Below are 63,486 nucleotides of genomic sequence, written 5' to 3'. Positions count from 1 at the left end.
TTTTTTTTGCCCCGCTTGGGGCGGCAAAAACCCTGGAGCCGGCCCTGCGTCAGACAGGCTGGATACTGCACCCTGGTTCCCCAAGAACACAGACCTGACAGGTAACACCCTAAACACAGTAGATTAGATGGACTTTTGCTCTGTTCCAGTACTGCATTTCCTATATTCTTAAGATAACAATGGTCTATCCATAATATCTTTATGTTTTATACTACTAAGATTTTAGATTATTAAAACATACCCATTAGAACAAAAAATAGGACCAAACCCAAGACTGAAGGTTAATCAGTTGTTTCAGTTTTGAATATATGTCCTAATAAGTTTGAAGGGAGCAAGTAACAGCACCATTTTATTTCTTTTAACTCTTTTGCACATTCAATCTAGTGATTGTAGTAAAAGCAAAGCACAATGTGTCATGTGTGTCATATGATGTCATGTAATAAAAGCTATTTTTGTATTAATTTATATTTAATAAAACATGAAGATCTATGCAGTCCCTGCAAATTAATGTGTGAGCTCCTGTATGAATTCTTGGAACTTTTTTTTTGGCTCCTTTTCTTGGAATGGTGAAATTGGTGATACAAATAACTCCGGGGGAGGGGGAGGAGGGGACTTAAAATCCATATGCTAAAGCAGTAGTAGCCATGTTCTGATCCCGCTGCTTCAAATTAGCTATTAGGAACGCTTTCTGTGCTTCTTTCTTTCTTTCTCCTCTGTGATTCATCAGCCTTGTACATATTTACCTTGGCATTATAATTTGCTCCGCTGCAGTGCTGGAGATGCTCCCTATATAGCCGATGTTTTTAAAAAGCACCCCTTTCTCACATAGCCCGCTGTGTCTCATACACGGCAGACAGAAGGTAAGAGGCACAATGGTACTGTACATTTCAGGTATATTCAGACTCTTGCTCGCACGCTTTGTTCTCCAGCTCTCACGCTGGACCTGGCACGTCTGACTGAGGCATTAGATCAGCAACAGGAGGGAAGGCTGCTGCCGAACCCTTCCCTTCTCCTTTGGGGATTTGGCTTCTGAGTGGGATTTTGATAGGGAGGAGAGAAGGGTGAGTCCGCCTGCTGCTGGGACCCGGCTAGGACATTCCTGAGCTGCTGGCGCTGCAACAAGGGAATGTCGCTCCCAGGCTGCCAGCATCGCCACTAACTACACACTCAGCTAGCTCCAGCCAGCTTTCCATTGCTCTGGCGCTAGTCCCTCCAGCCAGGCATTCCTAGACACCCAGCCTAGTGACCATCCACCCATCTGTCCCGGCCGGGATCCCTCCCTCCTTGTCTGCTCCCTCCTCTCCCTTCACCCCAGTACCACTCCTCTAGCCACTCACCCCTCGTCCTCCAGCCAGCCCTCCGCAGAGCCGCAGCCCAGCCAGGTCTCCTCCTACCGCCGACCGGCGCTTCCAGGACGGCGGCGGTGCAGCGGCTGGTGTCCAGCCCCCACGCCAGCGCTGCTCGACCAGCAACAGCAGCCGCACGCAAACCCGGAGCCTCCCGGCTGCGAAGCGCCTGGGCGAGCAGAAGGACCAGCTCGGCCACCCGCGGGCCGCGCCTGGCCAGGTAAAGGGGAAGGCGGAGGGGTGGGGAGAGGCGTGGCTACAGCTGGCCTGACAGCTGCTGCGAACGGCCGCCGAGCTCTCCGGCAGCAGAAGGCACCAGCTGCCGCTGACAAAGGGGGCTTGCGCTCTACTTCATGGGAGGCTAGGGAGGGCTTCCGCTCAAAGGGGACTTCACCGCGCTCTGTCTCGGGCCCCAGTGAATATTAGAAAAAGATTGCTCGGCATCCGCGGCGTGCCCAGAGAGACACCCCGGGTCCGATACACTGTTTACATCGAGGTTTGCTACGCAGATTGTGTGCTTAGAACTTAAAAATCTTGCTTCTTCCCTCATCTCCCGATCAAAGATCTGTAGACATTATGGAAAGCATCTTAGCAAAATCGAAGTGCGTTGTTCCCCGGGCTAAGTGCCGTGAGTGAACATTAAAGGGTGAAAAGGACAATGATTTAATTAGAAAGATTCTTTCTAATTCGTTAGTTGGCTAATTTAAGTGTTTTTAGGGGGAGGTGAAACAAAATCAGCAGCTTGGGCTATTCCTGATGAACTCCTTGGGATTTCTTCATTTCCCCGAGGTCCGAAATAGATGTATCAATATTTACCCTGTCCTTTTTGTTTAAAATATTTTAAATCCACTTTCGAGAGATATAAACTGAACTATTTTACATAACAGTGACTTAGCATAAGGTAAAGAAAGGGGTTAAAGGAGCTATTGCGACAGTCTTTGGGTCGCATACACACGGACATCTATATAATTACACAAATACGACAGGAATTGTTTCACTATCCCATTAAGATTTCAAACACCCACAAGACGGGAGTATGAAGCCCCTAACTCTCCCCTTGACAGAGCTAATGAGAAGCGTACAGACTGAAAAAACAGCAGCAGGGTGCTTGCAGGATTTCCCTGACAGTCCGCAGAGTATATTTATAACAAGGAAAGAAAATCAAAGGCTTTTCTGTGAATCTTTGATACAGAGGGCAAGTAAACCGCCCTAACACGGTATCTCGCTTTGTTATTGTTGACCGCTTGATTTAAGCACTCCTCATTGGCGTATATATTTGAGATGTATTTTACTCATGTTACGGTATGGATATTGATTTATATTCCAGAAGTGCCTTAGTTTTGGATTGCATTACAGGCAATCATGAAGCTGGTGTACGACGTGCCACTGTATATGCAATAAAAGTGACCTCTTTAGTAGTTTCCCAATCTGCTCCCTACCTAGAGCCTTTAAAAAGAAATACAATACAGTGGATTATCGTGATGGCTCTCATTTCTGATTTACAATTATCCCATCCCATCCCATAGAACTGGAAGGGACCTTGAAAGGTCATCGAGTCCAGCCCCCTGCCTTCACTAGCAGGACCAAGTACTGATTCTGCCCCAGATCCCTAAGTGGCCCCCTCAAGGATTGAACTCACAATCCTGGGTTTAGCAGGCCAATGCTCAAACCACTGAGCTATCCCTCCCCCCCTAATAATAATAATAATAACATTAGCAAGCTTTTATTATTATTTACTATTATGTATTAAGATTCTATTCACGTGTTGGTTCCGTACGTATTAAGACATTAATCCAATTGATTTTGTATGAGCTGGTTTCAATGCATTTTCTGTTCCTTTTTTTTAAAGCGTTGTGGGTGCGCACGTGTTTAGTTTGGAGGAGTAATTAAATACATGACGTCGCTCGGACAGGCGCTCACGGTGCCCCATCTTGCTGACGCTATGGGCCCAATCTTGAAGTAATTGGACCCGATCCTGCACTCATGGAAGTCAATGGCAAAACTCCCACTGTCTTTAATGGGAACAGAGTTGTGCAAAGGGGAGGGGGAGCAAATGCATGTAAGCAACATCTAAGCCAACTCCACATCCTGCATACCAAAAAGGTAACACACAAACCTGGTCTGAAAGGGCTGTGCAACCGGGGCATTCCATCACCAGCCCTAGATGTGAGGATGGGGGTAAGGTGCCCATAGATGTTTGAGTAAAAATACGTGTAGAAAGGCGTGTTGAGGTTTAGCTGGTAAGGGAGGCTTCCTTTTCAGTATCTAGTAAAAAAGGAATGTTCCCAGATACTTATGTACCTGGCAAAACCCAAGATCTTTCCTTTCCTTTTCCAGTTACCAAATCTACTGCTTCAGGAACTCCTGGAGTTTGGGGCTGGGGGTGGGGTAGTTCCTTCCCACGCGCTGTTAATAAAGTTAATGAGGGCCACCAGAGCCAGTAACAGCAGTTTCATGCCCCCCTACTAAGATTGGTAGATTAAATAGGATTAATAATGGGGTACCTTCCACATCCAAGACCCCCTTCTGGGAACTTGACAGCTAGGTTCAATTGGCGCTACAGGTAGCTCTAAACTTGTGAAGTGTAAATCCACTATTTGGGAGACTATCCTGCAGACCTCCATCAGGAGTAGCTGTTTAGGCTTACCCCCGCGCCCACTAACGTCAATAGAAGTTTTGTCATTGACTTGGGAGCAGGATGGATTTCCATAAGGGAGCTCCCTAGTTAGATGAAATATCAGAGGGGTAACTGTGTTAGGCTGGATCTGTAAAGCAACAAAGAGTCCTGTGACACCTTATAGACTAACAGACGTATTAGAGCATAAGCGTCTGACGAAGTGGGTATTCACCCACGAAAGCTTATGCTCCAATATCTAAGTCTATAAGGTGCCACAAGACTCTTTGTTGCTTTTTAGTTAGGTGACGGTATTGCTGGGGGGGGGGGGGGGGGGGACGCCTGTCACGCACAATGTCTTCGCTTGGCCCCAGACACGTCTCCATCCCGAACAGCCCCGGTTTCCTGCTCCCAGGTGTGTGTGAGCTGAGTAAGGCGTGAGTACGTCCTGCCACGTGAAGCAGGCATTAGTACTTGCTCACCGGAAGTGCCGCGTGAAATCGGCCCGCCGTATCAGGCTCTAATAGCAGCTTTGAGACAGCAGCACTCTCCAGGGGCCTTCAGCGCGCTGGGATGAGAGACTGTTTGAAGAGCCACGTGGAAAGGTCCCGGCTGAAGCTGCCATGGCGGATCATCGAAGAAAGGACTTAGCAGCTAACAGTGCAATTGTGACCACGTCTCATGAGCAAATCGTTGCGAATACGGATGGCTGACAAATGCCACCTTTCTTGGGGGGAGTCTCTGAGGCTCTCCGCGTGCTGGGCGCTGTGCTGTAAAGTGGAAAGCCATCTGACGGGCTTTCGGGAGAGAGATGGGGGCAGGCCTTGAGTGTTTCACTGCTGCCCCTGCTGTACAGATGCGCTCCCTGAGCTGCTCTCTGTGTCCCCGCATCATACCGAGGGGTCCTAGTTTGGGGCTGCCACGGAGCCGGAGCAATGCGTGGGGATCTGGAGGCGGCCACAGCAGTAAACCAAGAATTCCCGAGCACCTGGAAAAAAGATAAACGCCAGCTGATCATGCTCCTGATCATGGCCAAGTACAGCGCAAAGGCGCACGGACCCCCTCAACTCGGGGCTACTGCAGGCTCGCAGCATGGCTGGAGTCACAGGGAGCATGAGAAAGCTTGGCCCTGCCGTTGACACGTTGCAGGATCGAGAAATAACTGTTCCGTCTGCAGCCAGGATCACCAGCCCGCCTCTCCGCAGATCGCATAGGAAGGGAGATGGGCGCAAGCGAGGAGCCGGGTTGTATGGGGAGCTGTAATGCGAAGAGGGCAGGTGTGGGGGGCAGGAGTGGCGGTGGTGTTGGAGACTCTGGGTTTGGGAGCTCGGTATGCGCGGGGCGGGTGGGAAGCTGGTTCTCGCAGCTCCATTGGGTGTATTGTGGCGGGTGTTTGAGGATCCAGTGTGTGTGGAGCCGGTCAGGGGGTGGATGCTCTGGTTGATTGATTCTTCTTTTGCTTCTAGGTAAGAGACTTGGAGCAAGGAAGCAAACTGCTGGAGACCGAGCTCAAAGCCCTGCGGTGGCCTGAGAGATCTGTATCGAGAACAGCTGCTGGACCTGTGCAGAGCCGCGGACCTTAGGAAAGGGCAAAGGGCAATAACCCTACTCTACAGCCTAGCCTGCTGTAGCAGAACACACTAGCTTGCCACAGCCACTGGGGAGCACCACAGCAAACCACACCGTCCTTCCCCCATCTGTCTGTCTGTATCCACCTGTTGTCCTTCTTATACTGTGCATAGATTGTGAGCCATTTGGAACAGGGCGTGTCTGTTTGTTGCGTGTTTGTTCAGCACCTAGAGTAACCCACACACCTCCTGGGTGTAGTGTTCTGTCCCCTCTGCTGGGAGGGGTGGGGAGAGAAACAGGTGTCTGCTCTACAGCCTTAGCTAACAGGCAGTTGGCTTTTAGCTCATGCCGTAGCTGCTCATGCACGAAGCTCCAGAGACCCCTGCAAGGTTCGATCCCGCCCCTGGTGGACTGGGGTCTGTCGGTGTTACACTAGCACAATGGGGTCAGTGTTCTTGGTCCATGACTCTGGCTCCTATGCACTACAGTAATATATATAAGGGTGCTCCACACCCAGGCAGGACAGCAGCAAAGTGCTCCACACAGGACCATACTATACCATGCCTGTGTGTCCCACCCACACAACAACATGTCACAATGGTGCCACACCCACAGCAATGCACCACAGAATGCCATCGTGTAAAATGCCCAGGAAAATATACCCGGTCACCACACAACAGTGCTTCTTCACACCGTACTATAGGGTGCAACACCACACAAGAACATGCCACAGGACAGTTGATACACCACAGCTACAACACACACAGGACCACACAGAAAGCCACCCCTCCCATATACAAAGGACACTACAGTGCTTTGCGCCATCCTGACTGCACCATCACCACTGGAGAGAAAGTGGGGCCCACCCATCCCTCAGTATGTCACAGGCCACATACTGCACCACTGCTTTTCCCGCGGCTTGGGTATCAAAGGATTCATCAGTCCTTGAAAAACCTATTAGCAGTGGCTGCCAAGTAAGCTGTGGCCGACCAGCTGCAGTCCATAAAGAAGCCCTATAATGGTGCCTTTGAAGGGAGGAAGAAAGCGGAGAGAAACATTGAAGCTTTTAGCCCTGTAGGACTGAGTTTATAATTAAGAAAAGCAGTTGCAGTTGCATGGAATGCAAACTATATTCTGCACTGATCCTATCGTGCACTGAAACAATACCCCGATTTGGGATCATTCTCATCCGGATATTAGTGCGACCCGAAGCCAGCCGTCCTGGCGACACAAAATGGCAAAGGAGAGAAAGGGGGTGGAGGGAGAGAGAGAAAATTGTTTATGAAGATTATTTCATCTGTTCAGCCATTCTGTCACATACGTTTTATTTCAGAGTGTGCTGTGCAATCAGAAGAAACCATTCTATACCTACAGAGTGGAGTTCGAAAAGCTAGTATTGGTGTTAAATGTGAAATCCGTTGCTAGATCTTTATTTTATATGTATGCCTATTTATGTATTTAGTTAATTGAAGGATGGGGAGGCTGCCACTTCAGCTCGCATCTCCCTGGAGAAACAGCTGGATAATCTGGAGGCTGAAATTGCATTCCTGCAGAGAGTACACTGAGGTTAGATTTAGAGTTTTGTACGTCTATTTGTTTTAAACATCACTTTCCAATCTTTCTGTTCTGGAAGCTCTGCAGAAGTATCGTATTATTTACCATGTACTCTGTGTGTGTGTTTCTGTCAGAACAGGAAATCGAAGATTTGATGAAACAGAGCTACAGTGCTTCAGCGTGTGTTGATGTCTCCTGCTCAATCCTAGACCTGGCTTCTGCTCTGAGGGACATTCAGATGGAGTCTGAAGGAATTGCAGCCAAGAACCTGCAGGTAAAATTATACTTCATCGGATCTGCAAAATGAAATTATCTGTCAGCCTTTGCTGATAAAAAAAATCCTTGTTCATGACAAACATGTTTAATATATTTACTATGCCATCTCTAGAAACAAACATCCGTAAAATAGACAGATATCTTCATAAGAGAAATATTTCTCCTACTACACATCCCACAAAGGCATAGAAATGCATGGAGGGAGAGTCTACTTTCAATGGCTGTACATTGCAAGATTAATTTTAACATTACAAGCAAATTTTGCTTATTTACTTACACTTATCTATAGCCCTCCATACAATAGATGGCAATATTCCCATTACTTTAAATATATTTATGTATTAATAAAATAACTGAAACACATATTTCCTTTTATAGCTGACTATAAACATTCATGTTTGCCATATTCTGTTTAATTTCCCCCCAGGAAATAGACGAGTGGTACAAAACCAGATTTCTTGACTTTAATCAACCTTCCACAAAACATGCCGAGAATGTGAGACGTTTCAGGGAAGAAATAGGGAACTGCAAAAGAAGTGTAAGTGGATTTGAAAACCCCTTCCAGCTTATGTTATGTCACTTCTAATGCAACCCTTTGTTCTGATTTCACAAAGTTAGGTAATGTGACAGTCCTCTGATATATTTTCCAGTAATGGTGGTCTTTTAGGCTATATTTGCAGAGAGGGAGGTGGACTGGAGGAGTGGTGTCTCTATATATGACCCCATGTCAAACCGGTAGAAAGCATACACGAATAATATTTTATATAACTTCGGCTACTTATTAATTCCCACGTCTGAAATCAACGTGTAGGTCGGTTCAGATCATCTGAAAAAATGACTGACGGGGTTAGAGGACAATTAGTTTGCAATAGAAAATGTCTTGTTTGGAAGAAGGTGACACTTCTAAAGACAGACAGCTCCTTGGGGTGGAGACTAGGTGCCATTCGGGGTAGATTTATTAAGCTGCGAAAAACACATTCAAGTAGCAGTTACTAGTGAAGTTCACACTTTAATTTCCAGAATAAGGACAAATACTAAGGTAAGTGTCAGAGAATGGGGTGTTATTAAAAGTCATTGACTTACAGATCTCTAGATCCCTTTGACAGGTAGGGTCAGGGTACAAAGTCCAAACCTCCTCCCTAACCCACATTTAAAATCAATCAAGCTGCAAACCTCCAACACAATAATTTATTATTTCAAAGGATTTTCATTTCTGGGCCCCAGAGACTCTTTCACTTTATTTACCCCCACCTCCTCCCAGTAAAACTTTTGCAACAGACAGAAATGCAATACCGAATTTCAAGTCAATGCATTTTCTTTTGATTTCCACATATTTTGGGCAGCTAGGAACATATTCAATTTCCCCGTGTCTTAGGTACATTTATATTAAGTGTATGTTTGATACAAAGAGGGTGTGCCCAGTTCTAGCATAGAATATGTGGGATGCAGACATGCAGGATTCAGTGCAGCACAAACTGTTCATATTGAGCAGGTGTTTACATTGGTCTCAACCTCTTCCTTGCAGGTGAGATTCATTTTGCAGAGGATTTTTATTTCAGTATGATGCAGCTTTATTAAATTTGAAATCTGTGGTCGCAATGGAAACTTTTCTCATTTCTGTCCAAAACCATTTCAGTTCTTGGGATACTTGTGGGAGATAAAAGACAAGATTCCAAGGCTCAAAGCCTGGCCCCGTTAAATCCATGGGAATTTTGCCTGTAACTTCAGTGAGGCCAGGATTTTATGGCAGGAGTGAACAGATCGGTGATTTCGCATTGCACTCTTCTGGTGCTACAGATTAAGGCCCTTAAAACGGAAATGCAGCATTAGGGATTCAGATCAAGGAAATCCAAGAGAAATACACCGAAGTGGCTGAAGAATTACAGGCAAACTACAATTCGTAGGTTTTAATTTAATTTAATTTTTTCCCTCTTTGCAAATATTGAATTAAGCCAATAGGTAAATTAGTCCAATCTAAAGTTATCCTGAATTTTAATTATTAGGAGCCACCTTTTGGAGTAGGCAGTCACTAGACTTAAATATACGTCTTCTGACTGCCTTGTAGATCTTTGAAAAGCAGGAAACTTGGCACACCTTTCTCTGTCCTGACTTATCTTTGCTAGTCCTTTCTGCAGTTAACAAGAATTCTTTACACGGTAACCTTTGCAGAGCTCATTCCGGCATATTAACACCCTAGACCGGCTTTTGATTAATTGTTCTCTTTGGATACGATCAGACGAAAGATGTGTGTTGATCTTTTCAGAAGAAAACACAAACACTGCAAGAGGAACTGAAAGCAATGAAGGAGAAAATCGCCCTCCATCTGTGTGACTAGCAAAATCTCCTGCACGTGAAAAAATGGCTTTGGACGTTGAGATAGCCACATATATTGTTATGATGCTGATGAAGAAGCGGATTTATGCCAGATTCACACGCGATCCTTGTTCGCTCTTTTGTGCTTTCTTTAGCTTTCGGGGTCTCCTTCGTTCCACAGTCACTCTCAATGCTACGGTGCTTTTTGTTTTTTTAAGGAAGCTGATTGAAAGTGAGGATAGAAGAGCTGGTGACCTCTTTGAGTGGGATATATCTCATAGGCAGGATGACAGGCCATGGGCAGGGCAGTACCATTGAAAGCATTGCCGAAGGTCAGGCTGTAGACACCACCCCCAGCAAACCTGTGCTTATCAGGGAAAGGAGTCATTTGCACCGGAATAGGGACCGATAGGAAAAACATATGACAAAAATGCAAGGGAATAAAAAAAACCCTTAAAATTCACAGGGATGGAGGAAATTGTGTGTAATTATTGGGACTCAAACTACGTCAGTATAATATTTTCTCTCACAAGCCTAAGTAAGGACTGACCGAGGTACTGATGTAACCATCCCGCGAGAATAATCCATTGAGGCTTGCACTGTATGTATTTAAAAGTATTTCTGACCCTGTATCTTCAGTTAACTTCGCACCACTACTAATGCGTTGGCACAGTCTAGGAGGTCGTGTCTGTGATTTGCACAGGGGTTATTAGTGCTTCATTAGTACCTCTGAATGTTCATTATTTTTGCTCCACCGTTTTTCATTCATTACCAGTATTTTCCCCTTAAAACAGTTGAGACAGACAAAGCCTAAATCCAGGAAGGCACCCGAAAGAGGATGTTAAGGATTACTGGTGCTACTGCTGCTGAGAGCTAAGAAGAATACATCACGATGATAATTTGCTTGAAATGAGAGTCAAATGCCACGCGCTTCAATCTTTCTAACTTTAGCGCCTTTAGTCAAACCGCATTTCCAAACTATGCATGGTTTTTAAACCTGATTTGTCGCTTTTATTAAATTAAATAAAATTATGAGCATGTGTTTTTTGCCTGAGTTGGTCCCCTTTTCTTCTGCTCTGTTTAATGATTATCTAAAGCAAGGCATTGTGCATTATTTCACAAAGGTATTTGTTAGCCTTTAAAGGACCTGACAGTTGTTATAACATTTTGCATCTCTGAAACAATTACTAGTAACCTTTTTTCCAAGAAGTGTCATGTGGTAAAGTCTAACCTTATGAGAAGTTTCCATCCCGAAAAATCTCTAACGTTCCTGAAGATAAATGAATAGAAAACAGAGGAACATGTTAATTAATTAGATCTTACATAGATCACGCTTGAAGAAAATTTTTTACAAAAGAAGACCTGACTTTGCCGGAATAATTTTCATTACCATCTATTAAAAATTATTCGGCTCTAAACTAGAAGCTCGCATTAGCTTTCTGAGCAGGGTCCTATTATTTTTGTATTATATGTTTTCTGATCTATATCGCTACACAGACACACTCACACGTATTACTTAAGAGAGAGAGAATGATTTTGACTCAGCTTTTTGCGATTTCATGGAAAGGATTGTTAAGAAACTCTCATCTTAACATCACACCAAACTTCAAACGTGTCTCTCAAACACAAAGCAGCGCCTAAATCAAAAGCTTCTTTTCAGCTCCATTTCTGAAAGGTTCACTCAGGGTGAATTACAATTTATTCCAGGGAAAATAAACTGATCTAGTTAAAAAAAATGCTTCCACACTTGCAGAAAGCCAGGGAGGATTATAAGGAGGATTACATCACCAGCACTGTAGGTACAGTATAATTATAATAATATACTTTCCACACAGACATACTCATTTGCGCCAAATCCCGGCTATTCGACAACAATTTCGAAGTTACATCTCCAGACTAATCAGAGTATTGTATCCCTTTCTTACAAAGGTGACGTGCTATGTTCTGCGCAACACAAACTTGAATGTTGCACAGCAGTAAAGCCTATTTTCGTTTTGGCAGGCTATTTGTTTAGTGCTAACAGATCCAGTGATGAAAATGTAAATTTTATTTCTTTCTGAACATCGGACCTATGCATGTTCCCTTCTAATGATGGAAATAACTGCTGCTTTCCCCCGTCATCAGAACTAGGAACATGTTATTGAATGACAGGGTGATTTTTTATTCAACACCGGTAGTTATCATCAGAAGTTTTATAATGCGCCTGATTCTGGATTCCTCAAATGTCCAGACAACTTCCCTCCTCTTCCGCCTTTTGGATACTGAGGTCCATGAGGAGCTCAAAGGTGTATCGTTTTGTCTTAACTCGGAAGTTTTGAGTACTGACGTTCAAAGGAAGCACGTGAGATAAAGAGGGACCCTGTGCTGGTCCATTGTAGTGAATTCTTGGTTTGAAGAGCATGCAGAGTTACCCAAAAATTCCACAGGTCCACTGAAGGATAGCTCCATCAATGGCTATTAGTCAACAAGGTCCGGAGGCAACCCCATGCTCCAGGTGTCCCTAAACCAGCAACTGCCAGAAGATGGGCCTGGAAGACAGGGGATGGACGACTCAGACTGTTCTGTTCAATCCGTCAAGCATCTGGCACTGGCCATTGCCAGAGACTGGATACTGGGCTAGATGGACCATTGGTCTGACCCAGTATGGGTCTTATGTTCTTATGGTTCTTATTCACACTAACAGTACAACCGCTTACAGTGTTTATACGGTAAACCCTCATAAGTTGCCAAGGCAGCCTGGACAGTCTGAATCAAAGCAATCGGAATAGTTTGCATTAAGAGCAGCACGACACAAAGGAGTTTTGCTTGCTTCAGTTGTGTGTTGGGGCTATTCATAAGTGAGTGTCTGTAATTTTGATACTTATGTGAAATGAGGGCCATGTAGACCAAAACTTGATATGACCACTGGCACAATAGTCCATAATGACAGCTTCAGGTGTTTTGTGATGAAAATGCAGATATTCTTCTGCTGGGAAGTCATCTCATGAGACAGATTTTTGTTATAATTTCCAGAACATAATAAATATTTGGCCTTTTATACAAGGCCAAAAAAAAAAAAAAAACCCCAAACCAAAACAAAAAAAACCACCAGTGGAAAATCCAGACACAGACACCTCCACCCGAGGTGCAAAGTTAAGACCCTGATTATCCTTTTAGAATAAGGGCATTAAAGATCTATATGGTGTCATATGTACATGTTTTTATGAACCAAGAGCATCAATGCAAGCAACACGACATGGCCCGCAAACGGCAGGTCTATTCTTTAAAAGTGTTCCCTGAATATTAACAGCTTTCTGAAGAAGTGTGTGTCTGTGTCTGTGTGTGTTGAATATGTGTCAATTTCTTTTGAAAGCGCGGTCTGAGCATTCAGTAATACTGTGTACATTCCATTTTGAAGGCAATAATATGTTTTAGTGGACCCAATCCTGCAAATCTGCATTCATGTGAATAGCTTCTACACATATGAGCAGTCTACCGAAACCAAGGGTCCTGCTGCAGTGAGTAAAGGCTATTGGCAATCTTCGATTGTGTCAAGCTAGGTGCTTTACACATCCAACTTGATTTTCCCTTCCATTCTACTGGCAAGACTTGGGGGAAACGCAGCTTTTAATTATAATGCTAGTATTTCCTCATGGGAATAAGCAACAATGGACAGGAAGACAGCCTTGACTCTAAAACTGATGATAAGCAAGCGTCATCTTAACACAAGAGTTGGCTGGCATCAAGTCGTTTTGAATGCAGGTTATTTCAAGCCTGGCTGGCAAAGATTTTAAGGCGAGAGATTTGTTTAAATTAAGATTCCGTGGCAGAAGCATCCAAGTAGCAAAAGGATCTTTCTTTCTAGTTAGGCTATTCCCGGAGAGAGAGAGAGAGAGAGTGAGAGTGAGAGAGAGAGAGAGAGAGAGAGAGAGTGTGTGTGTGTGTGTGTGTGTGACAGAGACAGAGAGACCGAAACTTTTGAGTTAAAGACTCTCCTCTATTCCATACACATTTTAATACCGCGATTCAGAGATGACATTGGATGGGAAGAGGACAGCGCTTCAGCAGCAATTTTAAAGTATTTGTATTTAGGGATTTTTAAAAAGTAGCACAACAATGAATAAGAGGCAGCAACATTTATATTAAAACTAAATAAATTACAAGGAAAATGACTCCTGACAGATGACACCTAAGAACTGCTTTAGCTTCCTTACCACAAAACCGTCATCAATAGATTTTTTCAGTTTGAAAAATATGACAAGAATGAAGGAAAAAGGCATTATACTTCCTCCTGATGTACTTTAAAACGAGATCTGAAAACAGACTTAGCCACAGAACCTATACATTAGAGGTAACGTGGTTGTTCTATATATCCATTTAGTTTCCTGTTTCAGATATTTCTACTTATTAAAAAGAAGTCAAGTCACTTTAAGCAGGAACCAGAGGAGAAACCTTCAGTTTGTCAAATTCATTAATTAGAGAGCTGCATATACTAGAAAAATACTCGGCTTCTTCCCTGACTCCCGACTATTTCACCATGAGGAAATGTTTACCAGAGTGTAATGAACAGTTTCTGATAGCTGGGTTTTTGCAAAACTTCCATTTGTCCTTGCTGATAGTCATGTCTTGCAAAGCAGAAAATGATGAAACCCTTTACAGCATTATACGTTCTCATTAAAAATCCAGCTCTCACAGCCATTTCTTCGTCTTACTGGCAAAACCTATCACTTTCCCCATTTAGGTCATTACCAGCCAGCCAGCCCGCCCTGTCTTGCTCTCTGGTGCCGCTACAGAAAGAAATCTTCCTTCCAGCAGCTACCATTCTTTCTCTCTCCTCTCCCTCTCCCCCCCCCCGCCCCAATACCGATGGTTTCCCTGGCTCTTCTCAGATCAAGTGCTGAATTCAATAGGAGTCTAAGGGGTGAAATCATACTCAATCTGTCTGTCCCCAGCACAGCATTTAAATGCACATTTATTTATAGTAAGGAAATCAATGGAATAGGACCCAGGAAATTTGAGTTACATGCCCCAGGCTCTGCCACTGGCCACTTGGGCAAGTCATGTCCTTCCTCGTGCCTCAGTTTCCCCATTTGCAAAATTGGGGTTATTCTACTTGCTTCGTAAGGTGCTTTGAAAGCACTATATAAGAGCTAGGTGGATTATTATTGTTATTAACATCGTTATTAAATATCCAGTAATAATATTTTGTATTATGATGCTGTTCAGGAAGAAGGTTTATCAGAAAATTAAGTGTTTCATATTATAGCTACAATTACTCAGAAAATAGAACATTTATTCTACAAGATATGACAACCCCTGATAAACTCTTAAGGAAAAATGTACACTGTGTATAAAGAATCAAGCGAAACATTGCAGAGGGATTATGTGAGTGGGGAAGTTTGACAGAATACACTCTCTTTGGTTATATATTTTAGCTTTGTGTGTCCTTCTACAATTTTATTATCCTTGGGTCAGATTCAACAACAGATTTGAAAATATCAAGCTCCCCACTATTTTCAGAGAAGTAGTCTAAACAGAGAGAATCAGTGAAAATATTCAAATCAGAAGAGTCCCAGCATGTCGTCTTTATATAGGAAAAATCATATTGATATGAATGATCGTTTTGTCTGCCTCAAAGCTGCAGGATCAGACCATTTAGGTGATACAACATGTTAAAATGCCATAACAATACTCTAAAGGAGTTAACATAGAGACTATACCTCTATACAATGTATTTCAAGGGCTTAGGGAGACATTATAAAACAAATGTATCAACGGACACAAAAAATTTCACAAATATTTCCTGGCACATTTGTGAAACATCTAAATTAATCTAATCACCAGTTTGCCTTTTAAGTTATGTTTTTGAATAATACACGTAAAAGCTTCAGTTAAGCGTGCGCTAGCTATGTCAAAAATATGCAGCTCCTTTCACTCTGCGTTTCAATTGGCCTCACACTGGGGTTGATCCAAACTCTATGAAAGCCAGTGGAAAGTCTCCCATTAGCTCCAATGAGCTTTGGATCAGACCCACTGCCTGCATTTGCTATTCTTTGCCAGTCATAAACAAATCTGTAAAATCTAACAGAAAGACCATTTTACAAAGATCAAAGGTCTTTACTCATCACTCCACACTTAGATATACCCCCGATGTAGTCAATAGGAATTTTTGTTGAGTGGGGAATGCTAAATAGAGCCATTAATATCTATTTTTCAGAATAACCTTACTAATGAGGATGTAATTTCTGAAGGGAAAAGAACCCTTTCTTGTGCTGTGTATCCACTCGTGCTGTGTACTTCCCTGGAATGCATCCGTAGCAATGCATCCAGCCTGCAATTTTATACCAGTGATCAGTTATATAGTGGAACAGTGTTTCTATGAATAGGTTCTCATATCTGATTACAAACCTTATTTGTGTCAATCGCTCATGACTGCATAAAGCTCTAGCAGGACAGTACTAAAGAGATAAAATTAAAATAACCAATCTGTAACACGAGTGCGGATCCTTGGTTAATCCTAAAATGTTGTATCTGTGCTGTTTATTTCTTCTCCCTAGATACCGGGCTTGACATTTATTAGTACCAAATCTCCCCTATTTATCTGCACTTTCCATTGTTCCAACCTCTCCAGGTCACTTTGCGGTTTGGCTCGGTCATTTTGTGTCATTGCTCTTTCTCCTATTGTGGGGTCATTTGATCATAGATTAATCTAAAGATCAGGAAAGGACGAGGTTGCCTAGGGACAGAGTGTAGAAGGAGAAGAGGCGAGAACAGAGGAGAAATCCCTTGGAGGCAGCAATAATGTGGCGGAGGGAGGTGCAGTCAGAGAGGTCAGAGGAGAACCAGGAAAGGTAGGGAGCAGCTTCCGGGACAGGGTAATATTAAAGGTAGTGGATAAATCAAGGATAAGGGTGGAGAAGAAGCCTTGAGGTATGGCCTAGAAAAGGTCACTGTAACTGATGAGGAAAATGTCATGGGCGTGGAAGGAGCAAAACCCAAATGTTAGGAGCAGAGCAAGAGCTTGGGGAGAGATATTCAAGGCAGTGTGAGTAGCAAGTATGTTCCAAATTAGAGGCACAGGAGAGGAATAGGTGTTAGAAAGAAGGATGGCTGCAGATGGGGTCAAGAGAGGGCCTTTTGAGGACAGAGGAGAGGGCATGCAGAGAAGATACCAGATTGAGAGGAATGAGGTACGGTGGGGCAAGGAAGGTCAGGAATCAGGAGGGCGAAGGACAAGTAAAAGATACTTGGAGCAAATAGCATCAATCTTCTCTTTAAAAGCCTCATCAAGAAGCCGGGCAGAGAGGAAGGATTATAAAATGGAAGACAGCTGTAGAAAGAGGGAGAAGAGGCCACGAGAGAATTAAGGAAGGACGGAGAAGTAAAGTAGTTTGGCAAGGGAGTAACCGTGCAGAATGGAGAACACCCAGGTTCTAGCCCTGGCAGTTTATGAGACATCTTGACATCAGACAGGCTGGCTGAGAGAAAATGTTAGAAAATGTAAACAGTTTAAAAAAGCCTTAGTACCAATTTCTCTCTCATCCATGAAGACCAAAAAGCAACTCCAAACGAACAAACCAAAAAAATCAGTCAGATAAATACAGTCCTTGCTATTAGCCATAATCAATGTTAGTCCCAGGATATTTAAAGTTGCGTATAGAACAGCACGGATTCAGTTTGTTTGATTGACTGGAAGACTGCCAGGTATCTGTATATTGCTACACTCCGCTGCTGAAAATTACTCAGCTGTGTGTAGAAGTGTCATTTGTTTTACATAAGGCAAATATAATGATAGTTTTCACCAGGGCTCTCAGGAGAGAACATGTTCTTTACTAGCTAGTGGGGTCCTGGGATTTCAGCAGAATGTCGAATAGTCTTCTGGGGAGGCTTACAGAGATAGTGGCCGCGCACAGAGTTTGAGCTAAAGCTTATTGTAATCAAATGAAGGATTACCATTGACTCCAATGGGCTCGATTTAAAGCTTTCCATTGATAGGGTATTGTAGATAAATATTTGCCTTGTTCTATATCATTCATTCAATGACCAAACCAAAGCATTTTTTGATGTAATTATGTCATAGACTTCTTTTTGGTTGAATTACAAGGAATCACATGTCTAAACATATTACACCTGAAGAAATGCAAGGTATACGGTTCTGACTTTAAGCGTTCATTGCAGGCATTCAAAGGCGGGAATCGGTCATTTATTTCCACGTTCCAGCTAAACCCTTTCCATCCTGCTATATCTGGTCACACTTTGTACTACAGACAATTAAATTAAAATAAATCATATGGGATCAACAACACATAGTTCAAAGCAGAAAATACATTGGGGGCATACTTTGCCCTTGATTGACTTGCTTAACTCCAATGATGTGTACAGGAGTTGTGTACAATATGGCCCAGCATTTTTGCCTGGAACAATGTTAGCCATTCCTGAGTTCAAGGAGTGCCAATTTTTCCAGGGAATATTATAATTATATTTCAAGGGACAAATTCATCCTATGGTGTTGCACTAGGTATGAATTTGGATCGTTAAATCCTGGATTTTGCATTTCAATCTAATTTACCCTAAAAATACCAAAATATGTGAATGGCCAGACAGATTTCTATCGTTCATACGTCAGAGGAGACTCGAGCTCACATACTGTGTAATCAAAGTTCAACTGTAATTTACGTACCCCAAATTTGAGTCTGCGCGGGAAAGGGAGCAGGATACAAAGGAAATTGTGTGGGGTATGGTAATTCTGTCAATTTTTATTCCAAAACGGCCCCTCCCCACAAACTCGGTTGTATCCGATCTGGTGGAGGACCTCAGAATATTTCCCCATGGTTTATTTATTATTTATAGTGTGTATTTGTGTTCGGTTGGTTTCAGGTTTTTAGACAGGTCCCAGAAATGTTGACCAATAACGCTGACAAACCCTACCTTGTGTAAACAGTGTCATGGGATCTTTAATGTCCACTACACAGAAAAGCCAGGGACTGCGTTTTAAGGTCTCGTCTCAAACAGTAAACTTCACGGTAGTTAGTCCATTCTCCGCTGAAAGGAAGGGCTTAGAGGGCTTTGTCTAAATTTGACCTTGTGATTCCAGAACTCCGGGTGTTTCCCAACATTAGGCTGCATGGATAGCTAGGTATGACCTTTAGGGGCAGTATATGGTGCTTAACCAAATGACAAAAAGAGATATGTGGTGTAGATCTGGATTTCACGTTTTCTGCGTACATGAACACAAGTATCAACTGACTGCAGAAAATACAGGGGGTGTTGGAAAGCACGACTGGACATTCTGTCTTTTCAGACGATTTAGTTGCAGCTGTTTAGATGCTATTTCCCATTAATGTTCGCTAGGGATAGAAAACAGAGCCATTTATTCGGAGTAGAGTTCATAATATGCAACAAAAACAACCCGGATACATTGTCAGAAGGGTGCATGTCGTATGGCTCATTTAGAAACAGGTCATTGTTAGGTTTACAATGCTCTTCAAGATGCCCATTCAACAAGTGCGAACCATCATCGCACAAAAGATCATACTAATGAGTCGTGGCATAAATATATGCATATTTATCATGCTCAATATATATGCTTTTGGATCAATAAACATTCCATATAACTTGTAGCCGAGCTGTCAGGAAAATTAAAAGGAAATCACACCGAAGAGAGATTATTACAATTATAGACAAACGTCGAGCTGTCAAAAGATTCCAAAAATTACTAAATCCCAGTTAAATCACTGTGGGGGGAAAGGGAAAAAAACACTTTCCCCTTTTGGGACGACTGGCTTTGGAGTTTTAAATGAATGCGCCTTCATGATATTTCTTCACCATGAGAACGCTTCTTCGGCCTAATGATACAGCCTCAGGAACTCCTGTAAAACTCACACTCAAGTCAATGAGAGTTCTGTCTGAGTGAAGACTGAAGAAAAGACCGTAGGGATTGGCCGTAGGTTTGTATCTTATTCTCAATTAGGACTCATAAAAATGCAAACCTTTTAGCTGGAGAATTCTTTGCACTTATAAAATAACCTATTAACAGCCTATTTGGTGACATAGCTAGCTAGCTAGATGCCATGTGATTTTTATTTGTAATATTTGACTGTGATAGTTAGCATATGGTTTCGATGCTGTGGGATTTCGAGAACCTAACTACGGATATATGGGTGTGATTGATTTGACTGAACAATTATTAAGTACTCTTAGTATATGACCGTAAATCGCTGTATAAATCACTCTACACAATCTAGTGTGGGTATGGTACAAAAAAAATAATAAGAGGCCTGATGGCTACTCCTTCACCTCCCTGCTTAAGCCGTGAGATCCACCCGCGTGTGTATTTTCCTCTGTAGCAGACCCATCTCTGCAACCGCGCAGGGTCTGGGAGGAACAGCGTGTCAGTTACTCCGCGAGTGGGAGAGAGTGATGCAGAGATTTAGGAATAAGGGACAGGCCTGAATTTTTAGGGCTAAATTGTAGGGCTCCGCTCCCCTCACTCCCATGGAGTTTTGCCCGTTTACAGTGGCATAGATCTTGGCCCTTTTTGTTTGCAGCATTCAGAAAACTTCTTTCTTTCTTGGTCTGGTTTTTTTCTGTATTCAAATCATACACACCTTACAAAAGAATAGGGTGGATTGGTTTTTAAGGGCTCCATACTATTCTGGAACAAACGGCACAATATACACTGTTCACGATTCTCGTAAGGCCAAGAACTGCAGGTGCACCAAGAGCCAAGTCCTGAGCGAGCGAGCAAATAAATGCTCGTGAACTAACACAACGTAGGATCCGAGGCGTCTCCCACCGAATAGCAAATTTCCCAGTTATTTCAATGAGAGCAGAACCGGGTCCTATGAGAACATAACATAAGAATGGCCATACTGGGTCAGACCAAAGGTCCATCTAGCCCAGTATCCTGTCTGCCAACAGTGGCCAATGCCAGGTGCCCCAGAGGGAATGAATGGAACAGGTTAATCATGAAGTGATCCATCCCCTGTCACGCATTCCCAGCTTCTGGCAAACAGAGGCTAGGGACACCATCCCTGCCCATCCTGATTAATAGCCATTGATGGACCTATCCTCCATGAATTTATCTAGTTCTTTTTTGAACCCTGTTATAGTCTTGGCCTTCACAACATCCTTTGGCAGAGTTCCACAGGCTGACTGTGCCTTGTGTGAAGAAATACTTCCTTTTGTTTGTTTTAAACCTGCTGCCTATTAATTTCATTTGGAGACACCTAATTCTTGTGTTATGAGAAGGAGTAAATCGCTATAATCTCTTCCCCCACGCCAAGTGAAACGAAGTTAAAGGGGTGGTGGGGTTGGGAACCCACAAGGGAGAAAATTAGACCATTCACAATCACTTTTGCATACGTTGCCTCTGCCGCTGGAGTGAAATATACAGTATCGATTCCGAGCTTCTGAAATAGCAAGATTCCATTTTCCAAACATTCTGTTCGGAATCCCTCCCTCGAGTCAGCCTGCAACCACATTATGGGTTCTTGGCTGCCCCTGACGTGAAATGATTCCGCTCTCTCAAACTCATTACCCTTGTTTTATGAGTCAATAAAAGTCATCTAAAATATTTGTCTCTTTTTCTGTTCTGGCACGGGGTAGGCAGAGAGCTATTTCTGTGCTGTGAATCAACTCGCAGTTATATATTGTACAATGTATATATGCCACATTGTATATATGCCACATACACAACTCACATCTGATAGTCTATTTTCTTAGATCGATTCAAAATAAGGGTAACATATGGGCAACGGGTGGTTGAAAAAAATCCTCTGTTGACTATGACATATAGAGTTTGCTGGTCTGAAATGTAGGGATCCTGTGGAAGATTAAAAAAAAAGGAGAATCTTCTATTTTTTTCTATGGTAATATTTTCTTCTAGTGGATGCGAAACTCACACATAAATCGTCTGAGCCCTCAATGAAGCTACACTCATTTACATCAGCGGTAGAATGTCTGATCCTGCTCATCCTCTGGTCAAAGGTATAACTCCCATTGATTTCAGTGGGAGCAAATGAAAACCATCACGACTGACCAGCGGGTTCATTTAGTTTGAGAACTTTAAATCAGCAATAAAATGTGTACTGCAAATATATTCCCTGATTTGAAGACGATCAGGCTCGAGAAAGACCCCTGTCCATCCAGAACTGATCCCCTTCACGCCGCCCCTAGGCGGGCAAAACTTCTATCTACTTAAATGGGAATCTTGACTGATGAAGGAATTCAGGATCGGGCCTGTTGTGTCCCTCCTTCTTGCTGCCCTAGTAGATTGATCAGGATTTAGCACACAAAGGGTGAATCAGAGCTGTGGGGATGTCCTCTTCGAGCTAAACCACCGGTCGACGGTGGGATTCAAGTCGAGAGGGACTGTGTCAGTGACGAGTCTGCCCTGAGATTTGATATTTTTCACCCTATTGATTTTAAACCTTATTCACCCTGTAAGTCTCAGATGCCCTTTTTCTTAAAAGTGATGGGCTCTTCAGTTATGGAAACAGTGTAAGTAATCGGAAAATCAATAGCTGCAGCCCCTACTCTCTCTCTCTCGATAATAATCAGACCTCAGAATAGGATGGGAAAAGAGAGGCGGGGCAATGAGGGGTGGGGTAGGAAAAGGGGGTACTGAGAGCATCTTCCGTTCTCAACATGAACTAGACACCCATTAGAAGAGTTGGACTGGATTTCATTATAAAATGCCGGGGAAATACGTACACAAATATAACACGGCCTTTCTCATTTCTTCCTTTCTTTGATCAACATGGGCAATCCCCTTTGGTCGGTATTGGGGTCTGTTGACACGAGAAAGCTTGGGTGTTGCTGCAAGTGCGTGGCGGAAGGTCACCGTCAGTGAAGGAAGAAGAAAATAGTCTGGCATCTGTGTTTATAGGCGAAAGTAACAAATCGACAGCGTCTCATAGCGGGAGAGCTCGCTCTCTATTCTGCTCTCCCTTTTCAATTGTCAGGCCAACTGGAGAGTAACTTATACCACTTCCAGGAGGCCGACAGTTGGATCTCAAAACTCGCTTGTCAATGTTTCATATGGCTTTATCAGCCAATACGAGCCTTATGTCTCATAGGGCCTGATCCAAAGCCCACTGAAATCAATGGAAGTCTCCCATCTTATTGACTTTTATAGGCATCGAATCAGGCCCGTGATGCTTGCTGTATCTATTTCTAAGGCATTTCTAATTATACTTTTAAAATAACTCCTCTTTGTAGTCCTTTCTGTGTTAATTTTAACTCTTTACTGTATAAATGCATCGCATGAAGATCCCCCTCAGTGTATCTTTCTCGTTGATTTCCTGCTACTAGAAAAAGCATTAGCTACGCAGGTTTTTGGAAGATTTTTATATTATTGGTAGGGTTGAACAAACGAGCGTTATTGGACTTTGGGTGAGAGAGATCAGTGTTTCGTTTTTGTTTTTGTTTTCCCTGAACACGAAATAATCCCTATGTCTTTCTGAGCAGGATTCCCATTAAACTGCTCCACTCGCCACCCCATCAGAGTCCAATTATGTCGTTGCAGCTTTCTTTCTAATCATCTTTTCTCAGGAGCTGTCATGAACATTTGCTGTGCTGGCAGTCCCACCGAGAGACATTAGCCCGGTCATTTTCTGTCTCTCTTTTATTTCCTTAGTTTCTCTCCGAAATCTTTATAAATCTCCTTTCTAGGAGGAGTGTCCAAGCGGGTGGAAGTCTGAATACAATGAAACCTGAGAATTTCTGTCACTCTCTGCATATGGTCCTAAGTGCTTTAATCCCAATTAGGGGCGGCTGACACACGGTCCTATTCATCCCAATCAGCTCTTGAATACATTTGCCTAGAAATGAACTTCACAAATAGAGTCTCTCCTAAATGTGCCCAACAGCAAGGAAAATCGAATTGAGACAGGGGCTCATTCTAAGGCGATGGAGGGAGAAAAGGTATGAATTTATAAGGTACACCGAAACATTGCAATTCAGCAACAAGTTTACTGACTTTTATTTGTACCATGTCAACCGAAAGAACCAAGAGATAAGTTGGGGGCTCGGGGGGAGAATCCGGTTAAAAGGCAACTTTAGACGGACTTTGAATACCTTATGTGGCAAGCATCGCTTCCAGCTAAAACTGGGTTTAAAAAACAACCACCCTACTCTGGAATTTTTAACTAGCACCAAACGTATTTTAACCCGATCTCGAATGAAGCTTGCTTGCCCCTAAGAATAAGAATCCCAAATTGAGATCATGTCATCTGCTGGGGTTCCCATAGAACCTTAATGACTATTCAAAAGCTGCTTTAATATCCCACCCGCATCTTGTCTGCACAGCACAGCTTGTTAGGAGCCTTTAGCGCTTACCCCTGTCCGCTCACTCTGCCAATCCGCCTCACATAGGTAATAATTAATATTAACAACTCATTCTGATTACGATTATTATTATAGAAGTAAAACAAGACAGAAAAATACGCTTAAAACTGTGCTTGGATACTCCAGCGCCAAGGAAGTTTTAAATTAAAAGCAACGATTTATGAAAGAACTCTAGGTCTGTTTTAAATGCGCATTTTGCCTTATGACGTGGAAAATAGCTCGAATGTAATACAGAGTGTTGTGATCTATGCGCTGCATACTGTGTGTATGTGTGTGTGTGTGTGGGGGGGGTGCGTGCGTGTGTGTGTATATGTGTGTAGTGTGGCCGAAGACTGTGGCACCGTATCAAAGCATGTGCAATCTGAAATGTTACAGCTGATCATTTCCAATCTGCAAGGTTCATCGCTCGCAGAGCGGTTGTTTTCCTTTCTGGAATGGATAAAACACTAGAAAGGGCCAACGGGGGGAATTGGCTGCTTAATTTTACTGCGAGAATATTGACTACTGAATGAAGGGGCAGTATTTTGTTAAAGCATCCACTGTGTTTCTCCGCAACATAATGAAGCTGGCCCTGTATACAGGCATTCATGCTGGTTTGAATGTAATGTTGAACCTTCTCTGTGCTGGAGCAGTTTGATGATTTGAATGGAGCTCCCTGGTGGGACATTGCTCTCTGCAACTGTGCCTCTTTGGATGACTGTTGTTCCTTAACATTCATGCTTCATTATGGGGCAACCTGTTAAATCAAAAAGAACACTGTGCCAAAGTGTTCCGCAGGGGCATTGGCAGTTCAGCGGTGGGCATAAATAAGGGCTGACTGCTAAAATATCTTTCATGAAATCTCTGGGCAAAAGTTATTTCACTTTAATGGTGTTTCGAGCAGCCCAGCTTAAGTATATAAAAAACGAGAGTGGAACGTTTTGATTGAGTCTAAACATTGTCTTTGAATAAAGCTGAAACCATGTAATTAATGTGTCTTTTTAATAAGGGACAATACGGTCGTTCAAGCTATTTAATTTCATTTAATTTTCCATCCCATTTGCTCCAAAGGCTGCTTTTACTTTTAACACCCGGCCTTTCATGCTGCATCTTGCTCCAGTGGGCACATTAGATCGGTTTCACCCTTCCTTTTTAGGGAAGGAAAAATAAAAGAAAATGTGGTTCCTTTCCTCTTTTGTGGACAATTTATTTCACTTGGGGAACTTCAACTTTGAGCCACAGGACAGAATAAAAATTGGAGAACTGGTGTGAATGCTTCCAGAGCGGGGCTTTTCTTTTCTGAGTGGATGGGAACCAGTCACAATTGGCTATATTAATAAATAACTTTCCTCACAGTCGGCCTTTACATGGTCCTATTGATAAAATTGTTCGCGTGTCGTTCACGCTTTGTGACTCATTAAGGAGGGGATGGAGCAGCTCCCCAAATGGAGCGGTAGGGTACCTTGGTTTCCTTAAAAGCCCTCTCTCTATCTCTGCAGCTCTTGCAATTTAAACTGGGTGTCATCCTAAAGTCGCCAGGCCAGAGGTTATAGGGACATGTTCATGGCTTAAATTTATTGCCCTCAACTTCTTGTTTATCCTTTCCCCCCCATTCATGCTGCTGATCAAAGGGGTCATCTCAGTTTTTTTCCACCCCCGCTGCAGTCCACACCAAACCCTATTCTCAGAATGTTCCCTACAATTACACCATGGATGGGAATGATCGATAATCATTAATGTTTCCAGAGACGTAGTTTACATTTGTTTCTGCTTGCCTAGTGTGCGCGCAAATGTATCATTATTGAAAACGTATCCATGACCTACATTGATTTAGTGCAGGGGAACAATTTGGGACTAGAGAAGGCATTTTGCCACAGCCATTTCCCCCGTCTTTCACTTAGGCCGGGTTTCTTCATTAGTTATTTAAATAGGGGCAGATTCTGCTCTCATTCAAATCAGCAGCAAAAGTCCCGTGCTGCCACAATCTAACCCATGGTTTGTATCTCTGTGGACATAGCCATATAACAAAATAGAACAGGCAAAAAAGGATGTAACGCCATGTCCTAGAGCCATGATACTGGACTTCAGCCATTTAGCCACTGCCGTGTTTAAACCGAAGAAATATTTAAAGTTTATGAATTTACGTGAATATACAAATACATTTCAATGTGTGATATGTGGCAGCTTCCTAACATTAAATTAAACACCAATTTGTTGTTGCACTGAACAGAAGATGGGTTTGATGAAATTAACTATCTTCATAATCAACTGCCATGTTAAGATCTGCTTTAACTTGAAAGACATGGCCTGCCTTAATTGGTATCATAGCGCCGCGAGTTGTGATGTCTGTCTTCATATATACTTAGGTCAGGCTAACACAGATCATGCAGATTTAAGAATTATGAGGCTCATTTAAAATCACCTTATTTCTAAAGAGCTTTTCCGCTTATCCCATTACATGCCATACTTTTAGAGAAAAATGCGCCATTTCACCTTTAGTATTTATTATAATGACGAGTGCTGCTGTAAACAAAAAATATAATGATTAAAAACCTTATGATGACATATTGAGAGCTACCTGCTATAAGATATAATGCCTAGATAATTGCCTGCAATGCATAGCATTTGCTCAGTTTCATATAATCTATAGTGAGCTGTACCTAAAAGACTAACTTTTTAATAGCTTGTTTTTTAACTGATTAGGATTGGATTATTTATCAAACTACAGGAAAAAAAAAAGAGAGCAGTTGTTATTGGAAATAATGTCTAAAATGTGCCTATGCAACTGTTTTTCAAAGAAAGAAACATTCAGATGTAGCCTATTTAGATCAACTTCACCTATATTACAGTGAGTTCCTATTTAGAAACGGGAAAAATTATAAAAGCGCAAATAGAAGTTTCAGTTATTGACTCTTTAGTCTTTTGTGCACATCTGGATTTGTGTGTGTGTGTGTCCAATTAATAGATCAGGATAAATTCCCGTTCCAAAATCTTGTTCTTCCGCCCCCCCCACTCTCTTAGATGTTTTTATGCGCTACAAATGAACTTGTAAGCTACTCGTAGACCAGTGTTTCATGTTTGTGTAATTAAAATACGATCACCCTTTACAAAAAGTGCAGATCATCTGGAATCATGAATCTGGGTTAAGTTACATTTTTTTTTTACTTTTTAAAAAAGTATTCTCAGTGGGAGCAATTTTGTATATGGAAAAATAACTTGGAGAGGTATTAATTTAGAAGGGGTACACAAACATATATTATCCTCTTTAGAATTCTGTGATGTCTGTTTGTGTTTGAATCCATCTCTTGAATTTCTCTAACAACACGAATTAAACAATTCCCACGGTGTTCAAAAATGCAACACTTCGTGATTTAAAAGGGCAACAATGGTTCATATTTTGTGCCATTCATCCTAGAAGAAAGTAAAAGTTAAGGAGCAGAGCTGTTATAAATAGGTTACTGGCCTGAAACCAATCCACTGAAATGGTAATATAGTCTTTTTTTTTTTAAAAAGTGTAGGTATTTTCTGGTGTTTTCCCATCAAGTACCTGCCCAATTTCTGTATGGCACACGCCAGGAATCAATAGAAGTTAACAAGTCCTCAAAACATTCCCCATCTCTTTGTTTAATCTTCTTTACAATAAAGCCAAGGGAAGAGAATTAAAAATCTTTGAAGTATATTAAACCTCAAAAGAATCAGCCAAGTAGACTTAAAATAGTCACTTATTTTCCAAAACTGGTTTGTCTAGGAACAATAAAAGGAAGTAAAATTTATGGAGAAATTATACAGTGGATTTGTCACTTAAAATATCGTAACTGTCTCGGGGACAATACCCCATGCTGAGGATTAATGGTCCCTCCAGACCTTTGATTCACCAGCGCCTTTTCTTTGCCCTTGACAAATTGGATTTTTAGGAATGGGAAGGTCGCCTGGACCATTGTTTGCTAGCCATTCAAAGTACTTGATTATGCAGGAGGGTTAGGGAAAGGCTCCACGTGACCCACTTGGATGGAACTCTGCAGCTGCTGTAAGAGCTAAACTCTCTCACCAAACTCTGAGCCCTAGAGCATCAACGTGCCAAGGGGTACCCCTCCTGTTCCAATTGAAAAGCCGGCGTGCACACACCACCGCGTCACTCTGCAGGCGGAGATACGCCTGTGTTCATCCTGCTCGCTGGCTGTCTCTGTCACTCCATCCCCGTTAAGTGCTTTGGGTTCCTGATTCCTTATACCCAGAGGCAGCAATGCAAACAAGCAGGGCTCCGGCCATCAGCGTGAATGCAGAAAGTTGCATCCCAGCCGGACTGCGTCTGGGTCCTGTGCCGGGCATCTTCAAACTGGGCAAGTACCTGTCAGACCGCAGGGAGCCAGGACCTAAAAAAAAGGTATTTCCTATGGTCTCTCCTGCACTGCTGGACCTTGTTTGATCAGAGAGTGACTCAGGAGGATCTGTACTTAGGAGAAGAGGCTGACTTCTCCTCGGTTCATCCTGCCTTTTAGAACAAGCCTGAGTACCAGGAAAGAAAGGGAAGAGTTTGATAAAGTGACCTAAGATTCCTTGTTACGGCTTTGAAATTGAATGTATAGAAAACCTATCCAGCCTTCCTGCCCACTCCCTGCGTTGCTGGATAGTGTTACGGCAGGCTGGTCTTGGTAGCGGGAAGGTGAAGGGGCTGTGGCGGTGTTTTCAGACAAGAGGATATGTCCCTGCCCTTGAGATCTTCATTAAGCCAAAGAGAAGAGGGATGATAGAGGGGCACTTTGCACAGCCGGTGATTGCAGAGAGCCTGTTTCGATGTGTCCTGAACAAGAGGTGCTTGCCCCTGGTTTTAGGTGTGAGGGAGTTTCGCTAGTTTGCAGCTTTGTGGCGCTGGCTATGCTCTCAGATGCTGTTGCTTTGATAACTTGTTGGTGATTTGTTCCTTCCTTTCTCCCTTTTGGTCTTTCTGAAACGTAATTACCGACCTGTTCAGAGAAATCGTATTCTCCGTCCAAGCGTCCCCGGATTTGTCACGGTTTCGTTGATATATTTATTTATTTGGTGTTTATACAATGGGGCCACAGCGACAAGGTCAGCCAAAGCCATATTGGATACCACCGCTGTTGCTTTTTATTTGTATTTTTAAAAATCTTCTTCTCTTCGGCCGGTATCGAAATCTGAGCTCCTGTAATAATTTGTACCTTTTCGAGCTGGACGCAGGCGGATGGGAGAATGAGATTGGTTTATAAATATTCCAGGGGGTAGGTTATTTCCAGGTACAGCACAAATGCCTGTGCGGAGCCAAGACTCAGAGTAAAAGGTGGTTTTTCCAGCTTTTTCCAGCTATTGAAAACAAACCCGTGGCTTAGAGCTCAAATACATGTACAATAGAGATGTCCTGAAATCAACACAGTCGCGTGTAATTGATGGAACTGACTGATGTTAGAACTCCATGAGTCTGGAATGCGGAAAATATCTCAGGCTTCCAGTAGCAGACACCTCACAGTTTCAAAATCTTCCCTTATAAACAAAAGGGGTTTAATGGAGAGGAACTAGTTACCCCAGCAAATTCTGCTAGAGAGTGTTTTCAACTGGCTTGTGTTGTAAATGGATCTATGGATGCGATGGCCACAAGGCAAACACTCCCTCTTCTCCCCCCTTCCCCAGTGCACAGGTTGGTCATAAGTTCCGCTCGGATTTTTAATGCCCTTTAATTGTTTTTAAACGCTCTGCCAGCCCCCTCAAATTTATTTCTCATCTGGCTCCATTGGTTTCTCTCTTTAGACGGCTTTGTTCAATTGACTTTTATTACATGGTCATTCAGCGAGCTGGCACTTCATTTTCTCTTTGTATGGGCCAGCAGATTATGAAGTATGAGGCCCAGAGACTTTGTAGCTAAGCAGAATTCTCTCCTCTCTCCCTCCTTTCTTTTGACAAGTCGCATATTTTACAATTGCTCCACTACAGGCGTAAGGCACGAAACCACACTCATTAAGAAACGTGAATATTAAATATTACCTGTGCATTTTAAAATGAGCTTAAAATTAAAGGCAGCTGCAGCAGTTGAAGAAGATACATTTTAGCAAATGCTGTCCAGTGGAGAAATTACTTACACAGAATTGTTCTTACAATAACGCAAAGAGTTACAGCTTTTAGAGCCAGCCTATGCTGCTATCCTTACTCACAATGAGTAACAACCTACTCCATGGACAATCTCATTTATCTCAATGCACAGTACTTTCAATATGAGTAGGGATGGCAAAATCTAGCTCTTATACATTAGCTGCTTCTTTCTCTTTCACCACTATCAAACAGTTTGCTATTATTCCCAAACACTTGTTCGGCCTTTATATATTGACTGTTTAAACCAGCGATCCCCTGGATGAGAAGATGATGCAAGGGTTGCTAGTAAGGAGCACGTTTAGGCTTTATTTATATAAGGGATTTGTGTTTGTGTTTTGTCTTGCTTGGATCTTGTGTGGAAATGACAGTGGCTGACGCCTGTGTTCTAGGTACGGATGGTGAGAGGGGAATTAGTGGATGAAGCCGGGGGCTCAGCTCTGGAGTGGATAGGGTTAATCCGGGCTGCCCGAAGCACACAAGAACAGACACTGGAAGCTATTGCAGATCTACCAGGAGGACAGGTAGGTATCTCTCTCTCTCGATTGCGTGCAACGTTCTGGTTGAATGTTCCTTTAACAGCGCTGGTTTGCATTACAGGGGCACTGATAAGGTTTTCTCTCTTTCGAATAGATTTTCTACAGAGCGCTTAGAGATGTCCAGCCAGGGGAGGAGCTGACCGTGTGGTATTCAAACTCTTTGGCTCAGTGGTTTGACATCCCAATCACTGCTACTCCGACACACGACGAGAAAGGTACCACAACTTGGACTTTATTATTCTGTTCAGTAGTTACTGCGTAGAAGTCAATACAACTCACAGGTGCCTTTTCTAACGGAGAACTTCATGCCGATTTCCCAATTGCAAATGTTTTTTTTCCTCAGAGCAACGTTATAATTAGCATCCACGTTGTGATATAAAACTGCAGTTAGAAAACTAAGCAAATAAAATGTGTTTGCAGACAGACTCTTTAAAAAATTTACCCGCACAATTACAACGATTGTTAATCAGCCACCGTTTTATTGTAAATCAGTCATCTGTTCCTTCTGTTTGTTTTTTAAAAGTTGTTTTTAAATAAGTGGAACCAGCAATTTGACAATACATTGGAGGATTCAGATAACGAGATTGTTTTCAACATCGACTATATTTTATAATTTTGATAGGAAAAGTAGGATTTTAAGATCGTTTATAAAACAATAATTCTCTATTTTTTCAATACAGTAATTTATCTTATTGCCCTATTAAAACACCATTTTCAACTTTTCCCTTTGATTACAGCTTCAGATTCCATTTTCAGGTTAAATATGGGACAATTTCCAGCGACTCCTCAGATTCATTTAGTCGTTTTAAAAGGGTAATGGTCAGTTTACGCAAATTAGGATGTACTAAGTAAAAATAATGTGGGAGTTAAATTCAATTTATATATGTGCACTAGCAAATTAGCACTTGGCATGCATCAGTCTTGGATAAATTATTTGAATCTGCAATTTGCTTTTAGGTGAAGTTGTAGTGTAAACATAAACCATGTTTTAAAATTATTAACCCGGTAGTTTCTGAAAGGGGGAAAACGTATGTTTCGAAATATGACGTAGCAAAAATATTTATTCAGTTATCTGTCTAAATGGTTTCCTATTAATCTGATAGCTAGCATATTTCCATGTGCTGTTTTCCATGTGCAGGCATTTTGTAGCTGACGTGGGGTTTCAATGGATGTAGAATTGTATTCTAAGAGCAGTTACATTGAGTATTTCATACAAATCTCTGCAAAACTGTAATACACTCTTCCTAGTGAAAACGCAGGCAACAGATTGAAGCTCGTTTTGAAAATTGCTTTTGGTGACGGTCTACTTAGTCACTCTGCTTGGAGCGTGAATAGATTCATTGCTGCTCTGAAATTTCCCTGCCCAGATTAGGTTGAATAAAGAGCCTGATAATAGAACAGACTTGTTCAAAGACGAAATGAGCAGCGCACAGGGATTACATGATTCCTACAGATCAGAAGCCCGATCCCGCACTGTCTACACACTTCTTGCTCAGAAGGTTTCCCACATAAGTCAGTATCCTACGTAAGGAGGAAGGGCTTGATCATCTCCTGGAGCTTATTCAGGCCCTGGAGCATTCAAAAAAAAAATCAGGATAGGGCCAGTTATTTAATATACTGAGAGGCACGATTACAATAATACCTAACATTGCTAGTTTATGTCACTCTACAGAGAGTGAAATCATTTCTATTACAATACTGCAACATGAGAAACAAACCTGGGTCAAATTCTTAAAGCCAGTGGGGCTACTGCCCCGAGTAAGGCCTGCAGAATTTGACCCGTTGTAACAAAATCAATGAACGGGAGAAGACTCTGCTCTATTGATCTGCATTAAAAGTGAAATGCCGCTAAGTACTCTGTCTGCTGCCCATACTCACCTTGAATATTACCTTAATCCACAAGTAATCTCATTAATTCCAATGGAAGGACACTACTAAAGCACTGCTCTTTCAGAATAAGGACAGCAGAATCTGCTCCACTGTAAAAATACATATGTTTATTTCATATATCCTTTCTAATCCACTGTTAAATATAGCACATATGATGCAATCTTATTCTGAACATCAGTTGTTTCCCAACTTCCAGAGTGAAGTTTCAGACTAATCAATACAGTGTGAGGGCATAATAAATGGAACAAGAAGTAAGTGTAGTTGGCTGAGGGGTGAAAACATTATTACTAATTTTGCAGGAGTGTTGGAACAATTTGTATGGTGGGGGTGCTGAGAGCCATCAAACCAAACTATAAACACGGTATCTGATGGAAAACACTTCAAGCCAGGGGGTGCAACAGCACCCCTAGTTCCAGCACCTATGCACTTTTGTGGATAGCATTTTGAAACTTCTAGACAGCCGATTTTGTTGAACAACGTTTTTAACATTATAAAGAAGGCTCTTTTAAATAGATCATTGCTTGGAAAGAGTTGGTTCTTATTCAGGATACGTTTGCGTTTGGAACAAAGCTTAATTGGTATTGCAACTACTTTGTTAAGAACATAAAAACTCACGCAACTTCTTTGAAAAGAGCCAAAACGTAGACGTTTCTAAATCAACACAATAGGCTTGTTAGGCTGTGGAGGTTGTTTCTAACTGCAAGCCTTTTCGTGTTTAAAGCTAGTTTATCTGTATCTCAATGCACGGTAATAGGATTACTGAAATGGATCGGAGTCAGACACACTGCAATTGAGCAATTAAGGCCTCAGCAGACACACTCCTTCTCCCCCTCCCCCCCCAGCTCAGCCCAGCAGTGCGAAAAAACACACAACGTCCGATTTAAGATTCCAGCATAGATCCATAAAGACCACTCACTTCAAGGCAAGCTAGTGAGAGCTATGCATGACAGAAACTACATAATACTTAACAGAAGAGAAAATACGCAACCCATGTTTTGTTCTGTGCTTTCATTATTCAGTGTGCATGAAAGTGTTCCAAAGGGGACTGGGGGGTTGGGGTGGAAAGACTTTTATTTTATCCTGAATGATACTGAATGAATGAACTGACACTGGTTGATTCCTGAATTAAAAGTCATTTTTAAAAGGCTGTTTAGTGTGCTAATTCCATGTGAACTTATTCATTAACAACCCAACCATTTTACACGCTTCTCTTGCACTCTTCCGTGCTTTGCTTCAAGTTAATGTATCATTTTAATACACATTGGAACTATGTTTCTATGACATTTCTTAAAAGGCCAAAGGAGAAATATCTGGTGTTTATTTACTCTGCTTTTAAGGTTGCTTGATTTTGCACCTTATTGTTTGTAAAGATACTTCGCCAATATTTTAATAGGATTCCAGCAATCTTGAAAACATATACTATTTTACTTGCTCAGTTCCACAACTTTGCCTTTTTAGTGTATTCTTTAAAGTTAGGGCTGGTCAGTAATACAGAACCTGCACTACTACTATTATGATTTTTTAATTGTTTGAAATGTCTAATTTGTAAGTTTTGGATGCTGGTAAGTAGGAGAGACTATTGTATATTTAAAAAAAAATCTCCTGCAGAGAATATATTTCAATGTCAGGGTTGATAAAACAGGCCAGGCTTTATTTTATTCCTCAGAAGGAAGAGAAAGAAAAGTCTAAGTTTAAAGTAACATGAAGTCATAACACAAACATGGCCATTTCGGTTTGTTCCGCTTCAGGGAAGCCTAAATGTTTAGGGATGGGGCACAAAGGGCATTGTCCTTTGAAAAGGAATGATTACATATGGCCTATACATATAGGAGATTGTCTCGCCGGGTAATGAGGAGCTCACGATCATTAGATTGGCCTTTGTTCAGTTTAGTCAACTCCTCGACATACGCTACCTATTCTGCGAACGTCAACAGATGGGCCCGGCGACAGACGATTTAAGGCAACAGCTGCTCTCGTTTCCCCAAGCCCATTTTAGCCCAGTCCAAACTCAGTTTAGTCCACCTCCGCCCAGCCAGCTCTGCTCAGCCCAGGCCAGTCCAGCTTAGTTCCTGGGCCAAGAGGCTTTTGTGACCCCGCTTGAAAAGGCAAACCAGATAGTTGTGGCAGCACTCCAGTCCCTAAAGGAGGCGTTAGAGGAGGCGCTGGGCGGGCGGGTGGAGAAGGGGGAAGACCCCGTTTGCAGTTAGGACCCGATCCAAACCATTGCAGTTAACCGAAAGCCTCCCATTGATTTCAATGGTGTTTGGATCGGGCCTTTACTGTGCAACTTGGGGGAAAGAAGCAAAAGTAGTGGGCAGTGAGTGAGAACAGCATTACTTTCCATTGCGCCCCTCCTAGCAATGATTTAAAGGACGTGCATGGACTGTCTAATGCAGGAGGCCCGGGTCCATTGTGGGCCATTTTGCTGCGGTAACAGGGTTTGCACAGGCCTCTCTCTCGCTGACTCAGACGGGTGGGACGCCACTGTTTGTCTAACGGAGGGCTCCGCTTCTCTTCCTAGGGGAGGAGCGCTACATCTGCTGGTATTGCTGGAGGACGTTCAAATACCCCAACAGCCTCAAAGCCCACGTCCACTTCCACTGCGTCTTGAACAACGGCCGCGGCTTCCTCCACCACCCGGACCATGCCCGCTCCTCGGACCTCTTCAGCCTGTCCCCGAAGGCGGCGGCGGGCGAACTCCCCGGCGCGGCAGCTCCCCTGAGGACCCACAGCCTGCAGCAGGCGGCCCGGGAGAGCATCAAGCGGGAATCCGCCGCCTCGCCGCCCTTGAGCAAGCTGGGGGCGCTCCGCAGGCCCGCGGGGAAAGAGGAGCAGGAGCGAGCCTTGGACATGAGCGTGGGCTCGGGGCGGAGCCACGGGCCCTTCCTCGGCCTGGTGGGGAGCTCGGCGGGGAGCAACGGCCTGAGCTTCTACCCGGGGGGCAGGTCGGCGTTCAGGCCGGCCGGCCTCTCCAAAGCGGAGGAGGGCAAGGCCGGCGGGCTGGGCTTCAGCAAGGCCCTGGGGAGCAGCAAGGCCGGGCGGGGCGGGCCCGAGGCGCTGGCGGGCGGCCCCCACCCCAAGTGCGGCGGGCACCCGGGCGAGGGCCCCTCGCCCGTGCTGTCCTGCGCCGGCGGCCTGCGGGCCTTCCCCTTGCTCTCGCACTTCGAGGAGACCTCGGCCTTCAAGCACGTGGAGCGGGGGCTGCACCACGCCGGCCTGCCGCCCAGCCGCTACCCGCCGCTGCCCGCCGGGGCCGGGCTGCACCTGGAGCGCTTCTCGCTGCCGCCCTTCGAGGGGCTGAAGGCCTACCCCGGGGAGTGCAACCTGCCGCTCGTGCCCTTCACCCTCTACAACGGCGAGCTGCTCTACAGCGCCCCCTACTACCCGCTCAAGCTGCACCTCGGCAACCTCCTCAAGTACCCGGACTCCGTGGCCTACTTCAACGGGCCGGCGGCGGGGCTGCACCCGGCCGAGCTGGGCTCCCTGGCCGGCATAGACCGGGAGATCGCCATGCACACCCAGCAGCTCTCCGAGATCGCGGCCGAGAAGAGCCGCGGCCGCCTGGAGAGCCTGCAGTCCGCCGCCGCCGGCCCAGCCGGCGGCAAGCCCAAGACCGGCCACCTCTGCCTCTACTGCGGCAAACTCTACTCGCGCAAGTACGGCCTCAAGATCCACATGCGGACTCACACCGGCTACAAGCCGCTCAAGTGCAAGGTCTGCCTGCGGCCCTTCGGCGACCCCAGCAACCTCAACAAGCACATCCGCCTGCACGCCGAGGGCAACACCCCCTACCGCTGCGAGTTCTGCGGCAAGGTGCTGGTCCGGCGCAGGGACCTGGAGCGCCACGTCAAATCCAGGCACCCGGGCCAAAGCCTCCACAAGGCGGCCGAGGACAAAAGCGAGCCCGGCTACCAGCCTCAGGAGCCGGAGCAAAAGACTGACAACGAGAGCGACGTGGACGTTTGCTTCACAGATGACCCGAGCGACCAGGAAACCAGCAGCAGGAGCAATGATCAGTAGTAATCCAGCGACCGGGGTGGGGGTTGTCACAGCGCAGATCCGCTTCTGTTTACATGGGCTTTGAAACACTTCAGCGGGCTTTGCCCTCCTAGGTAAATTACAGGGGGTACCGTATTGAAGGGGGCTCGGAAACAAACTCTTGCGGATGGGGAAAGAACGGGGTGCTTGTTTTTTAACCATACACTCTCACTCCGTTCAGTGCTCTTGTAATGCCCCCTCCTGAACTGTCAAAGCATCAGCCCTCAGGGGGTTTAATCCTAGTCAGCACGAGTCCACACGCAACAAGCACCGCTCTCCTAGGCGCCAATGTTTTAGCCGCCATCTATTTTGTATTGTACCTTCGTGTCGAGGAAATTGTGCCTTTTGGAAACAATTCTTTTCTATGTATTTTCCTGCCACTTGTTCTAGCATTCCAAGTTCTAGGTACGGACAGTAGTCACCATTCTGCAGACATGTCTGGCCTCTGTACACTTTATTTACACTTCAGATGTGCTTACTCGTGTCTAAAAAGAAAAAACAAACAAAAACGCATTGCAGTACTGAATAGGATCGCATAGGATGATAACAGGTACACAATTTGATCAAGTTGCAATTATTTATAACAGAAAAATATTTGAATAGCAAATGTAAAATAAATATTGAAAGCATGAATCTAAAAGCACGCACTATATAATTTTAAAGAAAATACACTCTTTGTCTGGTAGACTACAAATGTGGTGTATGTTTGTTTTATAATGAATGATGTACAGTGGACACAGTATTTTGGTCTTGGTTACAGTTTGTCATGCGATTTTTTTTTTTAAAATAAAGTTGCTGACAAACTACTGTTTGTCTAGTTGTTCACTTAAATGACTTCAATAAGTTTTGGTTCTTGGAAATACCACTTTTAACTATCTAATAGTAATCAAAGGCCTGATTCAAAGTTCATTGAAGTCAGAAGGAGCCTGTCAATTATCTTCAAAAGGACTTTAGATGATGCCCTAAATGAATTCAACTCTGAATATTCTGCCACTAGGGAGTATTTTGAACTCTAAAGAGTTATTTTAATGATCAAACCGTGACAAAAAAACGAACTGGATTTTTTTTCCATGTAGCCAAGATTTTCTTTAAAGCACAAGAACAAGGCCAAGTGCAGAAATATATTATATATTATGTTATATATATATTAATATATATAACAAAGTGTTTACTTTAATTGGCTTTCAGATGTTCTGTAAAAATGTCCTATATTTGTAAGCATTCATATTTATAGTCATTGTTGATTTGTATTTTACGTAGGCTATAATAGAAAGTGCCTTTTTTCTATTATTTTGCACCGAGAAACAAAATACACCAAAATTAAAATCTCTGCAGAACAATGGTGAACATTCCTACTTCCCCAAGAAACACACTCTTGTGGGGCCAGACTGTTTGCCTTCTATTCACACTGGTGCAAAGTCAGTCACACGAGCAGCTCTACTGAAATCAGTAGGACACCTTGTGTGAGCAACTGCTCACCAGTTCAGTTTAAGGGGTTAACAATGTGGCCCATAATGCAAAATGTCACTCTGTCCTCCTTGTACTTCTCCCTTCCCCACTTATCTTTGGAGAATGCAGAAATAGGACCCAGTCTTGCATTCTTTTTGCATCTCAAACTTTCCATTGATTTTAATGTGATTTTTGCAGTCACATAGGCAGGAAGGACGGGCTTTATATAGTACAGTTGGGGTCTGATCCTACAGCCCTTACACAGGTGAGTAATCTTTACTTTCTTGAGTAGTCCTATCGATCTCGTTAGGCAGGAGTGAGTATTACTCTCTGAGTAAGGGTTGCAGGATCAGGCCCTATTTCTGTAAAAGGAGAATACAGTGTAATTTAAGATTCCAAAGTAATCACATAAAGCATTTACTTAGTAACTAAGACTACCCCGAATAAGATAACTGTATCATCGATATATGCAATATATATATGTTAGTTACAAAGCTGACCATCTTTTTTACTTAGTTAAAATTTAACCTCTATGACAGGTATAGGAAAAGGAAACAAAATCCGTAATTGATTTAAAGGATTGGATTTAAATTCAAAATTGCCAATAAATAAATAAATCAACCAATCCATCAAGAGCTAGGGCATTTCACAGAACTAGGATTGTTTCACACATAGTGTCTGCTGTCTAAAAACTGAAGCACTGGTTCACTCCTGGTCCCATTAAAGTAAAGGACAAAGATCTGCCTCATGGACGCTAAGGAATCAGGACCCTGCTATTGCCCTCGGTTGAACCAATGGCACTTTTGCCATTAACCTCAGTGGGAGCAGGGTCTGGATTTAAACCAGGCACTTATTTTAGCAGGTGTTTGTGCTTGGTTTATTTCCTTTTCAAAAGAACGAAATCTGTCATTGAGATCCTGCAGACGAGCAATACGATCATGGCAACTCCTTACTGCCCTTTCACTGAGGTCATAACTCCCGCATCAGAGCTGGTATGATCTCAACAGCAGTGTACGAGGCACTCACGCTGCCCAAGGCATTTGGAAGTGCATTGTGCTGCTGGACTACCCTTAGCACGTATTGAAAAGAATGATTCTTAAAATCTCCCAGCAACCTTGTATGTGGGTACTTGACATCATCAAAAGGAGCTCTTATGGTCTAGTGTGGTGAAGGGCGGAATAAGGGAACCCAAATCTGTGGATTATTTAACATGATTATATCAGTAGAGTGCATAAAAAACAAACAAACCCAACCAACTAAAACAAAACGACAGACTGTAATGCTTTGGTTACATTTCCTTTAAATCTCTCCAGGCGAGTCAACACGGTAGATTAATGATCTGTACAGTATTATATTTTAAATCAGAGTAATCTTTGAATCAAGTAGGCACCCCCCCAACAACCAAAGAGAAGGTGGGGGTGGAACCCCTCAGTTCTCAAATCATCAATATTTCAATTTTTTGTTCTCCCACAATCATAAAATAGCTAAATCGAATTATATAAAACTCAGGTGAAATAGAATAACTTCTGTGCTGCGATCCTTATGTCATATTTCATTTGGTAATGTTTTCTGGATTGCTCTATTATCTGAAAAAAGAGGTTTCTAGTGGGAATGTAGATCACGTTAGGACACATTTTTTAACTCTCGGGACAGAATTTGCAATATCAGCAAAGCCACAGGTGTCTCTAACTGGTCTGTGATTAGCACAAGGGCAGAAAAGACAAGCATTAATCGTAAATTGTCACTTAGTTAAACAAACCGGCCAGTTTACAGATCTCCCCTGAAAGGGTTCAAAACACTATCTTTTCCAGACCTGACGCTTTGTTTCATTTGCTGTCACCTGAGTACACTTTCTTACCACCTCACCGTGGAAAGCTGTTATCTGGTTATTTTAGGCTTCCCACACCAATCCAAGACAGTTTATCTAAGTACGAATGCGTATGTCATGGGTGTTTCTGAGATCGCCATATAACCAGGTTGCAGAAAAAAGGTGAGCTCCAGACAAGGGTGGCCACTGGAAGGGTGAAAGATTCTAATATGGTTCAGACATTTCATTTGTGTATGTTTGGCTTGTCATCATAATATTTGCACTGCCTGACTCAGTAGCTTCCTCTGCTATGATTTTGAAGACAGTTATATCTGAAAGAAAAGGGCTGAACCCAATGTGTCTTTCATGCATGCCTATCCTGCGGCAGTGCAGCTCCTGTACAAAACTATTTTGCCTGAAATGCAATTTTTGATAAGTCAACTTTAGAATGTGATGCAAACTACAAATAATAATCAGACATCGCTATGATAGCCAGAAGCAGGGATACTGATTTGTTCACAAGCCTTCTTATGAGAAGGGGTGTGTGTGTGTGTATGTGTGTGTTAGGGTGACCAGATGTCCCGATTTTATAGGGACAGTCCCGATATTTGGGGCTTTTTCTTATATAGGCTCCTATTACCCCCAACCCCTTGTCCTGATTTGTCACACTTTCTGTCTAGTTACTCTAGTGTGTGTGTGTGGCAATCTGGGATGAGGGGAATACTCCTCTCCCTGCAACTCTCAGGGAAAGGCAGGATTGGAAGTTTGGACTGCAATGTGTTTTGCAAGCAAGTACAAAGGCAAAGGAGGCAGATCCATACTTAAAGGAAGCATCTTTAGGCTGGGATTCACACATGCGCTTAGCCCTCTCTCAGCCAGGTGCAGATAGACAGAGCTCTGAGCCTGAGGCTCCCTTATGTCTCTGCACCTGGTTTGCAAACATCTAATTGGTTGGGAAAGTCCCTGGAATGGCTGGGTGAGTGGGTGGCCTGTGACGTCTGTGGTTATGGGGGTGTGTGTGTGTGACTGATTGTGATCACACACACACTATTTTTCCCACAAGAGGCCCTGCCTCATTCAGTGCAGAGCATGTAAAGCACAAGGGCCCCAGTTAAGGTTGCAGGGGCAACTGTAATTTTGGCTATTTCTGCCATCTGAGTGCTTGACTCAGCAACCTTAATAATGTTCATTAAATGTCAAAAACATAATCAGATAAATGTCCAGCCCCTTCCATTGGGAGATCTCAAAGCACTTACAAGGCACTAGTACCATCACCACAGGGCAGATGTAACAGCAGGTGCAGGAACCTACCCCAGCCACAAACAGAACCTTGGCGTTCTAGAGCCTGCCTCCTGGTCACTGGACCATGCTGTCGCCAGCAGCCTGGCTGTGTTGCCTGCGGAGCCCTGGTAGCTCTTGGGGCTGCTCCCCTGTATGAAGGGTGCTGATGGGACCTGCTGACTTCCCCTGGGGCTGGACCCAGGCAGGATGAGGGAGTTAGCCCCCCATGGGCTCTATACAGGAGCTGGGTCCTGCAGCACAGATGCACCCGCTCCAGTACCCCTTGTTGCAGTGCAAGGTCATCCCTGTATTGTGAGCACACCCGGGAGTCCGCCCCCAGAGCATGCCAGCCCAGAAAAAGCACAGCCCCTTTAAGAGCCCCAGAGGCACCTTCTGGGACCTGAGTCGGCTAGTGTACCCCACAGGGTGGCTGGGACTGGCACAGGCAGCATGTACCTGGGCAGTGGAGCATCTTCAGTGCTGTGCAGCTCCAGGACCTGGTGCAGGCTGAGCAAACAGTGCAGCTAAGCAGGAAGGTACCATAAGTCCCCTCCCCCCCCCGCAGTAATTGGAGCCCTGAGTGTGACAAGTTGTGGGGTGTAAAATTCTATTGGTTGAGTCACCACAGCTGAGGTTGCCATTGGGTAGTCATCAAATCCCCTGCTGGGGAGGCGGGAGGGAAGGGGCATGAAAGCACTGGCACTCTGTCCCTCCCCACTTTGAAGAAGCTGCAATCCTGAGTCAGGCAACAGTCCAGCGAGGGCCTTATGGTCTGGGAAGGGCAAAGATCTTCGCTCAGACCTTGTCTACACTACAAAATTAAGTCAATGTAAGTAGTGTAATTACTGTATTTTTTCATGTCCACACTCCCCTCCTTCTGCTGGTGATGTGCGTCCTCAACAGGAAGGCTTACACTAACTGAAGTGGGGCAGTGTGGAGGGCTGATAGCCTGAGTTGTTAGCTGAAGCCTTCCCATCCTGGGGCTGACAGCTCGGTTTGCGGATGGGACTCCAGCTGTGAGCCCTGTGGGCAATGTAAGTAACACTGTGTCTACATGGCCACTGCTTCACCCTAACTACATCAACCTAAGCACTATGCCTCTCATGGAGGTGGAATTATTAGATCGGTGTAGAGGGCAACTTACATTGTCGAGAGCAACGTTGTAGTGTAGACCCTTACAGAGTTAGGCTGACATAAGCTGCCTTATATTGACCTAAGTCTGTAGTGTAGACCAGTCTTCATAGCCACGGCACAGAGGTGCAAGCACCTTAGGAAACAAAGTATCAGTGACCTAGATTTGAAATGCTCAAAGCCTGTAGCTACACTAACATGGACGTGAAGGACTTGGGGCCTTGGGTCCCCTGTCCTCTGAGTGGTTGTGCATGGTGGATTTCAACTCTTAGTTATTTGTTAGGCATCATTGGTACCTGTTCTTGCTCCCATTGAAGCCTTTTCCAGATCTCTTATTGATTTCACTGGGAGCAAATCTGGGCTGCAAATGAGACAGACTCAGTTCAGACTCATGATATACTGCCTGAGCAGTTGCTAATGGCCCAAACACAAAACTGTCCCTTTCAAATCTTTTCCCATGTTTGTTCGTCTTCCATTCATGCAGTGGAAAAGCAGAAGAATGGGCCAGTGGTTACAGTGGGTGACTAGAAATCAGGAGAGCTGTGTTCTATTTCCAAATTTGCCACTTATTTTCTTTGGTTTACAGTAAATAATTGGCAAAATTTCCCCATCTATAATATGGTGAAAATAATATTTAATCACACTTACAAAGAGCTTTGAGATCTTTGGATGAAAGGCACTGTATAAATGGTAAGTACTGTTGTTTTCCTTGTACATAGGGACAATAGAGGCATTAAGACTTGTGTCATGATTGAGAGCAGACTTATTCCTTTTAAATGTGGTTTAGTGGGAGGTTTGTCTGCTCACAGACTAGGTTGTATAGATGACCAGGTTTTCACATTTCTTCATCTGTGGAGAGGACTAAATATGTTTTTTTGGGAGGAAGGGTGGGGGGAATGAACAGAGAATAGTGAAGAGTGAAACAGGAGCTGTAGCCTTATTGGCTTATAACCAAAGTGTTCCCTACTTACTGGCTTATTAGAAATCAATGGCAGAAGCTATTTGTTTTATTTACTGGGAGGGCTCTTGGATAGTGATTTGAAGTGGTCTGAAACTCTATTTTCCCCTGAAAATTTTTGAGTTTTCTGTGGAAAACATTGGATTTTCAGCCTCAAACACTTTCCATGAAAAATTGTGTTTCATCAAAAACCCCATTTTCCATTGAACAACAGTTCTGATGAATTTTTTTGACCAGCTGTAATATTGACCTTGTTTCAGAAACAGCTCCAAAAGTCTGTGTACTATTTGGTACATTGTAGGAGACAATTAGTCAGGGCTGGAAAAATATGTCCCATGGATGCAGTCCCATACAATTCTGTCATGAGATCTATGGCCACTCTTATCTTTAGTATGGAGCTGTGATCCCCGGATCCCATTATGTAATGTTGCAGCTTGTGCTATAGTGTCTTTAGGCTACACTTACATACGGGGAAGCAGCAAGATCCAATGGCTAGGTTACAGGACCAGGCCTCAGGGAGCATGGGCCTATTCCCAGCTCTGCTATAGACTTGCTGCATGATGTTGAGCAAGTTACTTAGGTTCCTAACTTTAGACACAGGCCGTAGCAACAAAGAACATGGCCCCCTCCGAACGGTGGCCCTCTCTGAACATATGTCCGGGCGGGGCCCCTTACAATGCAGAAACTGGAATGCGGTATTTATTTTGCCACTTTTAGGGGCCCCCTTCCTTGCGGGACCCCTCCGGTCAGAGGGTACGGAGGGCGCTCGCTACGCCTCTGTTTAGACATCTGATTTTCAAAGCTGCTGAACACAAGCTAATTGACGCCAATGATGCTTATCCAACAAGCATGTTGAAATCTGCAGATGAAACAGTAAGATTATTATTGGATAAGAGCAATTTTTTTCTATCTAATGCTATTAATGTGTGGCTTTGGGGCTAGTTGCTACAACAGTGCTCAGCTAGGCAAAGTTTGATCATCTCTGAGACAGGAATTTGGCTCCACTGACCTATGTAAAGGATATAGAGACATATATTTGTGTTAAAGATTAAAGGCCTTTTTGTTCTAAATTTGTATTTTAAAATCCCTTCCATGTGAAAAAATAGCACAGAGATTATTAGTAAAAAGCTCAGTAGAGTCTTGAAAACTGTTACAAGAATGAAAATGTGTGGGTATCTTTAAACATCTAGTTGTAAGACTACAGTACGGTGATGTGGCGAAGTAACACAGTTTGCATTCTAGATTCACAAAGGTCTCTGCATTGATATGGAAACGTTATACTGAAAATATTTGAATGTTGATATACTCTCAGTAGAAGTCAGTTTACGTGTAAGGATGATTTAAAATAAAGTCACTTTATTGGCAAGCTTTATTTTAAGCAAAACATAAAAAAATAAAAATCTGATGAATTGGGCAGAAAGCCTCGGGTTGAAACTTCTTATGTGACAGAAGATATGGACAAGAAAGAATCCAACAGCAGTTAGCTTTAGGTCAGGAAATGGTGAAGGTCAAAGATTCTTTTTGATCTTTTTGTTTTTCCCCTTAAAACCGGCAGAAAGAATTATTTTAAACTTGACAATGAGCAGTTGCTTCCTGAATTATCACCTTAAGGTAAACAGGAACATGTCAAGGTCAGGTTCAGGCTTGCTTGAGTTCACTGGACCATATCAGATAAAATCTAGGAGCAACAAGACGCTTTCAGGTATGTTCAAAGTCAATCCAATAAGAAATGGTTCCCAATAGCATGTCAGGTTTTATAAACTTGTGTTGTACAAGAAACAGGAGAAAGAAAACCCTTAGCAACTGACGTAGCAAAGGAATACATTAGTGAGTTTAGGAGGTATATATTTTTCTATGTTTAAAGCTAGGATTTTGAAATATGTAGGACTTAATGGGATATTTTGAACAATCTTTAAGCCAGTTTTGATTTGTTGTAACATTTCATTGGTAAGTTTTAGAACATATTATCCTGATCCAAAGTTACTTCCCCCTAAAAGGTTACTAAAAAGGCTTGTATTTATTCTTGTGTGTTACTTTAGACTAGTTGCCTCTGGGTAGTGTCATGTGATACTGATTAATTTGAAGCCCACTTAGTTCTATGGAAATAAAGTAGTAGTGATTTGTAAAAGAGCAAAGCCGATGAACTTGAGTGGCTTGGAGTGTGTTAACAAGTAATTAATAATCTTTTAGGTAATGGCACTGCTGTCATCCTAGTGCAAATGACTAAACAAGTATCTTAGAAAAATATAAAATTTAGGGGGGCTATTCTGAAAAAGGTTTATATTTTGCACTTTTAATACATTTCTGCAGATTGTGAAACCTGCTTTTGATTCAGATGGTCTCCTCACAATACACAACTCTGGATCAGAGAATTGGCATCATAGCTTTTCCTTTAGGACACTTGGGGTAATGCCCCACCCACAAATTATAGTAGATTCAAAACAAATCTTTTATCTCAGCTCTGTATGTCATTTACCTGCATAGAGCTTCCATCTTACTGCTTTCCAGTGCTGCAAACTAAGTAGCACCCCAGTAAAAGGCTTGAAGGAAAAATCAAAGAGCAGGTGTTCAGAGACAGCACCTGCACATCACTGTGCATCCTGGTAGCCACAGCAAAGGGCTAAAGAGCACTTTCAGAAATGTCCTTAATGAGCACACGTGCAGCTTATAAGCAGCTAGAGAGAATTATAGAGCCCCATGTAAAATCTTGACCTACTGCCACCTTTGGTGCTTAGCTCACAATTGGAAATTATGCCTCTTTCAGCCTCTCACTCTCTGTTGAGAGGCTCCATCAACGTATAACCACTGACAAAAAGGAGCATACTTAGAAAGAACAGGCAATGTTGATCTATCCAGAGGACTCTTAGGGCCGTATGCAGTCTTTGATGTGACATCAGTTGGAGTTGGGTTCTGGACTGAGGGCAGTAGATGGCCCATAATGATAACTTCCTTCCAGCCCAGAGCTCTTAAGGAAAACGGTATCAGTTTTGCTCAGCTCAGAAATCACAAGGCGAATACATTTAAATTAAATAAAAAATAAAATTGAAATTGGCATTTCTTAGCATGGTGCGGAAGGCAGCCATCTTGCTGGAAATCAAAGCCTGTTGGACACAGGGAGGGTAGGAATCCAACCATAACTAATTTCCAGCTTGTTTTAACACTTTTCTGACTGCCAGAAGAAACAATGACAAAGTTAAATGTATTAAATACTTTTTCATAGCTGTTCAGTCATTACTGTCACACTGTCTGGAGTGGCTCATGACTGTGAATGCCAACCTCAGGGCAGACTGTCAAGAAGCAGGGCAGAGACCCCAAACTGGTTGTATGTTCTGTAATTAGATTTCACCAACCCAGTAACAAATGTGAACTCGTGACACACTATAATAGTCTTACCATGGAGTCACAGATAGGCCCCTTGGACATTCCAGATCTTGCCACCCAGGCCAGCTGGATTTAGTGATAATTGGTTGCTATACATCAAAGATCACAAAATATTCGTGTGTCTCCAAGTCCCAAGAGACCAGTCACTTTCCCAGGTCAGTTTGTACCTTAGATCTCATACCAAAGACAATGCATGTAGCCAATCCTATAGTAAACCATCTAAGGATTTATTAACTAATAAAAGAAATAAGGGTGTTATTACAAGGTTAAAACAGGCAAGCACTTACACAAATGAGTTACAGTCTCTGGTTTTAAAAGGTGACATAATTGTAGTAATCTGTCAGTTTTGAATGTCTTCTAGGGCTAACCCAGGTTGACCCTGAGGATCTCTGCTTCTGTTTCGTAGCTCTGGCCCTGTGAGAGTCCAAACAGCAAAAGAGATGAAAAATTTTCATGTCAGCTATCTTTATTTCCTTCTTCCAGAATTCAACCTGATGGGATGAGCCCTTTTGCACTTAGCCTCTTCATGGTGTGAGGGGATAATTAACAATGTGTTTGTATTGTGATGTTTCATAATGGCCCATTTGTTTTTGATAGACCTTCTTGATGGGCAGGAGATGATACCTTCTGCCTAGGTTCAGAGTTTCAGGGCAAACATATTTTACAGTTAAAAAGCAAAAATTTAAATATTACCTTTTAACATGTGATAAAGATATTATAAGTGAGATTAATGCATGCAGCAACTTACAAGCATTTCATAAAGCCTAAACACATTGTTATAAGTTCAGTGCCCATCTTAACCATACTAACACACAGGTGAAACAGACTGGCTTCCAGCAATGAATTTGGCAGTGCTCAGCTGAGGCCGGAAGCTTTGGCAAGATCTGGCACCTGGTTTGACAGTGTCACAATTACTAAAGCAGGTCTGAACCTGCTTAGGATCTGGCTTGGATCATAGTCTTTTCCTTAGGCCTCGCATAATACTAGAGTTAAAAAGCAACAACTTTTCAGCAAGATGGACACTTCCAGTAGCAGGCCCCAAAATGCCAATTGTAATTACATTTAAAAAAAGTGACATTTCCTGGTTTATTCATTATGACAAGCGCTTTCTACTTTGTGATCTCTTAAACTACGTAGCTGAACAATATGGTTGCAGTTTGTCTTTAAAAAACGTTTCTTGCTTATTTTTCTAATAAGCATTCCCAGACTGTGGAGTATGGATTGCAAAGTTTGTCAGTATTGATATTTGTATCCACTGGTTAATTGTGAGTATGAGGCTCTTCAGGGCTTTTAGCTTCATTTCACAGTCAGACTAGTTCTTAGGAAGAAACAACAGTTCCTAAAATTCTTCTTCCTCCTCTTTTTTTTTTAATAGCCATCAGGTCTCTCTATTTAATAGGATGTTACCATATTATAGAGTGAGCATCATTACAATACCTATAACACGTCATTTCTAGTGATTTGGTTAAATTAAGTGAAATCTCTGATTACATATTTAAGAAACTATGCCTGTCTATCAAATGCTAATATTAAAAAAATTGGACTTAGGAACTGGTTTATTGCAGGTGAATATACTTTTAGTATTGAATAAAAGTCCACCAAATATTTAAGTATCTTTTTGTCCTCTATCTATTTTACTAGGTACATTATTGGTGTGTGGGTTTGCTAAAATTCTTTTCATTTCTACCCAAAATAAAAGGGTACCAAATAACTTATAAATAATCAATACTTTTTGACACACCATGTGACTTTATTGATATTTTAGGCACTGCCTGAAATTCCTCCATAAAGGATGGTGCTTTCATTTTTATTCAGGAGGCTTGTTTATATGCCAAAAAGGAACTGAGCAATTTGTGAATGGACACAATGTTATTTGAACACATAGGGATGACTTTATATTTCCAGAAGCCTGGTTATGAGCCTATATCTTTGCTATGTACAGGAGATGCATCTGGAACAATCTCTATTGTAACCTAGGCCTCACTCCTTTTGTCTCCAGCTACTGTGCCAGGAAAATCTTAGGGGAGGGGAGTTAGCTGGCCAATTCCCACTGAATTTCAATGAAAATTGGGTATCTAACTCCCTTAGGCTCCTTTGCAAGTCCAAGCCTTTATTAGTTTTAAAACTTATTTCTCATTTTTTTGGGGATGATCTTCCAGTAAAAGTTTACACTGGGAGGAGATCTGGAATTTGGAATTTCAGGAGTGTTGGTTTTACCTGGGGAAGGGCTAAAATTGTATTTATAATGGGATACTAAATACAATCCTAATTACCACCACATAAGCTACAACTGCCAGTAGTTGTAAATGTAAACTGCCAGTAGTTTTAAATTTTCAAGGCACGGCTGATGTTTAGAACAACAAAACAAACCAGGTTACTCAGTTTTAACAGCTGTGGGATTTTACAAATTGAAGAGACATATACAAACCTTCATTTGCTGAGTAACAAATGTTGGAAATAAAATTAATAATCCTTCACATTTATGTCCAAGTTTATGGAAAAATGGACCTTCTGCTGGAAGGCCATGTGCCTTACCTGTAGGTTGAAAGAGGTCATTAGCAAAATAAAATTCCTGCACAAATACAGAATAGATTAGGTAACCATGTATTTTGAATAGTAGATTAAACATCTGTATTAGCAGAATTAATAAATATTAAACATTATCTTTATCTCTCAAAATGTGTAGCTCTTCCATAAATAAATGTTGTTTGATTTATCACAATTTCTGATGGTTTAGTTTGGCCCATCCCTTGTCTGGTATCTTGGAAATAAGTGAATTTTGATGAAGTGCAGAAAATAAATGATGGTCCTTAATTAGCAGGATTTCATGGAACAGTAGTTGCTTTTTAAAGTAGTTCAGTTAATGGCTATGTTTTTAAATTAAAGTTATTTGAAAGTCAAGGAAAATTTGAGTTTTTAAAATAGAAATGTATCTTACTGATTAAGAGTCACAATATGTGAAAAGGAATGAGCAGAGCCTTTTTTTACCTTTAAAATGCCTTCGAGTTTTATGCAGCAGATGGTGCTAGATTGTGAATACATGTCAATTTTGTTTTATTTATATTCTAAAAAATGTGTGATGTGAGACATGACGTAAAATATACACACTATATAGCAAAGTAATCTTTAAGAAGTCATCTGTTTTGGTACACTTTTACATTTTATGAATCTTTTTCTTGACATTTTTTCTGCATTCTAGATTGAACCCTTCCAAGGAATTCAGAAGTCTAACCATGTATGATTGTCTGGCATTGCCTAGGCCATTTAATGCATGGTGTCACAGATCTAGTTGAGCACCCCTCTTGGCTGCTCACCAGTCTCCTGTGAGGAGCCCACTTAACTGGGCCCAATGTGCATTAAGCCTCCGGAAGCTGAACTGAATCCAGGAACTGCCCCGATTTGGGGTCCCAAAGCACACTCTTGGGGTGCAGACCCTTGTCTAACACCCAGTCCTGAGATCTGAGACCTGCAGTCCAACTGCCTAGCCTGAGTGACCCCTGAGACTTCCACGTAGTTTAAACAAACCCCCTCTCTGAACTACAGCTGTCTGGTGTTCTGGGTCTACACATTAACTCTTCAAGGGAATGTGATAGGTGTAACACATACCATTGGCAGACAGACTTTGCACAGGATCCTAAACCACCATTGCTCTTTACTTAATCATACAAAGAAATACACATGTGTATACAAAAATAATAAACCCTGCCTTTGTTTCCTCACCACTCCAGAACAGTCTTTGGGCTGGAGTCAAAGTCTTCTAGGGCCATCTAGGGTCCTTCTGCTGCAGCACATGGTTTGTCTTTTGAGTCATGGAGCCTCCTCCTTCTCAGGTCAGCTTGTTTTGACTTTTGTTGGTCTTGCAGCTAAACTCCACCTGCCCATCTCTTCACCTCTCTCCTGCCCAAACCTTTCAGTGTGGGTCTGTGAGTCCTTTGAATTTAAATGTCCCATCACCATCTGGTTTCTTGGTCCTGCTACAGATTAGTTTCTCTTTTTCAAACCCCAGCCCCTGACAGACAAAATGGAGGAAGTAGCTTCTTCCAGCTTCAGCAACATACCTATTGACCAGTCAGAGTACAGTTGTTAAAGTTAACTGTTCTCCATTTTATACAGTCTGGGAGAGACATGCTGGCACGGGATTTACTCACTACTGGGTGCCTCCTTGTGGCCACATTTGAGGATTAGCTCTTTTCAGGTAAGACGCCCCCCTTCTAAGGTTGCTTAAACTGTGTCCCTCCTCGCTCTACAGGATATGCAGAGCTCCTTCTTTGTGACTCAGGGTGCTCTCTCTTTGTGGCTTGGCTTTCCAGACCAGTGATTTTAATTTTTCCCTTCCGAAGTATCAAAGGCCCGCTGGATCAGCTGTCTGCATACCATTCCAGACAGTCTTCTGCTCTGATGCTAGATCTTATGCCACTTCCCCAGCAGCTGGTAGGGGAACCTGGGCCTGCTCACTATTCTGGAGGTAGGCACCGACTCTGTGGGTGCTTGGGGGTTGGAGCACCCACAGGGACAAAATGGTGGCTGCTGGCAGGCACTCCATATCAGCACCTTCCCCCTCCCTCCCTGTGCCTCCTGCCTGCCACAATCAGCTGTTTCGTTGCATGCAGAAGTCTGGGAGGGAGGGGGGAAGAGTGAGGACACGGCACACTCAGGGGAGGGGGCCGAACTGGGCGGAAAGAGGCTGGGTGGGGTTGGAGTGAGGGCGAGAAGAGGCGGGGCCTTCAGGGAAGGAGTGGAGTGGGGTGGAGCCAGGGATTGAGCCCTCCCCGGCACTTTGGAAAGTTGGTGCCTGTGACTCTGGGTTCCAGTCCAGGGACCCTATGTCTAACAACTGCAGTCTGCTTGCTCCCAGACTCTGTTGCTATTTCCCTGGACTTCTTCCTACTTCCCTCTTTGACTTCTTGCCAGACTCTAGCCCCAAACACACCTCCCTTCTCCCAGGGAGTGACTGCAGACTATTTCCCCTACAGCCCCTTTTCTTTTCTTTTGGTACAGCAGCCTCAGCATGTGAGGCTACAACCACCACCTGTGGCAGTTTTTGCATAAGCAAAATTCTATATCCTCTCACTCAGTCCTGTATCTTTAAAAAAAACACAAAGTACAGTAATGCTTTTTTACTGCTATCCCACTTTCCTGGTACTCTGGCTCACTCTGACTGCATTCTGTCACCTTGAGGCATCTCAATTCATCATAAAGAATCTTTCTTTTTATGTCATTCTTCCTGCATTGCCACAGCAGATGCTCAACTGTTTCTTGGACTTTGCATGTGTTCTATAGCCCGTCTTTGTGCTTGTTTCATAAATATAAATTACTGTTCAGGTTACTGTGACCTGTTAGCACTCTAAATATAGATATTTCACTTCTTCTGTCTTAGCTATTAGGTTAACCATTATTGTCAAGTTTAGGACTTATTTCATAGAACCTTTGTCCTTTTTTTCTGTTTGGTCCATAGTTCTTGCCATTCCTTCTTAAGTTCTCTCTGAACTAAACATTTGAAACCCTGTTTACTCAGAGGAATCTTTATATCCACTCCTCATTTTCTAAGGCATATTTCACTGCTTTATGTGCCATTTCATTGTCTGGTATCCCAACATGAGCTGGAATTCACACTATTACTATATGTATACCTAATTGTACTATCTCCGTAGTTTAAGAACAATATTTAAGAACAATCAATTTCATTGATTAAGTCATTCCTGCTTTCCGAGGCTCCCTAATTGCCATTATACCTAATGAAGAATCAGACAGGATAGCAGTCATAATTAGGCATACATCTCTTATCCAAGTCAGTGCCAACAGTATGCCCATCCGTGCGGCTGTCATAATGGCCACAAAATTGGATAGTTTCATAGATCTCTTAATTCAAAATTGAGGGATACAAAAGGGATACTATCTCTATTGTCATCTCTAGAGCCATTGATATAGATTTGGCTATGCAGACACCATTTGCCATGTATAACACATATGTTTTAGTCATCATATTTGATGATCTTGCTTTTCCCTTTGTTTTATTGTTGAATTCTAAATCCACAACTGGAGATACAACTGTCCGGATATAGTTTGATTTCCCATGACTAAAGATTTTAACTTCTTCTAGATCTTCCTTTTTACCCAAGTTTTTTACTCACTTTTCACCTTGTTAGCATGTGGGAATTTGTGGCACCCAGTTACTTCTTATCTACTTAATTCCCAGCAGTCCTCATATATTGGTTTGGTACTCTTATTTTCCCTATTTCCATTAACCTTAGCCCAAAGGTTAAATCTAACAATGTCATCCTTAAATTCATGGGTGTAGTTTGCCCCCCGAAACAGAGGCGAGGTGTGTGTGTGTGGAGGGGGAGGGAGGGTTACACAGGGCCATGTGCCTCTTCCTCCCCTCCCCCTATTTCTGTGAGCACTGAGCTGCCCTGCAGGGCTTGCTTTGCTCGACCTGTGGGGGGAGAGTAGGGGTGCTCTGTCCTTCCTATGCTGTGTCTCCCCCCTGGCATGTTTTGGCTCACGGGGAGGGGGTGAGATGGAGCAGCTGTTCTCCTGTGCTCCAGGCCACAGCATCGGCAGTGCAGGCTGCCTCCTGGGTTCTAGTGCCCGCCTGTTTCCTATACAATGGTGTGTGCCAGCAGGGGGAGGCAGGGCAAGGGATGGGGTTGGGTAAGGGATGGAAGAGAGGGGGTTGGGACAGGGGACAGTGGAGAGAGGAAGGGGGAGGGGATGGAGAAGAGAAGGGGATATGGGAATGGGTGGGGGGGGGAAGCAGCAGCCCGGCATGTGGCATCCGCTTGGCAGCAATAGCAGCCCTAGCAGGGAGGTGGCTGCAGCAGCACCAGAGTAGCCATATCACTGCCGCAGCTGGTGCCAGAGTGGCCACTAGCAGGAACCAGGGTTCCTCTCTTAAGCCAGCCTGTCCCCCCCTCCCCCCAGCACCAGCAGCCCAGGTACCACTCCAAGTGGGAGGAGAGAGCCCATGAGCCAAGGGAATTGGCTTCAGTGTGCACGTGCATGGGTGTGCCCCTGCTTTGCCCCCCCCCCCAATGTAGCAGTGAAATTACACCTAGGCTTAAATTTATAGGCATTTCTCTGGTTACTACCTGCTGCACACACAACGGAGTTGTAATACTAGCATCACATCTGATTCACAGAGCTTGGGCTTGGATCAGCTCTAATTTATTTAGGGTGGATTTAGAAGCTGAGTTAAAGGCTTGGCATCCATAATCTATAACTGGTCTTATTAATGCCATATACAGCACCAATGTGTTCTTATCTGAACCCCAATAGTTCCCAGTAAAACTTTTATGTTGATTCATTCTCTCTTTACATTTAGTCTTGATATTACTATATGATTCTTCCAAGTTAGTTGGTTATCAAATACAACTCCCAAGAATATAAAATTATGAACTACCTGTATTTCTCCTGTATAGAGATGTGGGTTCCATTCTTCCCCAGTATTCCTTTTTGTGAATATCATTCCCTTTGTTTTAGCAAGTGAGAACTTAAATCCCCAAGTATCTCCCCATTCTGAAATCTTCCTGAGCGTCTCATTGGTTCTCTCCACAGCTATCTTAAGTCTTCTGTGTTTGGCCCATATAGCACAGTCATCTATAAATATAGTAATACCTATTCCTGCCCATATACTCTCCAGGAGATCATTCATTAAAATGCTAAACAGGGTTGGGCTGATAACACGTCCCTGTGGAGTGCCACTAGTAAGTTTATAAATATTCAACAAAGCAGCCCCACACTGACTTGTATGGTTCTATCACTTAAGAATTCTCCTATCCACCAGAACATTCTTCCTCTTATTCCAGTTGCTTCTAGTTTCTACAGCAAGCCTTCCCCCCATAGCACATCATATGCTTTTGCAATGTCCAATAAGAAAGCTATCAAACTTGGTTCCTCATAAGTTTTTTGTATTTCTGTTTCTAATCTTATTATATGATCAACTGTGCATCTTCCTTTCCTTTGTACACAGTTTATAATTTCTTTTTTCCCAAGTACGCTACTAATCTCTCATTTATCATTCATTCCACAATTTTGCTCACATGATGCGAGGGCAGTAGGTCTATATGCATCAGGTCTTGTGTTTTCCTATTACTATAATGACTGCTTCCTTCCATTCTGCCAGTAGAATTCCTTTCCCCTATATATTATATTATTTCAATAAAAATCAAACTCCCTTCTGGTAGGTGCTTAAACATTGCATTACATATGCTCTCTTTACCGGAGCTGTATTTTTTACTTTTGTTTATAGCGTTTTTGAGTTCCTGTATGTTGAAATTGTCATTCAGTATGTCATTTTTACATTTTACCAAGCCAGGCAAGGACTCACAATTTTTTTCATCAAACATTCTTTGTTCACAAAACTCTTTACTTTGATTGGCATCACTTGTCATCAGCTATCCCTCAATACAAGGATGATGTCTGCTGGGGGAAAAATGTCATTGATGAGACTTAAGATGGCTGAGGAGTGCAATTCGTGCTCTGCAGGTTTTCCAACATATATAACAGGTGGTTGCTTGGAGAAAGCACAGCTGCTGACCGGGATGTTGTACCCTTTCCTTCCTCCTCTGCCATTTCTCAGCCTCTCGAGCAAGGCGATTCTCTTCAAAACGGGCTGAGGCTTGATGTATAATGCAATGCAATTGCAGTCTATTGCCAGCCAGCTCTTCCCAGTTCATGGGGTCAATGCCTCCCTTCTTAAGATATACTTTAAAAGTGTCCTTGTAGTGTTTCCTCTTGTATCACTACTAACTTTTGGAACTCCTTTGCCAAAATGTCCACTTTTCCTAAGTTGAATTTTCAACTTTATCATTTACTATAAGACCAGATATAAATTTGTTTTTACTTCGTATCCCATTCATTCTTTTAACTTGTTTATATATCTCTGTGTAACCTTGGAATCTTTGTTCATTTCCCCACAATACTGTCTCCAACTCTTTCTTTGCATTTTTAATAATTCTTTGTGCCACTGCTTTACATCTTTTATAGTTCATTAAGTCCTTGTTATTCATTGTAGTTTTTGCTTGTTTGTACGCCTTCTTTCTCTCTCTTTAGTTGTTGCTTTACAATCGTCATTATGAAGATTTCTGAGTTTGTGGCAATTCAATGTTTTATGTATCGCTGGGTTGACTGCTGTTACAACTCCTGTTATTATATTATCATGAAATTCTGCTAGAACAGTGGGTCTCAAACTTTTTTACTGGTGACTCCTTTCACATTGCAAGCCTCTGAGTGTGACCCCCTAATAAATATATTAAAAAGTGTGTTTAATTTAACACCATTATAAATGCTGGAGGCAAGCGGGGCTTGGGGTGGAGATTGGCAGCTTGCAACCCCCCAATGTAATGACCTTGCAACCCTCTGAAGGCTCCCGACCCCCAGTTTGAGAACCCCTGCGCTAGATTAACACTACTATTTGGTACTTAGATATCGGCACGTGTACTCTTAGAGTCCCCAGTTTGCTTTTCTAAGGCTAGGTCTACACTACAGCGGGGTTCCGACCTAAGATACGCAACTTCAGCTACGTGAATACCGTAGCTGAAGTTGCTTATTTTAGGTCGGCTTACCTGGCGGTGAGGACGGGGGAAAGCCGACCGCTGCCGCGCTGCCGCCGACTCCGCTGCCGCCTCTTGTCGAGGTGGATTTCCGGAGTCGACGGCAGAGCGATCAGGGATCGATTTTACCGCGTCCTCACGAGACGCGGTAAGTCGATCCCCGATAAACCGATTGCTACCCGCCGGATCGGCGGGTAGTGAAGACGTAGCCTAAGGCTCCAGGTAGGAATTCCTTCATTGTTTTTAACATTACCTTGGTCTTGATATGTAATTTACACAGGAAAGTGATCACTTCCCATTCCATATTTTTTATAGGTTTCCCAGCAGCATTTGCTTGCTGTATTGCTTGTTGGAATTCCCAGCTCTAAACCCGAAAAGGTTCTATCCACCAAATTAAACATAGTAGGTGCTCCAGTATAGAGCAATACCATATGATACATGTCAATGAACTGTCTCAGGCATTTGCCATTATAATCAGTTTTCATGCTTCCCCATAATTCATTATGGCTATTAAGGTCTCCACAAATAATATATGGACCTTTGACACCCTGAATTTACTCTTCCAATTCTAGATTGTCTAGTTTTTAAAATGGGTTGTAAACATTATAGATTCATATAAAGCTATTGTTCTGCAGAGGCAGCTCAACAATACTGTAGTCAAAACTTAAGTTCTATACAGTTAAGTCAATATAACTAAGACCTTTCTTTATAAATACACAGGTCCCTCCTCCTCTTATTTCTTTGTCACATCTGATTACATAGTATCCTGAAAGTCTAAACATAAGTTTTCTCACTGACCTTGTTTCTTGTACACATATCACGCCAGGTTTGCTTTCTGTTTCAAAAACAGTTTTATTTTAATTCCTGACCATGTGTTATTAAACTATATGCATTCCAGCAAAAAACACTAAAACCATGTTGTTTAAACTGCACTGTTACCTTCATTTTTAAAATTGTATGAATGCAGGCTATAGAGAGAGTGCCTATATGGAAATACTTTTCTGCCACTTTTGTTATAATTTTTATTTTTTCAGTCTTCTTCCGTCTATAAAGTGCAATTAATAACATCTGCCAGAAAAGCTATAAATTTCTCTTTGCCTACAAGCGGTACATCTTCATTTATTCCCCTTATATTATCTTTCCTGCCCTGAATGGCATGTTGTTGTACAAGTAGCTCTTTTCCCTCAATGGCATTTTCCTCCTTCTCTATATTGTGCTGGGAGTATCTTTTGGCAGCTTCTACATACGATATTGTATGGATAATTTTTGTTTTCTGTATCTCTCTCTAGCTCATTCCTCTGCCACACACCCTTTGTAGGCTGCCCTGTGCTTATCCTCATCCTCACACTTGCTGCATTTTAGTTCTGTTCATCACTTACAGTTCTCATACGAGTGTTCTCCTTCACATTTAGGACACCTCATTTTCCCCTTGCAGACAGCTACCACATGCCCAAACCTTTGACATTTAGAACATCTCAAAGGGGCTGGGAGATATGGCTTAACCCAGAAGAGATGATATCCCTTATTAACCCTATTGGGTAGCATTGCACCTTTAAATGTTACTTGGATGGCTGTGGATGGTTTGTGTTTTCCCCCTCTCCTGCTAATCAGTCATTTAACAAACAGCACTTGGTCCTCACCTATACCCCTTTTCATTTCATCCTCAGTCATGCCAAGTGGAACCCCATACATTATCCCTCTTGCTTCTGTTATAAATTCAGGTAGCTTGCAAATTACTTTTATTTTCCCTAAAACTGTAGTTTTAAGAAGTTTCTCTGCCTTATGGGTACATTCTATTAATAAACCTCTACCCTGCAGCCTTTTATCTCTTAATATATCGCTGATATTTTACCTAATCCATTCCACTGTTTTAAAGGGATTAACATCTCCTGTCTTCAGCTAGCGATTTAATAATGAGAAGATGTCGATCCTTTTCCTTCTCTTTTTTCCATCCATGTCTGCTCCCTCTTCTTCAGATACAGGTATTTCTATTCTGTTTTTCTTCTTCCTAATACTAATCCCTTGGTTCTTCTCCCTTATTTTCCAAAATCACTTCCAGCCTATCCCTCTGAGCCTGTATTTGCAGCTCTGTTCAGCCAGCCAACCACCAGCCCAAGCCACTCCTGAGTTCCAAGCCCCAGCTCCCAACCTACACAACCAGTCTGCAGCCTGGTGAGCAGCCACTGCTGCCAGCGCAGCCCAGCCTACTGCAGCCCAGCCAGCCAGCCCCATTCTGTTCTCAGCTTGCTGGCTTTATACAAGCCCAGCCCGCCTCTGCCCAGTTGGGCTTCATTGTTAATTAGTGCTTGTCCTTCAAACCTAAGTCTCCTCCGAGGTGCAGCTGACCAGCTTTATTGATCTAATTTAATCTATTTTGCCTTGTGTCGGGTGGACTCCCCATCACATACCCTCCCTCATAAGACTATTCCATGGGGGTACTGGTGCTGCCTACCTTGCATTTGTTGTAACTGGTCCCGCAGGTTGTCTCTTTGCCTGCTCCACGTCTCGCACAAAGAGAAGCAGTGTGCCCTGTTCCTGCATAGTGCCACAATACTTCTCCCATTGGAACTCTAGGTCCCGCAAAGCCACTTTCAAAGCTTACTCCTCAGCTATCAACTTCTCAGATAGCCTCTGCCATTGCTTCACAGGGTACCCAAGAACCCTTTCCTTCAGGTCTGAGCTCCCACCGTATTCCAGATAGTCTCCATATTTATCCCAGTATTCTTCAGCCTTATCTTTGTGGGAGTGTTTCTTCCTTCCAACTCCTCTCCACCTTCCATCATTATAGCCCCTTTGGCCTTCTCTGATAGCTTTTGTGCCCAAGTAGTGGGCCATTGACACTCCCTTCTGTTCCTTTCCCTCAGACTTGCTCTTTTCCTGGGTAATTTTACCCTTCTTGTTAGGACAACCCCTCATCACATGCTCTAATTCCCCACAGTAAAAACAGGTATCCCCCTTTCCTGCTCTCACAACAGGTGGGACTCTTCTTGGCTGTTCTGCTTTCCTCCCTTCCAGACAAACCTTTTTATTACAAGATAGGGAGGGGCATTCCTTTTTCAGGTGTCCCCTCCTTCCACAGACATGATACTTGCTTGGCAGGGCCTCTGGCTTCTTAGCCACAGAACCTCTTTTCCATTCCTAATTGCTTATTTCCTCTTGGAGAATCTTAAGAAACATTGTTGCAGTTCGACCAACGTTACCAAATAACTCTGTAGAAATAACTGTGTTTCTCATTGTCTCTGTTGGTTCTCTAGGATCTGCATAAATAGTGCTTGGATCCCTTTTTGTTGTTTATTGGCCTCCTCAGATGAAAGCGGCAACTGTTTGGTCCAACTCGAGAAAGTATACGTGCCTTCAGCAAAAAAGGTGTCCACATACTGAAGTTCTATTGTTACTTTCCCTTTGCTTTTTCTACTGGAGACACTCATCCTCCCCTTGTATCAGGGTAAACTTCATGCCCACATTCTTGAACCAGTTGTCATGGGTTTACACATCATTGGCTGTTTCCTTGTGGCCACATCTGGGGATTAGCTCTTTTTAGGTCAGATACCCCCATTCCAATGGTTGCTCACACTGTGTCCTTCCTTGCTCTCCAGGACTTGCAGAGCTCCTTCTTCATGACTCAGGCCCTCCGGCCAAGTCAATGTAGTTTTCCCCTTCCAGGGTATCACACTCCTGCTGAATTGGCTGTCCACATGACATTCGAGATGGTCTTCTGCTCTGAGGCCAGGTCCTATGCCACGTCCCCAATGGCTGGTAGGAGAACCTAGGCCCATCCACTGCTCTGGGTTCCAGTCCAGGGACCTTTTGTTTAGTGACTCTTGTCTGTTTCTTCCCAGATCCTGTTGCTATTTCCCTGGACTACTTAGAACATAAGAACGGCCGTACCAGGTCAGACCAAGGGTCCATCTAGCCCAGTATCCTGTCTACTGACAGTGGTCAATGCCAGGTGCCCCAGAGGGAGTGGACCTAACAGGCAATGATCAAGTGATCTCTCTCCTGCCATCCATCTCCATCCTCTGACAAACAGAGGCTAGGGACACCATTCCTTACCCATCCTGGCTAATAGCCATTAATGGACTTAACCACCATGAATTTATCCAGTTCTCTTTTAAACGCTGTTATAGTCCTAGCCTTCACAACCTCCTCAGGTAAGGAGTTCCATAAGTTGACTGTGCGCTGTGTGAAGAAGAACTTCCTTGTATTTGTTTTAAACCTGCTGCCTATTAATTTCATTTGGTGACCCGTAGTTCTTGTATTATGGGAATAAGTAAATAACTTTTCCTTATCCACTTTCTCCACATCACTCATGATTTTATATACCTCTATCATATCTCCCCCTTAGTCTCCTCTTTTCCAAGCTGAAGAGTCCTAGCCTCTTTAATCTCTCCTCATATGGGACCCGTTCCAAACCCCTAATCATTTTAGTTGACCTTTTTTGAACCTTTTCTAGTGCCAGTATATCTTTTTTGAGATGAGGAGACCACATCTGTACGCAGTATTCGAGATGTGGGCGTACCATCGATTTATATAAGGGCAATAATATATTCTCAGTCTTATTCTCTATCCCCTTTTTAATGATTCCAAACATCCTGTTTGCTTTTTTGACCGTCTCTGCACACTGCGTGGACATCTTCAGAGAACTATCCATGATAAACTATCCACGATACTTCCCTCTTTGACTTCTTGCCAGACTCTAGTCCCAAACATACCTCCCTTTTCCCAGGGAGTGACTGCTGACTATTTCCTCTGCAGCCCCCTTCTGTCCTCAGCTTGTTGTCTTTATACAAGCTTAGCCTGCCCCTGGCCAGCTGGGCTTCATCAACAATCAGTGCTTGTCACTCAAGCCTAAATCTCCTCCCAGGTGCAGCCTACCAGGCTAATTGGCCTAATTTAACCAGCTCCTCCTTGTGTGGGATGGACACTCCATCACATATGCTTACAGGCTTGACAGCAATGGTGGATACATGTAGACCTATAGGCATTCCATGGTATGGTAATTTTCATAAGAACAACTTCACAACATCAGCCAGATTTTGTAATTTGTACAGACAGATTCCCCAAATTGTCACACCTGGTTCCCTAACATGGTCCTATCATTGTCACACTAGAATAAAAAAAGTTAAACTATAGCTATCTAAGAGGGATAGCTCAGTGGTTTGAGCATTGGCCTGCTAAACCCAGGGTTGTGAGTTCAATCCTTGAGGGGGCCAGCTAGGGATCGGGGCAAAATCAGTACTTGGTCTTGCTAGTAAAGGCAGGGGGCTGGACTCGACTCCATGACCTTTCTGGGTCCCTTTCAGTTCTATGAGATAGGTATATCTCTCTCTATATATACATTTGTGCTCTGACACTATTAGTGTCATAGGCTCTAATGCCCAAAGGAGTCAGGTGCCCAATGTCTATTGATATACAATGGGAATTGGGTGCCTAACTCTCACCTTGCCTGTGGTACACAATAGTTTACTTTCCTGAGGACTAACATCCTTTGATTTAACTGAAATTGTTGGCTCAGTGATGGGGTATATGAGTGAAGTCTGATTGCCTGTATTATACAGGAGGTCAAACTAGTGATCTAATGGTCCCTTCTGGCCTTAAACTCAATGAAACTATGAAATTCCCTTGGGCTTCTTTGAAAATCCCAGCTGCAGTGGTTTGCAAAATAGGCTCATCTGCTGCTTGATTTCAGATCTTGACTCTGATTCTTCATTAGGATCAACCAACTTGGATTCTGTAGAGCGACCTCTGTGGGGTTGGGAGGGTGTGGATCAGGGCAGGTCTACACTACCCGCCTGAATCGGCGGGTAGAAATCGATCTCTCGGGGATCGAATTATCGCGTCTCATCGGGACGCGACAATCGATCCCCGAATCGACGCTTGTACTCCACCAGCGGAGGTAGGAGTAAGCGCTGTCGACGGGGGAGCCGCGGAGGTCGATTTGCCGCCGTCCTCACAGCGGGGTAAGTCAGCTCCGATACGTTGAATTCAGCTACGCTATTCGCGTAGCTGAATTTGTGTATCGTAAATCGACCTCCCCCCCCGTAGTGAGGACGTAGCCTCAGGAAGAGGTCTAAAGGGATGCAATTCATCCTCCCTGCCCAAGTCCCATGGAAAAAGTGGCACTGTTAATGCAGTCTTTTCCATGGCTTCTTCTGTGCTGAGGAAACATTTCTTAATGGTTCTGGGACCAGCTGCTGGCTAGAAATTCCACAGGGGAAAAAGTCTAGGAAATTTCGGCCAGGGTATCCTCAGAGTTTTCAACCCAGCAGGCATTTTCTGGGAAGACGGTTGATCAAGGCTACTGGTTGGTATGAGTTTTGTTTCTGTGTGAGAGAAAAGTATTGTGTTTGTGGCTTAGTATAGTCAAAATTAGTGAGATTCCACTGTAGAGAGACTGGGATAGATTTTTCCAGTTGTAAAGCAAATGTCTTAAGAGAGGAGCATTTTCTAAAGCAGCTGAAGAATATTTAATCACTAAAGCACAGTCAATATCAGTCTTTCCAGGTGTTTCTTGATTGAATTGCTCAGAAGTGAAGCCTCAGTCACAGTAATGACATAACTGTTCAATGGCTCCATATATTAGAAAACAATATGAAAATATTCCTGAGGTTTAGACTACCTGAATCATCCTCTCAACAAGGCAATGAAAATGGCACCCAAATTCACTTTCTATTAAGGCTATTATGTATTATTCCATCAAAACCAAAGGTTACAGAGAAACTTGTGCTATTTTAGCCTTCCACTTAAAAATCAAGCTCCTTGTTTTCTCTTTCAAGGCCGGGGACAAATTGTCCCATCTCTCTTCACATCTTCTACTCCATTCCTTGCCCATTTTACTCTGGCCAACCTGCCCTGCTCACTATCCCCCTTTTCCTACTCCAGCTTCTATTCTGTTCAGGTTCTTATACCGCGTTTATCACCATAGTATCTGAATGCCTTCCAGCAGTGCAATAAGCAATGTGACTAACATCTATTATGTGTTGTTTGTTCTCTCATCCTCTGCTCAGGGGCAGAAACGCATTCAGTGGCGTGTTTTATTTTGGTAAGGTTTTTCTGCCGAGTGGATCCTTTTTTATTTTGTAGGATGCAAATTATTGGTTAAAAAGACTTATGGGGCCTGATTCTCCTCTTGCACTGAGGAGTTCTACCTTTGAAGTCCATGGAATTATTCTGCTGTAAAACCAGATGTGAGAGGAGTAGCAGGCCAGTAATATGTGCATGTTTCATGTGCTGGGCATGAAGTTGTATTGAACTATATGTGTGTTGATATTGTAATGAACTAGCTAATATGGGTAAAATTGTCCTTTACTGGGTAGAATCAGAAATACTCAACTGTAGAGCAAGCTCAGGCATGTTGCTAATATGTAAGAGAGATTCTTCCAG

At 43.0% G+C, this 63,486-nt stretch overlaps 1 protein-coding gene and 1 pseudogene across 1 annotated transcript; both read left to right on the top strand.

The window, feature by feature from the left end:
• The first annotated feature begins 4,895 nt into the window (after window positions 1-4,895).
• LOC112105568 lies at window positions 4,896-10,084 on the top strand (annotated as a pseudogene).
• An 18,138-nt stretch (window positions 10,085-28,222) lies between these two features.
• Window positions 28,223-36,527, top strand: PRDM13 (PR/SET domain 13). Its single transcript, XM_024198435.1, has 4 exons — window positions 28,223-28,363; window positions 30,471-30,602; window positions 30,712-30,832; window positions 35,029-36,527. Exons 1-4 carry the CDS (start codon window positions 28,223-28,225, stop codon window positions 36,525-36,527), a joined length of 1,893 nt encoding a protein of 630 aa, XP_024054203.1.
• Window positions 36,528-63,486: the final 26,959 nt, after the last annotated feature.

Source organism: Terrapene carolina, unplaced genomic scaffold (assembly GCF_002925995.2).
Source record: "Terrapene carolina triunguis isolate 2854851 unplaced genomic scaffold, T_m_triunguis-2.0 Scaffold42, whole genome shotgun sequence".
Taxonomy (NCBI): Eukaryota; Metazoa; Chordata; order Testudines; family Emydidae; genus Terrapene; species Terrapene triunguis.
Note: the sequence above shows the minus strand (reverse complement) of the source record. Positions and strands in the feature narration are given on the sequence as shown.

What these genes read in the sequence shown, in the direction of transcription:
- PRDM13 (XM_024198435.1), top strand. Translation starts at nt 28,223, where the DNA reads ATGCAAACAAGCAGGGCTCCGGCCATCAGCGTGAATGCAGAAAGTTGC. An exon ending in AGCCAGGACCTAAAAAAAAG is followed by an intron (nt 28,364 to 30,470) that starts GTATTTCCTATG and finishes CCTGTGTTCTAG; the next exon opens with GTACGGATGGTGAGAGGGGA. An exon ending in CAGATCTACCAGGAGGACAG is followed by an intron (nt 30,603 to 30,711) that starts GTAGGTATCTCT and finishes TCTTTCGAATAG; the next exon opens with ATTTTCTACAGAGCGCTTAG.